General features: G+C 52.0%; 1 protein-coding gene across 1 annotated transcript; it reads left to right on the forward strand.

Moving 5' to 3' along the window:
- The first annotated feature begins 18435 nt into the window (after positions 1 to 18435).
- On the forward strand, positions 18436 to 56722 carry LOC137316179 (splicing factor U2AF 65 kDa subunit-like). The gene is given in 12 exon segments (XM_067980334.1): positions 18436 to 18831; positions 38186 to 38321; positions 40877 to 40980; positions 42290 to 42432; positions 43712 to 43780; positions 43782 to 43829; positions 44067 to 44081; positions 44083 to 44206; positions 50941 to 51020; positions 51443 to 51565; positions 52416 to 52502; positions 56414 to 56722. Coding segments are annotated over 12 exon segments (1287 nt in total). The 5' UTR covers positions 18436 to 18782.
- The last annotated feature ends 2091 nt before the right edge of the window (positions 56723 to 58813 follow it).

Below are 58813 nucleotides of genomic sequence, written 5' to 3' on the forward strand. Positions count from 1 at the left end.
TCTCCTCCTCCCTCTCTGTCTCTCTCCCTCCATCATCCGCTCACTCTCCCCCCTCCCTCCCTCCCTCTCCCCCTCCCTCATTCCCTCTCTCTCTCTCCTTCTCTCTCTCTCTCTCTCCCCCGTTCATGGGATGCGGGCGTCGCTGGTGAGGCCGGCATTTATTGCCCATCCCTAATTGCCCCTTGAGAAGGTGGTGGTGAGCCGCCTTCTTGAACCGCTGCAGTCCGTGTGGTGACGGTTCTCCCACAGTGCTGTTAGGAAGGGAGTTCCAGGATTTTGACCCAGCGACAATGAAGGAACGGCCGATATATTTCCAAGTCGGGATGGTGTGTGACTCGGAGGGGAACGTGCAGGTGGTGTTGCTCCCATGTGTCTGCTGCTCTTGTCCTTCTAGGTGGTAGAGGTCGCGGGTTTGGGAGGTGCTGTCGAAGAAGCCTTGCCGAGTTGCTGCAGTGCATCCTGTGGATGGTGCACACTGCAGCCACAGTGCGCCGGTGGTGAAGGGAGTGAATGTTTAGGGTGGTGGATGGGGTGCCAATCAAGCGGGCTGCTTTGTCCTGGATGGTGTCGAGCTTCTTGAGTGTTGTTGGAGCTGCACTCATCCAGGCAAGTGGAGAGTATTCCATCACACTCCTGACTTGTGCCTTGTAGATGGTGGAAAGGCTTTGGGGAGTCAGGAGGTGAGTCACTCGCCGCAGAATACCCAGCCTCTGACCTGCTCTTGTAGCCACAGTATTTATATGGCTGATCCAGTTAAGTTTCTGGTCAATGGTGACCCCCAGGATGTTGATGGTGGGGGATTCGGCGATGGTAATGCACTCTCTCTCTCTCCCTTCCCCACTACTGTCTCTCTGCCCCTCTCTCTCTCCCCCTCCTCTCTTTCTCTCTCTCTCTCTCTCTCCCTCTCCCCTTCTCTCTTTCTCTCTCTCTCTGTCTCTGTCTCTCCCCCCCCCGCTCTGTCTCTCCCCCCCCTCTCTCCGTCTCTCCCCATGTGACTCTCTCTCCCCTTCCCCCCTCTCTCCCTGTGACACTCTCTCTCACTCCCTCCCTCCCTTTTCTCGATGATTCTCTCTGTCTCCCTCTCTCTGCTTCTCTCTCTGTCTGTCTGCCTGTTTTCTGTCTTTCTCTGCCTCTCTCTCTCATCCTGTCTGTGTTTCTCTCTCTCTGCCTCTCTCTCTCTGTCTCTCTCCTTCAACCTGTCTCTCTGTCTGTTTCTCTCTGTCTCTCTCCCCCTCTCTCTGTGTGTGTCTCTCTCTCATCCTATCTCTGTCTGTTTCTCTCTCTCTGTCTCTCCTTCAACCTGTCTCTCTGTCTGTTTCTCTCTGTCTCTCACCCCCTCCCTCTGTCTCTCTCGCTCTCTCCTCTTTCTCTCTCTTTGGCTCTGTCTCTCTCTCTCTCTCATCCTGTCTCAGTCTGTCTCTCTCTCTTTCTCCCTCTCTGTGTCTCTGTCTCTCTCTGTGTCTGTTTCTCTCTGTCTCTCTCCCCCCTCCCTCTGTCTCTCTCGCTCTCTCCTCTTTCTCTCTCTTTGGCTCTGTCTCTCTCTCTCTCTCATCCTGTCTCAGTCTGTCTGTCTGTCTCTCTCTCTCTCTCTTTCTCCCTCTCTGTGTCTCTGTCTCTCTCTGTGTCTCTGTGTCTGTTTCTCTCTGACTCTCTCCCCCTCCCTCTGTCTCTCTCGCTCTCTCCTCTTTCTCTCTCTTTGGCTCTGTCTCTCTCTCTCTCTCTCTCATCCTGTCTCAGTCTGTCTCTCTCTCTCTCTTTCTCCCTCTCTGTGTCTCTGTCTCTCTCTGTGTCTCTCTGTCTGTTTCTCACTGACTCTCTTCCCCCTCCCTCTGCTCTCTCTCTCTCTCTTTGGCTCTGTCTCTCTCTCTCTCATCCTGTCTCTGTCTGTTTCTCTCTCTCAGTCTCTGCCTGTCTGTCTCTCTCTCCCTCTCATTTTGACGTACTTTCTGACATGAACAAGTTAATAGCATTTATTTAACACTTTAGACAAAAACCTCCTTAAATTTAGCGTTCGGTCTGTGTTCAAGTTCCAAAACCCACAAGCTGGTATACTGTGATATTCCAGGGGACATCATTTTGGATTTTTTCTCCTGGAAAGAATAAGTAGCAGATTGTTTGACCTTTCAATATAAACAAGAATTGCCAAAATTCTGGAATCAGCCCTGCCCTGAAGTGGACTTCTGCCTGATTCTGTCTCTCAAAAAACAGCTCCTCTCTCTTTAAAAGAAACAGGCTGAGTATTAACTGCACTCAAATAAAGTTTTTAGAAATTTGTCCTCAACTTCCCTTTACATAAGTCTGAAAAAAAAGCCAAGCAGATACCGTCAGAGGCTGGAGAGAAACTTTGAATCAGTTGGGCTGGCAAAATTCATCCAATGCAGTTACGAGGAGGTTTTTACACTCGATATATAATCCCATGGGTAAGTGGCCCTCGAGTCCCCTATGAACTGGAGCGCGCCTTAACCTAGCCGACAGCGGCAATTCCAGTTTACTGAGCACTTTCCGCCGAGAAAACAAAGTCCCGAGTCACCTCACGGACGTGTGAGCGCAAAAGGGCTCTGATTCAAAGGAGGAGAGGTCAGCAAGGATCAGCCAAATCCTTGGGCAAAGAGCTGAGTTACTTAAGGAGGGTCTTACAGGAGGAGGAGAGGAGGGGTGTAAGGAGGGACTTGTAGAGCACGGAGCATTTATACAGCGCCTTTAACGTAGAAAAATGTCCCAAAGCGCTTCACAGGAGCGATTATCAAACACAATCTGACCCCGAGACACATAAGGAGATATTAGGGACAGGTGACCAAAAGCTCGGTCAAAGAGGGAGGTTTTAAGGAGCGTCTTAAAGGAGGAGGGAGAGAGGGGGGAGAGGTTTAGGGAGGGAATTCCAGAGCTTAGGGCCCAGGCAGCTGAAGGCACGGCCGCCAATGGTGGAGCGATGGGAATCGGGGATACGCAAGAGGCCAGAATTGGAGGAGCGCAGAGATCTCGGAGGGTCGTGGGAGGTTACAGAGATAGGGAAAGGGGCGAGGGCCATGGAGGGATTTGAACAGGAGGATGAGAATTGTAGGGGCTGGAGGAGGTTACAGAGATAGGGAGGGGGGGGCGAGGGCCATGGAGGGATTTGAACAGGAGGATGAGAATTGTAGGGGCTGGAGGAGGTTACAGAGATAGGGAGGGGGGGCGAGGGCCATGGAGGGATTTGAAGAGGAGGATGAGAATTGTCGGGGCTGGAGGAGGTTACAGAGATAGGGAGGGGGGCGAGGGCCATGGAGGGATTTGAACAGGAGGATGAGAATTGTAGGGGCTGGAGGAGGTTACAGAGATAGGGAGGGGGGGCGAGGGCCATGGAGGGATTTGAACAGGAGGATGAGAATTGTAGGGGCTGGCGGAGGTTACAGAGACAGGGAGAGGGGCGAGGGCCATGGAGGGATTTGAACAGGAGGATGAGAATTGTAGGGGCTGGAGGAGGTGACAGAGATAGGGAGGGGGGCGAGGGTCATGGAGGGATTTGAACAGGAGGATGAGAATTGTCGGGGCTGGAGGAGGTTACAGAGATAGGGAGGGGGGGGCGAGGGCACTCCCTATCTCTGTAACCTCCTACGACCCTCCGAGATCTCTGCGCTCCTCCAATTCTGGCCTCTTGCGTATCCCCGATTCCCATCGCTCCACCATTGGCAGCCGTGCCTTCAGCTGCCTGGGCCCTAAGCTCTGGAATTCCCTCCCTAAACCTCTCCCCCCTCTCTCCCTCCTCCTTTAAGACGCTCCTTAAAACCTCCCTCTTTGACCGAGCTTTTGGTCACCTGTCCCTAATATCTCCTTTTGTGACTCGGGGTCAGATTGTGTTTGATAATCGCTCCTGGGAAGGGCCTTGGGGATATTTTACTACGTTAAAGGCCCTGTGTGAATGGTTGTTGTGGGACCGAGTCCCACATTCTCACCACTCTCTGGGTGAAGAAGTGCCTCCTGAATTCCCGACTGGATTTATTAGTGACTACCTTATATTTCTGGCCCTTAGTTTTGGTCTCCCCCAGTTGTTTGGGACCGTCAACTGCAAGGCAGGTTTGCAGGGATCACAGCCATGGTGTAAATCCATAACTAATGATCTCATTACATAACCCACGGTGGCCAGCACAATCAGTAACCATAGTATCATAGCAGGTACAGCACAGAAGGAGGCCATTCAGCCCATCGGGCCTGTGCCGGCTCTTCCAAAGAGCTATCCAATTAGTCCCACTCCCCCCCTCCTCTTTCCCCCACAGCCCCTGTGAATTTTTCCCCTTCGAGTATTTCTCCAATTCCCCTTTTGAAAGTTATTATTGAATCTGCTCCCTTTCAGGCCGTGAATTCCAGATCGTCACAACTCGCTGCGTTAAATAAATGTCTCATCCTCTCCCCCTCTGGCTCTTTCCCCGATCACCTTAAATCCGTGTCCGCTGGTCACCGACCCTCCTGCCACTGGAAACCTTATTTACTCTCTCAAAACCCCTTCCTGATTTTGAACCCCTCGATCAAATCTCCTCCTTAACCTTCTCTGCTCTGAGGGGAACGACCCCAGATTCTCCAGTCTCTCCGCATAACTGGGGTCCCTCATCCCCGGGACCATCCCTGGTAATGGCAAGAAACCGGAAAGTACTGCAGTACAAAGGGATCTGGGGGTCCTAGTGCAAGAAAATCAAAAAGTTAGTATGCAGGTGATCAAGAAGGCCAACAGAATGTTGGCTTTTATTGCTCGGGGGATAGAACATAAAAACAGGGAGGTATTGCTGCAGTTATATAAGGTATTGGTGAGACCGCACCTGGAATACTGCATACAGTTTTGGTCTCCATACTTAAGACACACTTGCTCTCGAGGCAGTACAAAGAAGGTTCACTCGGTTAATCCCGGGGATGAGGGGGCAGACATATGAGGAGAGGTTGAGTAGATTGGGACTCTACTCATTGGAGTTCAGAAGAATGAGAGGCGATCTTATTGAAACATACAAGATTGTGAAGGGTCTTGATCGGGTGGATGCGGTAAGGATGTTCCCAAGGATGGGTGAAACTGGAACTAGGGGGCATAATCTTAGAATAAGGGGCTGCTCTTTCAAAACTGAGATGAGGAGAAACTTCTTCACTCAGAGGGTGGTAGGTCTGTGGAATTTGCTGCCCCAGGAAGCTACATCATTAAATAAATTTAAAACAGAAATAGACAGTTTCCTGGAAGTAAAGGGAATTCGGGGTTACGGGGAGCGGGCAGGAAATTGGACATGAATTTAGATTTGAGGTTAGGACCAGATCAGCCATGATCTTATTGAATGGCGGAGCAGGCTCGAGGGGCCGATTGGCCTCCTCCTGCTCCTATTTCTTATGTTCTTATGTACTTCAGATAGTTAGTCAGATACTTGAGGTACCTGACAGACCCCATTGAGTGGAGATTTTGTCAGGGGTGCAATTTTGAAGGATCCTCAGTGTGTTTCTCGTGCTGTGGGGAAACACTCCCTGTCGGAGCAGACGGGTTTCAGCCAGCAGCCAGTGGGAGATGCAAAGGATTATTTGACAGGTTGGGGGGGGGGAAAAACCTCATTTATTGCAACAGGGACGCTCTGTCACTTCAGACAAAGTTTTGGATGCAACGCCTTTGTCTTTCCACTCAAACTTATTAATTCACACCCTGAACTCTGCTGCGCAAACACATTTACCTACTTTGCGGACCTCCCTCAAACTCACACCGTCAGGATTGAGGGGGGCCCGCCATGGCTGCGTTCATCACTTCATCCGAGGACGGGCAACCTCACCATCCTCGCCAGGCACGGCGTTCACCTCCGCCACGTGGAGCTCCACCACAGGCGCCCGCACAAAATAGTCGTGCAATTACACACACACACACCCACTGTAGGGTGACCCAATGGGTGGCACCAAGGGTGGGCGTTCATGGTGAACCTCATGAAAGGGACTTATTGCACAAGCCAGTCAAGAATGGCCAAGACGTGGCGGTAGTGGTGCCAATAATAATATTTAACGTGCCGTTAACAAGAATCAAATATAAATAAAAAACACGACAAACCCTCAAACCCCCTCGTCCATCCCCTTTGTGCTCACAAAACCTTCGCCTTACGAGTACTCCCACGTGGTGCCTCCCCCGTGGCTGCAGCGGAGGTAGTGCCAGGTTGGCTCTTGTTCATGCCCTGACCCATTAGATGCTTTGGGCCCACGCCCTCTGGGTTTCGGTGCCCGTGAGGGCCCCTCCAAAGACTGCTCCACCCGCACCTGTTCAGGGCCAGACTCGGCCACCTGGAGAGGGGGCAGCATCGCGGGTACTGGTTGAGAGGGGGGGCAACGGGTGAGATGTGGGAGCGCTTTGAGTGGCTTCCCCACTTCCATGTCCCCTTTCGCCATCATCCCTCTCCTGGGCCAGGCCCGCACCACTCCTGCCACCCTGCTGGACGACAGTTTGGAGGACATGTGTGAAGCCTTGTAAGGCCAGTGCTCGTGTATCTGCCCGCCTGTTTAAGGCGGCAGAAAGTTGCTCACCCCTGAGTTCGAAGGGCCGTTATCAGGGCCTCAGTGGACTCATTGGTGAGCCGTGCTTGAAGCTCGATGGAGGCTAGCCTTCCCTCCATCGCAGACATTCCCGCACTTACCCGCGACACTATCTCAGAGATTCCCTCACGTCCCTGTGACGGTATCTCAGAGATTCCCTCACGTCCCTGTGACAGTATCTCAGAGATTCCCTCACGTCCCTGTGACAGTATCTCAGAGATTCCCTCACGTCCCTGTGACACTATCTCAGAGATTCCCTCCTGTCCCTGTGACACTATCTCAGAGATTCCCTCACGTCCCTGTGACACTATCTCAGAGATTCCCTCACGTCCCTGTGACACTATCTCAGAGATTCCCTCACGTCCCTGTGACACTATCTCAGAGATTCCCTCACGTCCCTGTGACAGTATCTCAGAAATTCCCTCACGTCCCTGTGACACTATCTCAGAGATTCCCTCACGTCCCTGTGACAGTATCTCAGTGATTCCCTCACGTCCCTGTGACACTATCTCAGAGATTCCCTCACGTCCCTGTGACACTATCTCAGAGATTCCCTCAGGTCCCTGTGACACTATCTCAGAGATTCCCTCACGTCCCTGTGACACTATCTCAGAGATTCCCTCACGTCCCTGTGACACTATCTCAGAGATTCCCTCACGTCCCTGTGACACTATCTCAGAGATTCCCTCACGTCCCTGTGACACTATCTCAGAGATTCCCTCACGTCCCTGTGACACTATCTCAGAGATTCCCTCACGTCCCTGTGACGGTATCTCAGAGATTCCCTCACGTCCCTGTGACACTATCTCAGAGATTCCCCCACGTCCCTGTGACAGTATCTCAGAGATGCCCTCACGTCCCTGTGACACTATCTCAGAGATTCCCTCACGTCCCTGTGACACTATCTCAGAGATTCCCTCACGTCCCTGTGACACTATCTCAGAGATTCCCTCACGTCCCTGTGACAGTATCTCAGAGATTCCCTCACGTCCCTGTGACACTATCTCAGAGATTCCCTCACGTCCCTGTGACACTATCTCAGAGATTCCCTCCTGTCCCTGTGACACTATCTCGGAGATTCCCTCACGTCCCTGTGACACTATCTCAGAGATTCCCTCCTGTCCCTGTGACACTATCTCGGAGATTCCCTCACGTCCCTGTGACACTATCTCAGAGATTCTCTCACGTCCCTGTGACACTATCTCGGAGATTCCCTCACGTCCCTGTGACACTATCTCAGAGATTCCCTCACGTCCCTGTGACAGTATCTCGGAGATTCCCTCACGTCCCTGTGACAGTATCTCGGAGATTCCCTCACGTCCCTGTGACACTATCTCAGAGATTCCCTCACGTCCCTGTGACAGTATCTCAGAGATTCCCTCACGTCCCTGTGACACTATCTCAGAGATTCCCTCACGTCCCTGTGACACTATCTCAGAGATTCCCCCACGTCCCTGTGACACTATCTCAGAGATTCCCTCACGTCCCTGTGACACTATCTCAGAGATTCCCTCACGTCCCTGTGACAGTATCTCAGACATTCCCTCACGTCCCTGTGACAGTATCTCAGAGATTCCCTCACGTCCCTGTGACAGTATCTCAGAGATTCCCTCACGTCCCTGTGACACTATCTCAGAGATTCCCTCACGTCCCTGTGACACTATCTCAGAGATTCCCTCACGTCCCTGTGACAGTATCTCAGAGATTCCCTCACGTCCCTGTGACGGTATCTCAGAGATTCCCTCCTGTCCCTGTGACACTATCTCAGAGATTCCCTCACGTCCCTGTGACAGTATCTCAGAGATTCCCTCACGTCCCTGTGACACTATCTCAGAGATTCCCTCACGTCCCTGTGACAGTATCTCAGAGATTCCCTCACGTCCCTGTGACACTATCTCAGAGATACCCTCACATCCCTGTGACACTATCTCAGAGATTCCCTCACGTCTCTGTGACAGTATCTCAGAGATTCCCTCACGTCCCTGTGACACTATCTCAGAGATTCCCTCACGTCCCTGTGACACTATCTCACAGATTCCCTCACGTCCCTGTGACAGTATCTCAGAGATTCCCTCACGTCCCTGTGACAGTATCTCAGAGATTCCCTCCTGTCCCTGTGACACTATCTCAGAGATTCTCTCACGTCCCTGTGACAGTATCTCAGAGATTCCCTCACGTCCCTGTGACACTATCTCAGAGATTCCCTCACGTCCCTGTGACAGTATCTCAGAGATTCCCTCACGTCCCTGTGACAGTATCTCGGAGATTCCCTCACGTCCCTGTGACAGTATCTCAGAGATTCCCTCACGTCCCTGTGACAGTATCTCAGAGATTCCCTCACGTCCCTGTGACACTATCTCAGAGATTCCCTCACGTCCCTGTGACAGTATCTCAGAGATTCCCTCACGTCCCTGTGACAGTATCTCAGAGATTCCCTCATGTCCCTGTGACACTATCTCAGAGATTCCCTCCTGTCCCTGTGACAGTATCTCAGAGATTCCCTCCTGTCCCTGCGACAGTATCTCAGAGATTCCCTCACGTCCCTGTGACACTATCTCAGAGATTCCCTCACGTCCCTGTGACACTATCTCAGAGATTCCCTCACGTCCCTGTGACACTATCTCAGAGATTCCCTCACGTCCCTGTGACACTATCTCAGAGATTCCCTCACGTCCCTGTGACACTATCTCAGAGATTCCCTCACGTCCCTGTGACACTATCTCAGAGATTCCCTCACGTCCCTGTGACACTATCTCGGAGATTCCCTCACGTCCCTGTGACACTATCTCAGAGATTCCCTCACGTCCCTGTGACACTATCTCAGAGATTCCCTCACGTCCCTGTGACACTATCTCAGAGATTCCCTCACGTCCCTGTGACAGTATCTCAGAGATTCCCTCACGTCCCTGTGACACTATCTCAGAGATTCCCTCACGTCCCTGTGACAGTATCTCAGAGATTCCCTCACGTCCCTGTGACACTATCTCGGAGATTCCCTCACGTCCCTGTGACACTATCTCAGAGATTCCCTCACGTCCCTGTGGCACTATCTCAGAGATTCCCTCACGTCCCTGTGACACTATCTCAGAGATTCCCTCACGTCCCTGTGACACTATCTCAGAGATTCCCTCACGTCCCTGTGACACTATCTCAGAGATTCCCTCACGTCCCTGTGACAGTATCTCAGAGATTCCCTCACGTCCCTGTGACACTATCTCAGAGACTCCCTCACGTCCCTGTGACACTATCTCAGAGATTCCCTCACGTCCCTGTGACACTATCTCAGAGATTCCCTCCTGTCCCTGTGACACTATCTCAGAGATTCCCTCACGTCCCTGTGACACTATCTCAGAGATTCCCTCACGTCCCTGTGACAGTATCTCAGAGATTCCCACACGTCCCTGTGACACTATCTCAGAGATTCCCTCACGTCCCTGTGACACTATCTCAGAGATTCCCTCACGTCCCTGTGACAGTATCTCAGAGATTCCCTCACGTCCCTGTGACACTATCTCAGAGATTCCCTCACGTCCCTGTGACAGTATCTCGGAGATTCCCTCACGTCCCTGTGACAGTATCTCAGAGATTCCCTCACGTCCCTGTGACTCTATCTCAGAGATTCCCTCACGTCCCTGTGACACTATCTCCGAGATTCCCTCACGTCCCTGTGACACTATCTCAGAGATTCCCTCACGTCCCTGTGACAGTATCTCAGAGATTCCCTCACGTCCCTGTGACAGTATCTCAGAGATTCCCTCACATCCCTGTGACAGCATCTCAGAGATTCCCTCACGTCCCTGTGACACTATCTCAGAGATTCCCTCACGTCCCTGTGACACTATCTCAGAGATTCCCTCACGTCCCTGTGACACTATCTCAGAGATTCCCTCACATCCCTGTGACAGCATCTCAGAGATTCCCTCACGTCCCTGTGACACTATCTCAGAGATTCCCTCACGTCCCTGTGACACTATCTCAGAGATTCCCTCACGTCCCTGTGACACTATCTCAGAGATTCCCTCACGTCCCTGTGACAGTATCTCAGAGATTCCCTCACGTCCCTGTGACAGTATCTCGGAGATTCCCTCACGTCCCTGTGACACTATCTCAGAGATTCCCTCACGTCCCTGTGACAGTATCTCGGAGATTCCCTCACGTCCCTGTGACAGTATCTCGGAGATTCCCTCACGTCCCTGTGACAGTATCTCAGAGATTCCCTCACGTCCCTGTGACAGTATCTCAGAGATTCCCTCACGTCCCTGTGACACTATCTCAGAGATTCCCTCACGTCCCTGTGACAGTATCTCAGAGATTCCCTCACGTCCCTGTGACAGTATCTCAGAGATTCCCTCACGTCCCTGTGACAGTATCTCAGAGATTCCCTCACGTCCCTGTGACACTATCTCAGAAATTCTCTCACGTCCCTGTGACAGTATCTCAGAGATTCCCTCACGTCCCTGTGACACTATCTCAGAGATTCCCTCATGTCCCTGTGACACTATCTCAGAGATTCCCTCCTGTCCCTGCGACAGTATCTCAGAGATTCCCTCCTGTCCCTGCGACAGTATCTCAGAGATTCCCTCACGTCCCTGTGACACTATCTCAGAGATTCCCTCACGTCCCTGTGACACTATCTCAGAGATTCCCTCACGTCCCTGTGACACTATCTCAGAGATTCCCTCACGTCCCTGTGACACTATCTCAGAGATTCCCTCACGTCCCTGTGACACTATCTCAGAGATTCCCTCACGTCCCTGTGACACTATCTCAGAGATTCCCTCACGTCCCTGTGACACTATCTCGGAGATTCCCTCACGTCCCTGTGACACTATCTCAGAGATTCCCTCACGTCCCTGTGACACTATCTCAGAGATTCCCTCACGTCCCTGTGACACTATCTCAGAGATTCCCTCACGTCCCTGTGACAGTATCTCAGAGATTCCCTCACGTCCCTGTGACACTATCTCAGAGATTCCCTCACGTCCCTGTGACACTATCTCAGAGATTCCCTCACGTCCCTGTGACAGTATCTCAGAGATTCCCTCACGTCCCTGTGACACTATCTCAGAGATTCCCTCACGTCCCTGTGACAGTATCTCAGAGATTCCCTCCTGTCCCTGTGACACTATCTCAGAGATTCCCTCACGTCCCTGTGACAGTATCTCAGAGATTCCCTCACGTCCCTGTGACACTATCTCAGAGATTCCCTCACGTCCCTGTGACACTATCTCAGAGATTCCCTCACGTCCCTGTGACACTATCTCAGAGATTCCCTCACGTCCCTGTGACACTATCTCAGAGATTCCCTCCTGTATCTTTGCCACCATGCAGGAGTTGGACTCCTCCATCCTCTGCGCGATTGTGGAGAGTGCGCGTGGCACCTGCTCCAGCACCTCGCCAATGTGCTGCTGCCCCTCGATCATTCTCCTCCTAAAGGATGTCCCCCATTCAGCATCTGCGTCCAGCTGAGCAGACCCTGGAGAAGAGTGCTCCCACCAATGCGGACTCTCCACAGCTGCCCCTGCCAGCAGTGTCTGCTCGTGCTCCCATGTGTGTGGTGCCTCACCATCTGCGATCCCAACTAACTGAGGACGGGGACCCACCGAGGTGTGAGTATCTGCGCTGGTGGATGGCTCGCTCAGATGTGACGGTGCCCCCTCAGAGGCCGGCAGGTCCTCTGAGGAATCGCCCTCTGCCGTCACGGCGGTCGCTGAAGGCCCTGTAAGAGAACAGAAGGCAATATTAAGCATGATGACAGATGTTGAGGTGCTGAAGATGGCGAGGCATGTTCACATCATTTGCTATCGTGAGTGCTGGATGTTAAAGTTCCGTCACCAGCCGTTTGTCGGGTGGCAGTCTCGGCGTCCCCGACGGGCAGGCACTCGAGGGTGCGGCTCACTTCAAGAGCCTCCTGCTCCGCGTCCGTGAGGACGACCAGATATTGCGGACACCCCCTCCGGTCTTCGCCCTCTCCCGTGCATTCTGGGCTCTCTTCTCCTGTAAGGGGAGAAAGTAGAGAGGCGTGAGTGAGGGATGGTGACGTGGCCAACCGATGAATACATTGGTTTGAGTGAGGCTGACCGTGAAAGAGATGCATCAGAGGGTGAGTATGAGACAGAGCCATGACATTGTATGAGGATTGGGTTGAGTGGTAGTGGTGGGATGAGTACTGGGGAGGTGAGTAAGTGCAGGTAAGTTGAGGATGAGGTTTGAGTGGGTGTGAGGAGTGATGTGAGAGTGCTGGCAGAGCAGAAGGAGTTGTGGGGTGGGGGCGGTGATGTGGAAGACGGAGTGTTGGAGAATGAGAACGTGTGCTCACCTTGCCTGACCTGGTTAGGTCATTGAAGCGCTTCCTGCACTGGATCCATGTGCGGGAGACGTTGCCGCTGCCGCTGACCTCCTCCGCCACCTCGAGCCTGGCCTTCTCGATGGCAGAGGCAGGCCACTGGGTAGAAAATATCCCTCCCCCTCCTCCTCACCCCATCCAGTCGGACCTGGAGTGAGGCATCGGTAAATCTGGGAGCAGCCTTTCCCCTGGTCTGCTACATTGTGTAATTTTGGTTATTTGCTCCAGGAGCAGCATTGGCGGGCTGCCCCTTGAATTAGGGCTCCTCCAGATGACAGCCTGTGATGCGTGTGCGCAGTCCGCCCACTGCGCAGGTTGAAGACCCAATACTCCAGCCGAGGCCCGACCAGTGTTTTATAAAGGGGTTCAGTATAACTCCCTTGCTTTTTGTACTCGATGCCTCGATTAATAAAGCCCAGGGTCCCTTATGCCTTTTTAAACAACCTTCTCAACCTGTCCTGCCACCTTCGAAGATTTGTGTACAAACACCCCCAGGTCTCTCTGTTCCTGCACCCCCCTTTAAAATTGTCCCATTTAGTTTATATTGCCTCTCCTCATTCTTCCAACCAAAATGCGTCACTTCACACTTCTCTGTGTTAAATTCCATCTGCCATGTGTCCGCCCATTTCACCAGTCTGTCTCCGTCCTCCTGAAGTCTGTTACTATCCTCCTCGTTGTTTACTACAATCCCCGAGTTTCGTGTCGTCTACAAACTTTGAAATTACGCCCTCCATGCCCAAGTCCAGGTCATTAATGTGTATCAAAAAGAGCAGTGGTCTTAATACGGACCCCTGGGGAACACCACATTGAGAACACCAGCTCCCCAATGGTTCACACATGATAGTTATACAACAGGCAGTACACCCGAGTGATACACACCAGAAATCTCCCAGGTCTGATCACCCGTCTGCACTGCTGGCTCACCTCACCAGGGACTGAAAGCTGATAAATCCCCAGGACCTGATAATCTGCATCCCAGAGTACTAAAAGAGATAGCCCTGGAAATAGTGGATGCATTGGTGATCATCTTCCAAAATTCTATAGACTCTGGAACAGTTCCTGCAGATTGGAGGGTGGCAAATGTAACCCCACTATTTAAAAAAGGAGGGAGAGAAAAAACAGGGAATTACAGACCGGTTAGCCGAACATCAGTAGTGGGGAAAATGCTAGAGTCTATTATAAAAGATGTGATAACAGAACACTTAGAAAATATCAACGGGATTAGACAAAGTCAACATGGGTTTATGAAAGGGAAATCATGTTTGACAAACCTACTGAAGTTTTTTTGAGGATGTAACTAGTAGAATAGGTAAGGGAGAACCAGTGGATGTGGTGTACTTGGATTTTCAGAAGGCTTTTGATAAAGTCCCACATAAGAGGTTAGTGTGCAAAATTAAAGCACATGGGATTGGGGGTAATATACTGGCATGGATTGAGAATTGGTTAACAGACAGGAAACAGAGAGTAGGGATAAATGAGATTTCTTCAGGGTGGCAGGCAGAGTCTAGTGGGGTACCGCAGGGATCAGTGCTTGGGCCCCAGCTATTCACAATATATATCAATGGTTTGGGTGAGGGAACTAAATGTAATATTTCCAAGTTTGCAGACGACACAAAACTAGGTGGGATCGTGAGTTGTGAGGAGGATGCAAAGAGGCTCCAATGTGATTTGGACAAGTTGGGTGAGTGGGCAAGAACATGGCAGATGCAGTATAACGTGGATAAATGTGAGGTTATCCACTTCAGAAGGAAAAACAGAAAAGCAGAGTATTATTTAAACGGTGATGGATTGGGAAATGTTGATGTACAAAGAGACCTGGGTGTCCTTGTACACCAGTCACTGAAAGCGAGCATTCAGGTGCAGCAAGCAGTTAGGAAGGCAAATGGTATGTTGGCCTTCATTGCAAGAGGATTTGAGTACAGAAGCAGGGATGTCTTACTGCAGTTATACAGGGCCTTGGTGAGACCACATCTGGAGTATTGTGTGCAGATTTGGTCTCCTTATCTGAGGAAGGATATATTTGCCATAGAGGGAGTGCAGCGAAGATTCCTGGGATGGCAGGACTGTCATATGAGGAGAGATTGGGTCGACTCAGCCTGTATTCACTCGAGTTTAGAAGAATGAGAGGGGATCTCATTGAAACAGATAAAATTCTGACAGGGCTAGACAGACTAGATGCAGGGAGGATGGTTCCCCTGCCTGGGGAGTCCAGAACGAGGGGTCACAGTCTCAGGAGACGGGGGGAAGGACATTTAGGACTGAGATAAGGAGAAATGTCTTCACTCAGAGGGTGGTGAACCTGTGGAATTCTCTACCACAGAAGACAGTGGAGGCCAAGTCACTGAATATATTTAAGAAGGAGCCGAATAGATTTCTAGACACAAAAGGCATCAAGGGGTATGGGGAGAGAGCGGGAATATGGTACTGAGGTAGAGGATCAGCCATGATCATATTGAATGGGGGAGCAGGCTCAAAGGGCCGAATGGCCTACTCCTGTACCAATTTCTATGTTTCATGTGTTTTCTTTTAGCGATGTCAGATGAGGGATAAATGTTGGCCCCAGGACACCTGGGAGAACTCTCCACCTGCTCATCTTTGAAATAGTGGCCGTGGGATCTTTTACATCCACCCGAGAGGGGCAGACGGGGCCCTCGGTTTAACGTCTCATCCGAAAGACGGTACCTCCGACAGTGCAGCACTCCCTCAGTACTGGGACCGGGGAGTGTGGGCCTGGATTATGGGGCTCGAGTCCTAGAGTATATCCATCTACCTCCGACAGTGCAGCACTCCCTCAGTACTGGCACCGGGGAGTGTGGGCCTGGATTATGGGGCTCGAGTCCTAGAGTATATCCATCTACCTCCGACAGTGCAGCACTCCCTCAGTACTGGGACCGGGGAGTGTGGGCCTGGATTATGGGGCTCGAGTCCTAGAGTATATCCATCTCCCTCCGACAGTGCAGCACTCCCTCAGTACTGGCACCGGGGAGTGTGGGCCTGGATTATGGGGCTCGAGTCCTAGAGTATATCCATCTCCCTCCGACAGTGCAGCACTCCCTCAGTACTGGGACCGGGGAGTGTGGGCCTGGATTATGGGGCTCGAGTCCTAGAGTATATCCATCTCCCTCCGACAGTGCAGCACTCCCTCAGTACTGGGACCGGGGAGTGTGGGCCTGGATTATGGGGCTCGAGTCCTAGAGTATATCCATCTACCTCCGACAGTGCAGCACTCCCTCAGTACTGGCACCGGGGAGTGTGGGCCTGGATTATGGGGCTCGAGTCCTAGAGTATATCCATCTCCCTCCGACAGTGCGGCACTCCCTCAGTACTGGGACCGGGGAGTGTGGGCCTGGATTATGGGGCTCGAGTCCTAGAGTATATCCATCTCCCTCCGACAGTGCAGCACTCCCTCAGTACTGGCACCGGGGAGTGTGGGCCTGGATTATGGGGCTCGAGTCCTAGAGTATATCCATCTACCTCCGACAGTGCAGCACTCCCTCAGTCCAGGCACCTTATGTATAAATACACTTCAGATATATACTTATCCTGTTAATTCGACCACTGCAGGCTCTGGAGAAGATGCCCCATTATCCCCTGGGCACCACATTACACCCTTTTAAGTCTTCACCACTCGTCCCCCCCGAGTCAGAAACCCGCCCGGGCGGCTCCGGAGAGGGAGCAGGCGGCGTCTGCCGGACCGCTCGAGGTTTTCCGTGACCGGTGGGGCTGGAGGGCATCCTGGAGAAGAAGAATAAAATTATAACTTGAACTTGTCTTTGGTTTTTCTTTGGGGTTTTTTTTGCACATAAACACAACCCCAAACCCCAAGGGCGGGGGGGCCTCGAAACACACAAAAAAAATTAAAACATTTTTATAAAAGTAAAATAATTTTAAAAAGAGTAAAAAAATAAAAAAAATTTAAAGAGTGAAAAAATAAAAAAATTTAAAGAGTGAAAAAATAACAAAAATTTAAAGAGTGAAAAAATAACAAAAATTTAAAGAGTGAAAAAATAACAAAAATTTAAAGAGTGAAAAAATAACAAAAATTTAAAGAATGAAAAAATAAAAAAAATTTAAAGAATGAAAAAATAACAAAAATTTAAAGAATGAAAAAATAAAAAAACTTAAAGAGTGAAAAAATAAAAAAATTTAAAGAGTGAAAAAATAACAAAAATTTAAAGAGTGAAAAAATAACAAAAATTTAAAGAGTGAAAAAATAACAAAAATTTAAAGAGTGAAAAAATAAAAAAATTTAAAGAGTGAAAAAATAACAAAAATTTAAAGAGTGAAAAAATAAAAAAATTTAAAGAGTGAAAAAATAACAAAAATTTAAAGAGTGAAAAAATAACAAAAATTTAAAGAGTGAAAAAATAACAAAAATTTAAAGAATGAAAAAATAAAAAAATTTAAAGAGTGAAAAAATAAAAAAACTTAAAGAGTGAAAAAATAACAAAAATTTAAAGAATGAAAAAATAAAAAAACTTAAAGAGTGAAAAAATAACAAAAATTTAAAGAGTGAAAAAATAACAAAAATTTAAAGAGTGAAAAAATAACAAAAATTTAAAGTGAAAAAATAACAAAAATTTAAAGAGTGAAAAAAAAAATTTAAAGTGAAAAATAAAAAAAATTAAAGAGTAAAAAAGAGTAAAAAATAATAAAATTTAAAGAGTAAAAAATAATAAAATTTAAAGTGAAAAAATAACATTTAAAGAGTAAAAAAAAATTAAAAATTTAAAGAGTAAAAAATGAAACATTAGAGTAAAAAAATATTTTTTTTTTAATAAGAGAATAAAAAAAATGTAAAAAAATTTTTAAAAGGAAAAAACTTTAAATTTTAAAAATCCCGCCCGAACGCACCAATGGTTCAAATTCGGTCCCCAACAACCAAAATCAAAATGGCCGACTTGTCCGGACGAATCCTCCAGGCCTCCCACCCCCCCTCTCTCAGGTTGAACTGAGACCGTGTCCTCTCCTGTCTCCGCCCAGCGGCTCTTTGTTGTCTCTGCCCCCACCCCCCCCCCCCGCTTTTCTCGGAGGGGCCGCCGAGAGCGATTGGGGTCCGAGTGTGCGTGTGCGCGTGCGCCGAGTCACCCAGCCCCTCCCCCCGCCCTGGCGCTTGGGTTTTTGGGGAGATTTTCCCAACTGCGCGTGCGCGGCCATCCTGGTCCTCCAAGCTCACGCGCCTGGTCCTCCAAAGGCCTCCGCCTCGCGCGCGAACTCGAGTCCTCCCAGCCCTACCGCGCCTGCGCGCGAACTCGAGTCCTCCCAGTACCCCCCGCCCGCACCCGAGTCCTCCCAGCCCTACCGCGCCTGCGCGCGAACTCGAGTCCTCCCAGTACCCCCCGCACCCGAGTCCTCCCAGCCCTACCGCGCCTGCGCGCGAACTCGAGTCCTCCCAGTTCCCCCCCCCGCACCCGAGTCCTCCCAGCCCTACCGCGCCTGCGCGCGAACTCGAGTCCTCCCAGCCCGCACCCGAGTCCTCCCAGATCCTACCTCCGCGCCTGCGCACGGACTCCAGTCCTCCTCCCTCCCTCCCCCCCCCCCCCCCCCGCTTACCTCGGGGAGTTTGTGTTGTGTTGAAGTTGGCGCGCCGTCAGTACGCCTGCGCGATCTCTCGAGCACGCCGAGGAAGGAACCAGAAGGAGGAGGAGGAGGAGAAGAAGAAGAGAGAGGGAAGGAGAGAAAGAAAGAGAGAGAGATCGACCCGGGGGAGGAGAGGACAGATCCCTCCCACCCACCGAGAGAGAGAGAGAGAGAGGCCGAGTCCCCACCCAGACCCAGACCCAGAGACCGAGGCCTTCATTCAGCCTGAGGCAGGCCCGGGCCCGAAGGGGGGGGGCGAGGAGGCGGCGGCGGCGGCGGCGGCCGGGATTTTAGTAAAGGCCCGTTCCCCGGCGGCGGCGGCGGCGGTGGCGGGGGGTCCACGATGTCCGAGTTCGACGAGTTCGAGAAGCAGCTGCACGAAAACCGGCAGGGTGAGTGTGGTGGGGTGGGTGGGGGGCTTCCCGTGCCGGGGCGGCTTAAAAATCGAGCGCCGAGGCTTCGAGGCCTACTTCCTCCATCTCCCGCTCTCTCTCTGTCTCTCTGTCTCTTTCCCGCCCTCCCGACACCGAGAGAGAGGGAGATCACTCACTCCACCCCCCCCCCCCCCCCCGGCTCAAAAATCGAGGCCCCGGTTTCCTCTCGGGCCTTTGTCCCGCGCCACGCGGGGAGGAGGAGGGGCCCCGGGGGCCGGGTGGAGGGAGGGAGGGGAGGGGGCCGGTTTGTAGGGGAGTCAATCCCCCCCCCCCCACCCCCCGGTCCCTCGTCCACCATCTGGCAGCTCAAGGGGGACAAATGTTCTCCTGGCCCATTAAATATTGCAGCTCGTTTCAATACTGCAATCGGTTTAATACTTAGTTAGTTTAATACTTAAACTAGTTTAAGATTGCAACCAATTTAGTATTGGAACTACTTCCAATATTAAACTAGTTTAATATTAAACTAATTCTGATATTGGAACTACTTCCAATATTAAACTAATTCTGATATTGGAACTACTTCCAATATTAAACTAGTTTAATATTAAACTAATTCTAAACTAGTTTAATATTGGAACTAGTTTCAATACTGGAATCGGTTTAATACTTAGTTTAATACTTAAACTGGTTTAATATTGGAACTAGTTTCAATACTGGAATCGGTTTAATACTTAGTTTAATACTTAAACTGGTTTAATATTGGAACTAGTTTCAATACTGGAATCGGTTTAATACTTAGTTTAATACTTAAACTAGTTTAATATTGGAACTAGTTTCAATACTGCAATCGGTTTAATACTTAGTTTAATACTTAAACTAGTTTAATATTGGAACTAGTTTCAATACTGCAATCGGTTTAATACTTATACTGGAACTAGTTCTAATCTTAAAATAGTTCAATATTGGAAATACTTTAGCTAAAATAATTTTAATATTGTAATAATCCTAATGTTAAAATAGTTTAATACTGGAAATAGTTTCAATGCTACAATCGGTTTAATACTTAGAATTAGTTTAATGTTAAAATAATTCAAGTATTAAACCGATTGTAGTATTGGAACTATTTCCAACATTAAACTATTTTAATATTAAACTAATTCTAATATTGGAAATAGATCTAATGTTAAAATAGTTTAATACTGGAAATAGTTCCAATACTACAATCAGTTTTATACTTACAATTAGTTTAATAAAATAATTTAATACTGGAAATAGACCTAATGTTAAAATAGTTTAACACTGGAAATGGTTTAATGTTAACATAGTAAAGTTTAAATGATTTTAATAAAGTAGTTTAATACTGGAAATAGTTTAGTTAAAATAATTTTAATATTGGAACTAGTCCTAATGTTAAAATAGTTTAATATTGGAACAGGTCCTGATGTTAAAATAGTTTAATATTGGATCAGGTCCTGATGTTAAAATAGTTTAATATTGGAAATAGTTTCAATACTACAATCGGTTTTATACTTAGTATTAGTTTAATGTTAAAATAATTTAAGTATTAAACCGATTGTAGTATTGAAACTATTTCCAGTATTAAACTATTTTAATATTAAACTAATTCTAATTTTGGAAATAGATCTAATGTTTAAACCATTTCCAGTATTAAACTATTTTATGTTAAAATCACTGGAATAGTTCTGATGTTGAAATAGTTTAATACTGGAAATAGTTTGAATGTTAAAATAGTTTAATACTGGAAATGGTTTAATGTTAACATAGTAAAGTTTAAATGTTTTTAATGAAGTAATTTAATACTGGAAATAGTTTCATGTTGGAAATAGTTTAGTTAAAATTTTAATACTGAAGTTTAATGTAAATAGTTTAATTTTAAAATAGTTTCATGCAAGTGGTTTAATGTTAAAGTAGTGTAGTTAAAATAATTTTAATGCTGGAAATAGTTTAATCCTTCAATATTAATTTTTAATTAAGATTTAAAAAAAACCTTTATTTGCTCCACATCAATGCAACAGAAAATTCCACTTGTGCTGAGTTATCGGATTCAAATTTTATGATTGGCAAAGTCCAAAAAGATGTAATATTTGGAAAGCATTTTTTTGGGCGATATTTCTGACAATTACGGATCAGGAGACCCATTCAGCTCATCTACGATCCGCCCGGAAAGATGCCAGAGTCCCACCTATTGCGGCATCCGATTTGATTCTTAAACGATTCCACGGATTTTGCCTCCGCTATTATCAGGGGAGGTCCCTTCCAAAAAAGCTGATTGCGTTTTGTGCAGAGAACTGCCCGATAACAGCCATAAATTTGTAAAGTGTTCGTAGACCAAACAAACTGGTAAACTTTGCATTTGTATAACTTTTTCCCTCCCTCCCCCCCCCTTCAAATATCTCCCATTTGTCACCTCGAAGGATATTTTTTCCCTTAGGGGCCTTGTGTTTTCTTTTTAATAATTTGGTCGCCGAATTTGCTGGTCCACCTCTTCAAACAGACGTGTTGCTTTATCTTTTATCCCTGCCAAATGGCGGTTATAGCCTTGGAGGGTTCCCGTTGTGGCACCCATCACCGCTCAAACCCAGGGAGGATTCAGAAAGGGAAACTTGTATTTACAATAGCTCCTTTCTTGACCTGATGTGGAGATGCCGGTGATGGACTGGGGTTGACAATTGTAAACAATTTTACAACACCAAGTTATAGTCCAGCAATTTTATTTTAAATTCACAAGCTTTCGGAGGCTTCCTCCTTCCTCAGGTAAATGTTTCAGGAGCTCCTCGAAGCCTACGCATTTATACATATAGAACAATACATGGTGTTTACAGACTGCCCCTGCAACTGCCCGTTGCCAAGGCAATCACCGTGTTCAGACAGAGAGGTGTCACCTGCAGAACCCCCGAATACACATTCAACAAAAAAAACAAACAGGAAAAAAAACAGAGAGAGGCGGAAACGTCCTCAGCCAATGAGTTGCTATTTGAAGAGTAGTGCCTACCGTCTCCTGCGAAAGACGGCACCCCTGTCAGTGCAGCGCCTCCCCCGGTGCTGGCACTGGACTTCCAGCAGAGATAAGGTGCTCAGGTCTCGGAGCAGGGCTCGAACCCATAACCTTCTGTCTCGGACGACAGCGTCAAGCTGGCATTCGGATAGTGGGGGGGGGGGAAAACCCAACCAGGCACAGCATGCCCGTTACTTTTGATCCTCAATTCCCGTCCTTCCGGAAACACGTCTAATTGCTCCTTGCACCCATTGGTACTCTCTGCTTCAGTGGCCGCTCCCGGTAACTTAAATCTTCATTCTTCTGCCGTGCTCCGTTCTTGGCCTGTCGCTGGTACTTTGAACTCTTTGCAAAAGACTGCAGTAAAACCATTTGCCTGGCTCGGCTTTGTCACTTCCCTCTAGTAGTCTGAAAAAAAAACCGTAGCAAGGTCGTCCTTTTATCTCCTCTCCCAAACAGCACCGCGATTTAAAAAAAAAATTCCCCCTCAACCTTTCTCGAGTTAAAACCCTGATCCTAGCAATGATTTTCACGGAAAGAAAGACTTGCATTTCTATAACTCCTTTCGCGACCTCAGGACACCCCAAAAGCGCTTTATAGCCAATGGAGTACTTTTTGAAGTGTGTGGCCACTGTTTGTAATGTAGGGAAACACGGAAGCCAATTTGCGCACAGCAAGCTCCCACGGACAGCGTTGCGATAACGACCAGATCGTCTGTTTTTTTTAGTGATGTTGGTTGAGGGATAAGTATTGGCCCCAGGACACCGGGGAGAACTCCCCCCTGCTCTTCTTCCAATAGTGGCCGTGGGATCTTTTACGTCCCGCCCGAGAGGGGCAGACGGGGCCCTCGGTTTAACGTCTCATCCGAAAGACGGCACCTCCGACAGTGCAGCACTCCCTCGGTGCTACACTGGAGTCACTATGGTTTCTTAGTGCAGTGTGGATTTGGTAAGAGGGGCTGTTATTTTTTTTTTCCTCGTTTCCTGAGCAACAGTATCGGAAGTTGGTATGGCTGCCTCGCACAGCGCACAATGCCAGTTACTGAAGGAGTAACGGGCGGGTGTCCCTGAAAAGCACTAAAAGCTAGTGTGCAGGTACAAAAAGCAACCCTAAAGGTGAATGGAATATTGGCCTTCATGTCGAGGTGGCTGGGATACAAAGGGGAGGAAGTTATGCTTCAGTTGTGTGAAGCTCAGGTCAGACCCCATCTGGAGTTCAGTTCTGGTCTCCGCACCTCAGGAAGGATATATTGGCCTTGGAGGGGCTGCAGCGTAGATTCACCAGAATAATACCGGGGCTAGAAGGGTTAAGTTATGAGGACGGGTTGCACAGACTAGGCTTGTATTCACTTGAGTGTAGAAGATTGGGGGGGGTGATCTAATCGAGGGGTTTAAAAGATGGCGGGATTCAACAAAGTAGATACAGAGCTCGGAAAATAGGAACAGGAGTCGGCCATTCAGCCCCTCATGCCCTGCTCCGCCATTTGATAAAATCATGGCTGATCTGTGATCTAGCCCATATCCCTTAATACCTTTGGTTGTCAAAAAGCTATCTATCTCAGATTTAAATTTAGCAATTGAGCTAGCATCAATTGCCGTTTGCAGAAGAGAGTTCCAAACTTCTACCACCCTTTGTGTGTAGAAATGTTTTCTAATCTCGCTCCTGAAAGGTCTGGCTCTAATTTTTAGATGTGGAGATGCCGGTGATGGACTGGGGTTGACAATTGTAAACAATTTTACAACACCAAGTTATAGTCCAGCAATTTTATTTTAAATTCACAAGCTTTCGGAGACTTCCTCCTTCCTCAGGTAAATGTTTACCTGAGGAAGGAGGAAGTCTCCAAAAGCTTGTGAATTTAAAATAAAATTGCTGGACTAATTTTTAGACTGTGCCCCCTACTCCTAGAATCCCCAACCAGCGGAAATAGTTTCGCTCTATCCACCCTATCCGTTCCCCTGAATATCTTATAAACTTCGATCAGATCACCCCTTAACCTTCGAAACTCCAGAGAATACAACCCCAATTTGTGTAATCTCTCCTCGTAACTTAACCTTTGAAGTCCGGGTATCATTCCAGTAAACCTACGCTGCACTCCCTCCAAGGCCAGTATGTCCTTCCGAAGGTGCGCTTATTTAGATGCGATTTCCTCTGGTGGGGGATTCCGGGGGTGGGGGAGACACAATCTTAAAATTAGAGCTAGGCCATTCGGGAGTGAAATGAGGAAGCAATTTTCACCCAAAGGGGAATGGAAATCTCGAACTCTCGCTCCCAAAAGGCTGTGGATGCTGGGGGACAATTGGAGCTTTTCAAGACTGAGATTGATTGATTTTTGTTGGGTATGGGGATTAAGGGATATGGAGGAGAGACCGAACGGGATTGGGCTCTTTTCGCCACGTAAGAGAAGGTTGAGGGGTGACCTGATGGAGGTCTTTAAAATTATAAAGCAGTTCGACAGGGTCGAGGTAGAGATTTCTTCCATTTGTGTTGGGAATCCAAAACTAGAGGTCGTAAATATAAGAGAGTCACCAATAAATCCAATGGGGAATTCAGGAGAGACTTCTCCACCCAGAGAGTGGTGAGAATGTGGAACTCGCTCCCACAAGGAGTAGTTGAGGCGAATAGTGGGGATGGATTTAAGGGCAAGCTGGATAAACACATGAGGGAGAAAGGAATAGAAGGATAGGGGGATAGGGTGAGATGCAGTTGGGTGGGAAGAGGCTCGTGTGGAGCATAAACACCAGCTTGGGCCGAATGGCCTGATCTGTGCTGTAGACTCGATGTAAAACGTAATTCTGCTAACTTGTAGGATGAAACGTTGCCAGATTGTCTTAAAGCACCACCTGCACGTTCCTCTCCGAGTCACACACCATCCCGACTTGGAAATATATCGGCCGTTCCTTCATCGTCGCTGGGTCCAAAATCCTGGAACTCCCTTCCTAACAGCACTGTGGGAGAACCTTCACCACACGGACTGCAGCGGTTCAAGAAGGCGGCTCACCACCACCTTCTCGAGGGGCAATTAGGGATGGGCAATTAATGCCGGCCTCGCCAGCGACACCCATATCACACCTATGAATTTTTAAAAAACCCACGGCTGGTTCACTAATGTCCTTCAGGGAAGGGAAATCTCCCGTCCCCACCCAGTGGTTAACAGCCCACGAAATGACCCAGGGAGCCCCAATCACTCTGCAAGAGAGCCCAAACGCCACCATCTCGGGACGATGCTATAAATGCAACCTTCTGGTGCCACCCCCATTAATCCAGCATAGTCCCCGTTTGTATCTGCAGTAAGTTCCAGATTTGTCAGTTTTTCCTAAATGTTATCCCAGTGCTCTCCTGGCCGGCCTCCCTTCTTCCACCTTCGTAAACTTCAGCTCGTCCAAAACTCCTGCTGCCCCCCATATCCTAACTCACACCAAGTCCCGTTCACCCATCACCCCCTGTGCTCGCTGGACCGACACTGGTTCCCGGTCCAGGAACGCCTCGATTTTTAAAATTCTCATCCTCCTGTTCAAATCCCTCCATGTCCCTCGACCCCCCTCCCTATCTCTGTAACCTCCTCCAGCCCCTACAATTCTCATCCTCCTGTTCAAATCCCTCCATGGCCCTCGCCCCCCACTCCCTATCTCTGTAACCTCCTCCAGCCCCTACAATTCTCATCCTCCTGTTCAAATCCCTCCATGACCCTCGCCCCCCCTCCCTATCTCTGTAACCTCCGTCAGCACCTACAATTCTCATCCTCCTGTTCAAATCCCTCCATGGCCCTCGCCCCCCACTCCCTATCTCTGTAACCTCCTCCAGCCCCTACAATTCTCATCCTCCTGTTCAAATCCCTCCATGACCCTCGCCCCCCCTCCCTATCTCTGTAACCTCCGTCAGCACCTACAATTCTCATCCTCCTGTTCAAATCCGTCCATGGCCCTCGCCCCCCACTCCCTATCTCTGTAACCTCCTCCAGCCCCTACAATTCTCATCCTCCTGTTCAAATCCCTCCATGACCCTCGCCCCCCCCTCCCTATCTCTGTAACCTCCTACAATCCTCCGAGATCTCTGCGCTCCTCCAACTCTGGCCTCTTGTGCGTTCCCCACTCCCTTTGACCCACCATTGGCGGCCGTGCCGTCAGCTGCCTGGGTCCTATGCTTTGGAATTCCCTCCCTGCACCTCTCCGCCCCTCTCTCCTTAAAGCCTACTTCTTTGACCGAGCTTTTGGTCACCAGTCCTAATATCGCCGCCTTTGACCCGATGTCAATTTTTGACTAATTTATGCTAATTTTTGTAAAGTGCCTCCAAAAAAAATTTCAGGTAATTTTGAAAGAGAACACAATCAAACTTGCGTTTCTACAGCACCTTTCACGATCTCAGGACGTCCCAAAGCGCTTTACCGCCAATGAAGTACTTTTTGAAATGTAGGGGAACGCAGCAGCCAAGTCACGCACAGCAAGCTCCCACAAACAGCATTGAGGTAAATGACCAGATCATCTCTCTCGGTGATATTGGCTGAGGGATAAATCATCAAATCTTACAGCACAGAAGGAGGCCATCGTGCCTGTGCCAGCTCTCTGAAGGAGTTGTCCAATTCGTCCCACTGCCCTGCTCTTTTTTTCCCTTGTTGGGGAACGTTAACCAGGATAGCGGGAGATCTCCCTAGCTCTTCCAATATTACCACGGGATTTTTTTATATTCACCTAAGAGGCAGACGGAGCCTCGGTTTAACGTCTCATCCGAAAGACGGCACCTCCAACGGTGCAGCTCTCCCTCCCCATTGGCACCGGGAGTGTCGGCCTGGATTATAAAAGAAAGAACCTTCATTTACACACACCGCCTCTCTCGAACTCGAACACTGGCCGTGAAGTGCTTCACGGCCAGTGAAGCACTTTCGCAGTGTAGGCACTGTTGTAATGCGGGAAGTTATTTGCTCAAATCCCGGATGGGGGGGGGGGTTGAATCCGCGACCTTTTGACCCAGCGGAGAAACCACGGGGCGGGTGAGGCCGCAGCTTCATTTCAGCTGCTGGTCTTGATACAAAATTGGCTTGACGACAGAAGACAGAGGGTGGTTGTTTTTCAAACTGGAGGCCTGTGACCAGCGGTGTGCCTCAGGGATCGGTGCTGGGTCCGCTGTTATTTGTTATTTATATTAATGATTTGGAATGGAATTTAGGAGGCATGGTTGGTAAGTTTGCAGATGACACCAAGATTGGTGGCATTGTGGACAGTGAAGAAGGTTATCTAGGATTGCAACGGGATCTTGATAAATTGGGCCAGTGGGCCGATGAATGGCAGATGGAGTTTAATTTAGATAAATGTGAGGTGATGCATTTTGGTAGATCGAATCGGGCCAGGACCTACTCCGTTAATGGTAGGGCGTTGGGGAGAGTTATAGAACAAAGAGATCTTGGAGTACAGGTTCATAGCTCCTTGAAAGTGGAGTCACAGGTGGATAGGGTGGTGAAGAAGGCATTCAGCATGCTTGGTTTCATTGGTCAGAACATTGAATACAGGAGTTGGAATGTCTTGTTGAAGTTGTGCAAGACATTAGTAAGGCCACACTTGGAATACTGTGTACAGTTCTGGTCACCCTATTATAGAAAGGATATTATTAAACTAGAAAGAGTGCAGAAAAGATTTACTAGGATGCTACCGGGACTTGATAGTTTGACTTATAGGGAGAGGTTGGATAGACTGGGACTTTTTTCCCTGGAGAGTAGGAGGTTAAGGGGTGATCTTATAGAAGTCTATAAAATAATGAGGGGCATAGATAAGGTCGATAGTCAAAATCTTTTCCCAAAGGTAGGGGAGTCTATAACGAGGGGGCATAGATTTAAGGCGAGAGGGGAGAGATACAAACAGGTCCAGAGGGGCAATTTTTTCACTCAAAGGGTGGTGAGTGTCTGGAATGAGCTGCCTGAGGCAGTAGTAGAGGCGGGTACAATTTTGTCTTTTAAAAAGCATTTTCCACAGTTACATGGGTATAGAGGGATATGGGCCAAGTGCAGGCAATTGGGACTAGCTTAGTGGTATAAACTGGGCGACATGGACATGTTGGGCCGAAGGGCCTGTTTCCATGTTGTAAACTTCCATGATTCTATAAGTTATACCGCTGGCCGCTCCTTGCACTGCCCTCCGCGCCAGTGGGGCGCTCTGGGAGACCGCCCGCAAGAAAGTGGCCCCGAGCCTGGCCCCCTCCGCTGTTCCCTGCGATCGGTTTGTCGAACTCTCTGTCGTCCAGCGCCCAAAGCCACCTCCCGCAGATGTGAGGGAAGTGGGGCTAATTGGATAGCTCTCTCAAATAGCCGCCGCAGGCGCGAATGGCCGCCTCCTGTGCTGTGTGATTCAACAGTCTGAAGTCTTGTGTTCCCACAGTGAAGAACTTTGGGGGGAGTCCTGGGATCGTGAAAAGCACTGTATAAATGAAAGTCCTTTTATAATCCAGGCCGACACTCGCAATGTCGGACTGAGGGATCGTCGCTTAGCCTTCTCTGTTCAGCCAGAAGTGCCGAGTGGATAATCCATCTCAGCCTCCTCCCGATATCCCCACCATCACGGAAGCCAGTCTTCGGCCAATTCGATTCACTCCACGTGATATCAAGAAACGGCTGAGTGCACTGGATACAGCAAAGGCTATGGGCCCTGACAACATCCCAGCTGTAGTGCTGAAGACTTGTGCTCCAGAACTAGCTGCGCCTCGAGCCAAGCTGTTCCAGTACAGCTACAACAGTGGCATCCACCCGACAATGTGGAAAATTGCCCAGGTATGTCCTGTCCACAAAAAGCAGGACAAATCCAATCCGGCCAATTGCCGCCCCATCAGTCTACTCTCAATCATCAGCAAAGTGATGGAAGGTGTCGTCGACAGTGCTATCAAGCGGCACTTACTCACCAATAACCTGCTCACCGATGCTCAGTTTGGGTTCCGCCAGGACCACTCGGCTCCAGACCTCATTACAGCCTTGGTCCAAACATGGACAAAAGAGCTGAATTCCAGAGGTGAGGTGAGAGTGACTGCCCTTGACATCAAGGGAGCATTTGACCGAGTGTGGCACCAAGGAGCCCTAGTAAAATTGAAGTCAATGGGAATCAGGGGGAAAACTCTCCAGTGGCTGGAGTCACACCGAGCACAAAGGAAGATGGTAGTGGTTGTTGGAGGCCAATCATCTCAGCCCCAGGGCATTGCTGCAGGAGTTCCTCAGGGCAGTGTCCTAGGCCCAACCATCTTCAGCTGCTTCATCAATGACCTTCCCTCCAACATAAGGTCAGAAATGGGGATGTTCGCTGATGACTGCACAGTGTTCAGTTCCATTCGCAACCCCTCAGATAATGAAGCAGTCCGAGCCTGCATGCAGCAAGACCTGGACAACATCCAGGCTTGGGCTGATAAGTGGCAAGTAACATTCGTGCCAGATAAGTGCCAGGCAATGACCATCTCCAACAAGAGAGAGTCTAACCACCTCCCCTTGACATTCAACGGCATTACCATCGCCGAATCCCCCACCATCAACATCCTGGGGGTCACCATTGACCAGAAACTTAACTGGACCAGCCATATAAATACTGTGGCTACGAGAGCAGGTCAGAGGCTGGGTATTCTGCGGCGAGTGACTCACCTCCTGACTCCCCAAAGCCTTTCCACCATCTACAAGGCACAAGTCAGGAGTGTGATGGAATACTCTCCACTTGCCTGGATGAGTGCAGCTCCAACAACACTCAAGAAGCTCGACACCATCCAAGATAAAGCAGCCCGCTTGATTGGCACCCCATCCACCACCCTAAACATTCACTCCCTTCACCACCGGCGCACTGTGGCTGCAGTGTGTACCATCCACAGGATGCACTGCAGCAACTCGCCAAGGCTTCTTTGACAGCACCTCCCAAACCCGCGACCTCTACCACCTAGAAGGACAAGGGCAGCAGGTACATGGGGACAACACCACCTGCACGTTCCCCTCCAAGTCACACACCATCCCGACTTGGAAATATATCGCCGTTCCTTCATTGTCGCTGGGTCAAAATCCTGGAACTCCCTTCCTAACAGCACTGTGGGAGAACCTTCACCACACGGACTGCAGCGGTTCAAGAAGGCGGCTCACCACCACCTTCTCGAGGGCAATTAGGGATGGGCAATAAATGCCGGCCTTGCCAGCGACGCCCACATCCCGTGAACGAATAAAAAAAGAGAACAATCCCAGCTTCTCGCCACATAACTGAAGCCCCTCATCCCCGGTACTGTTCTGGCAAATCTGCTCTGCGCCCCCTCCAAGGCCTCGACATCCTCCCTAAAGTGCAGTGCCCAGAATTGGGACGCGCTGCACCAGCCGAGGCCTGACCAGTGATTTATTTGAAAGCCAATCCCACATTACCGTTCGGAGAAGATCAGGGAGTTCTCCTTATCTTCTACACACTGATAGGGCAGGCAGGGCACAATGGGCTTTTCCGGCAAAAACAATGTATCTGTGTTTCTATCTCAGGAAATTATGCTGCAAAGTTTCCAACCTGCCAGCTCTGGTATCTCTCGCTGCGATGAAGTGTTAACTTTTTATTTTAAAAAAAAAATACAGTCTTGGTCTTTTTAAAAATTCATTCTCGAGATGTGCGTGGCGATGGGCATTTATTGCCCTGAGAAGGTGGTGGGGGGGGCCTTCGAACTGATATAACTTGAGCGCCTTGCTAGGCCACCTCATAGGGCAGTTAAGAGTCGGCCACGGTGAAGTGGGGTCTGGAGTGAGGTACAGGCCCGGAGCGGGTCAGGGCGGCAGGTTTCCGTTCCCAGTTCTCATAAACTGCCGGGTTGGGATTTGTACTTGCGTTTGTCCAGGCCCCCCTCTCGATTACCAGTCCAGTAACATAACCGCTGCACTGCCGTGCCACTTAGTACGTCAGCTTGGCTCAGTTGGTGGCACCCTCCACCCACTCACTCACCCGCCCGCCCTCCCGGGTCGGAACGTTCTAGGCCGATGGCCGACGAGCAGGACCGGAGCTCCCAATCTCGGCCCGCGCCCCGCTGCAGTCCTGACGAAGAGCTGTGCTGTGTTGTTGGGGTGGGTGTTTAAAGATCACACGGACTTTTAGCGCTGTGTGTTGCCTGAACTCGGGAGTGTTAACGCTGTGCTGGCCGCTGTCTTCGGTCCCTCTCGCCGGGCACTGTCTGAGGCTGAACCGGACCGTCGGCAACCCTGGCGTCCTATTTGACCCTGAGGTGAGCAACCGACCACACGTCCGCTCCGTCACCGAGACCGCCTGCTTCCACCTCCGTAACGCCGCCCGTCTCCGCCCCCTGCCTCGGCTCATCTGCTGCTGAAACCCCTCATCCATGCCTTTGTTGCTCTCCTGACCGGCCTCCCATCTCCCAATCTCTGTAACCTCATCCAGCCCCGACAACCCTCCGCGATCGCTGCGCTCCTCCAACTCTGGCCTCTTGCGAATCCCCGATTTTCATCGCCACGCCATTGGCGGCCGTGCCTTCCGCTGCTTAGGCCCTGAGCTCTGAAATTCCCTCCCTAAACTTTTCTGCCTCTCTCTCCTTTGAGTCGCTCCTTAAAACCTACCTTTTCGATCTAGGTTTTGGTCACCTGGCCTAATATCTCATGTGGCTCGGTGTCAGATTTTGTTTGATTGCTCCTGTGAAGCGCCTTGGGACATTTTACTATGTTAAAGGCGCTGTATAAATGGGAGCAGTGTTTGATCGAGTCGACAAGCCTTCAGCAAACACAGCCTTAAAAATAAGCTGTGAAAACACTAGCTGATCTCCTGAGAAGTGGGTTTCGTGGTTGGGGGATAATTGGACCAGCACGCACGGGCGTGGTCAGCGGCCCCCGTTTGGAAACGTGCATTATGTTTTTATAATATTTAATTTCATATTTATAGTTAAGTGGCAAAAACGCAGGACAACGTGGGAGAGCAGGGGAGTCGAGTTGGTCGGAGCAAAAGGAGGTTCTCTGCAGGACAGGCCGAGCAGCTGAGAGATGCACACCAGGTGCTATGGTGCCACTGCTGGCAGTAGTGTGTAATTACAGCGTGACACGTTTACATAGGAAACTCCCATTCTGAATGTGGACATGCGAGTTTATAACCGGAAGGAGAAAAGTATGACACAAACATGAGGAGAAAGGTTTTGTAGACAGGAAGTGGGGTGGACTAAGATTTTTCATGTATAGATAGATGGAGCAAATATCAAAAACACCCAAGTTTTAAGAAACCGGGAAAGTCCTTTTTTGATGTATGTCTTCCCTCCGTTCCTTCTCTGTCTTCAGAAGCGCGCCTAATTGCCACTTGAATCTTTGAATCCACGACAACAGTGACGACACTTAAAAGTAGTCCCTTGTATGGCGGAGTGGGGCACTGTTAGGCATGATTAGGTGCTATATAAATGTACCTTCTCCATGAACCCCATTTATACAGTCTGCCTCAGTGGTGCCTGCACATTTCTGTTCCCCCTTTATAGAATCACAGAATCATACAGCATAGAAGGAGGCCATTCAGCCCATTGTACCTGTGCCAGCTCTGTGAAAGAGTGATCCAATTAATCTCTCTCCCCATAGTCCTGAAAATATCTCCACAAGTATTTATCCAATTGCCTTCTGAAAGTCACTGTTGAACCTGCTTGCACCACCCTTTCAGGCAGTGTATTCCAGATCATAACAACTCGCTGGTTTTATATATTAAAAAAATTCTCATCTCCCCCCCCTGGCTTTTTTGCCAATTCTATTAAATCTTTGTCCTCTGGATATCAACCCTCCTGCCAGTGGAAACAGTTTCTCCAGCAAAACCCTTTGTAATTTTGATTAAATCTCCCCTTAACCTTCTCTGCTCCAAGGAGGACAATCCCGGCTTCTCTCGTCTCTCCACGTAAATGAATTCCCTCATTCCTGGTACTATTCTAGTAAGTCTCCCCTCCACCCTCTCCAAGACCTTGACATCCCTTCTAAAGTGTGGTGCGCAGAACTGAACGCAATAGTCCAGCTGAGGCCTAACCAGTGATCTATAAAGGTTTAGGTGGAAAAAGTTCGACCCACGTTTGCTTCTTGCCCCGAATTCGTTTATTTTCAAGCTTCGTTTATCCCCTACTTCTTGAGGCCTTTGTCACACTGAGTCGTTGGCCAGGATCAACACCGACAGTGCACTCAGTGCAGTGCAATGCTGATTATAACTCGAGCCTCTCATCCTTGTTTCCAAATCCCTCCATGGCCCTCGCCCCCCTCCCTATCTCTGTAACCTCCTCCAGCCCCTACAATTCTCATCCTCCTGTTCAAATCCCTCCATGGCCCTCGCCCCCCTCTCTCCCTATCTCTGTAACCTCCTCCAGCCCCTACAATTCTCATCCTCCTGTTCAAATCCCTCCATGGCCCTCGCCCCCCCTCCCTATCTCTGTAACCTCCTCCAGCCCCTACAATTCTCATCCTCCTGTTCAAATCCCTCCATGGCCCTCGCCCCCCTCCCTATCTCTGTAACCTCCTCCAGCCCCGACAATTCTCATCCTCCTGTTCAAATCCCTCCATGGCCCTCGCCCCCCCCCTCCCTATCTCTGTAACCTCCTCCAGCCCCTACAATTCTCATCCTCCTGTTCAAATCCCTCCATGACCCTCGCTCCCCCCTCCCTATCTCTGTAACCTCCTCCAGCCCCCCTACAATTCTCATCCTCCTGTTCAAATCCCTCCATGGCCCTCGCCCCCCCTCCCTATCTCTGTAACCTCCTACAACCCTCCGAGATCTCTGCGCTCCTCCAATTCTGACCTCTTGCGCATCCCCGATTCCCATCGCTCCACCATTGGCGGCCGTGCCTTCAGCTGACTGGGCCCTATTTTGTTTGATGATCGCTCCTGCGAAACACCTTGGGGCGTTTTACTAATCGAAGGCGCTACATAAATGCAAGTTCCCCCCCCCCCAGCTTCTATGAATCCTGCTTCTTAATGTCTGTTACTGTGCTCTGTCCTCTCTCTATTCTATTTGGAGTAGAAATTTCCCCTCCTATTTTTAAGCGACTCAGTGGGTGCGTTTGTCAAAAATGTTGCTGTATTAAGTCTTCAAACACTCCATTTTAAAGAAAGCCTACAGAAGGATTTCTGACCCCCGTGCCCCCCCCGACCCATGGTACCAGTCCCTTCTTGGCAAGCCAGCCATTCGAACTTTCACAGTCTCGGGATGTCCCAAAGCGCTTCGCGGCCAATGGAGCCCTTTGTATTTCAAATAAGAAGGGTCGTCGCTGTCTGTAATGCGGCAGCCGAATTGCGCACAGCGAGATCCCACCAACAGCAATGCGATGAGGAGCAGGTCGTCTGTTTTCAGGCTCTCGGCTCCCGCAGGATCGTTCCCATCGGGAGAGCAATGTGGAGCAGGATTTCTCTTTTGTGTGAAGCCGGCCTGTTGCTATAGCGACGGGCTAAGCTTGGCTGCTTTTCCCATCTGCTTTGGTCGGTGTGGCTTTAAAGCTAGCCAGTCGTGTTAGCTCCGTGCGTTTCGTTCTCTGCGTTCCTCCACACCGGCTCACCTCGCTCGCCGTTTAAATTCTGCCCCGGTCGACGGGAGCAATATTTTCTGCACCCCCTCGTTTTTCAAGGGGGAAGTCTGTGGAACAGAGTGACGGGAGTGGGCCGTTAGGCCCCCTCGAGCCTGCTCCGCCAAGTCACAGTGTGTGTCGATCACCTAGTATTGTAGCACAGCAGGAGGCGCGCCAGGAGCCTGGTACCCATTAAGCAACCGTTTATGTGCTGGATTTTGCGTTTCAGATAACGAGGGGAGAGCCCGGCTGCACCCCCCCCTCCCCAACTTTCTGTCGAAGAGTCAGACAATCTTGCAGCCATTCGGCCCATCGTGTTTGTGCAATTAGTCCCCCTTTGCTCTTCACGCCCCCAACTCTGCAGTTTTCTCTCCTTCAAGTATTTATCCAATTCCCCCTATTTGAAAGTCACCGCTGAATCTGTTTCCCTTTCGGGCAGTGCGTTCCAGATCACCGCAACGCGCTGCATCAAAAGATTTCTCCTCAGCCTCTGTTTGCCGAATTCCCTTTTAATCTGTGGCACTGATGGTAGCTCAGAGGTTAAGGTACTGGATGTGCGCCCCAGAGGCCAGGCGTTGGGATCCCAGTGTGGCAAGTTATCAAGACCTACCATCCCGACCCGTGCTGGCCCCGACCTTGACCCTTGCCTGCCCTCCCGACCCGTGCTGGCCCCGACCTTGACCCTTGTCTGCCCTCCCGACCCGTGCTGGCCCCGACCTTGACCCTTGCCTGCCCTCCCGACCCGTGCTGGCCCCGACCTTGACCCTTGTCTGCCCTCCCGACCCGTGCTGGCCCCGACCCTTGCCTGCCCTCCCGACCCGTGCTGGCCCCGACCCTGACCCGTGCTGGCCCCGACCCTGACCCGTGCTGGCCCCGACCCTGACCCGTGCTGGCCCCGACCCTGACCCGTGCTGGCCCCGACCCTGACCCGTGCTGGCCCCGACCCTGACCCGTGCTGGCCCCGACCCTGACCCGTGCTGGCCCCGACCCTGACCCGTGCTGGCCCCGACCCTGACCCGTGCTGGCCCCGACCCTGACCCGTGCTGGCCCCGACCCTGACCCGTGCTGGCCCCGACCCTGACCCGTGCTGGCCCCGACCCTGACCCGTGCTGGCCCCGACCCTGACCCGTGCTGGCCCCGACCCTGACCCGTGCTGGCCCCGACCCTGACCCGTGCTGGCCCCGACCCTGACCCGTGCTGGCCCCGACCCTGACCCGTGCTGGCCCCGACCCTGACCCGTGCTGGCCCCGACCCTGACCCGTGCTGGCCCCGACCCTGACCCGTGCTGGCCCCGACCCTGACCCGTGCTGGCCCCGACCCTGACCCGTGCTGGCCCCGACCCTGACCCGTGCTGGCCCCGACCCTGACCCGTGCTGGCCCCGACCCTGACCCGTGCTGGCCCCGACCCTGACCCGTGCTGGCCCCGACCCTGACCCGTGCTGGCCCCGACCCTGACCCGTGCTGGCCCCGACCCTGACCCGTGCTGGCCCCGACCCTGACCCGTGCTGGCCCCGACCCTGACCCGTGCTGGCCCCGACCCTGACCCGTGCTGGCCCCGACCCTGACCCGTGCTGGCCCCGACCCTGACCCGTGCTGGCCCCGACCCTGACCCGTGCTGGCCCCGACCCTGACCCGTGCTGGCCCCGACCCTGACCCGTGCTGGCCCCGACCCTGACCCGTGCTGGCCCCGACCCTGACCCGTGCTGGCCCCGACCCTGACCCGTGCTGGCCCCGACCCTGACCCGTGCTGGCCCCGACCCTGACCCGTGCTGGCCCCGACCCTGACCCGTGCTGGCCCCGACCCTGACCCGTGCTGGCCCCGACCCTGACCCGTGCTGGCCCCGACCCTGACCCGTGCTGGCCCCGACCCTGACCCGTGCTGGCCCCGACCCTGACCCGTGTCTGCCCTCCCGACCCGTGCTGGCCCCGACCCTGACCCTTGTCTGCCCTCCCGACCCGTGCTGGCCCCGACCCTGACCCTTGTCTGCCCTCCCGACCCGTGCTGGCCCCGACCCTGACCCTTGTCTGCCATCCCGACCCGTGCTGGCCCGGACCCTGACCCTTGTCTGCCATCCCGACCCGTGCTGGCCCGGACCCTGACCCTTGTCTGCCATCCCGACCCGTGCTGGCCCCGACCCTGACCCTTGTCTGCCCTCCCGACCCGTGCTGGCCCGGACCCTGACCCTTGTCTGCCCTCCCGACCCGTGCTGGCCCGGACCCTGACCCTTGTCTGCCCTCCCGACCCGTGCTGGCCCGGACCCTGACCCTTGTCTCGTGATGGGCAAGTGGTTGCTGCCTTTATATAGAATTTACAGCACAGAAGTAGGCCATTCGGTCAAGCTTGTCCATGGTCCACACGAGGCTCCTCCCTCCCTACTCCATCTCATCCTATCACCATATCCTTCTATTCCTTTCTCCCTCATGTGTTTATCCAGCTTCCCCTTAAATCCATCCACACTATTCACCTCAACTACTCCTTGTGGGAGCGAGTTCCACATTCTCACCACTCTCTGGGGAAAGAAGCTTCTCCTGAATTCCCGATTGGATTTATTACTGACTATCTTATATTTATGGCCCCTGGTTCTGGTCTCCCCCACAAGGGGAAACATCTTCTCTACGTCTACCCTATCGAACCCTTTCATAATCTTAAAGACCTCGATCAGGTCACCCCTCAGTCTTCTCTTCTATAAAGAAAAGATCCCCAGTCTGTTCACATTCTTCTTGATAGTTGTACCCTCTCTGTTCTGTTAACGTCCTTGTAAATCTTCGCACCTTCTCCAGTGCCTCCCTATACTTTTTTTTAATATGGAGACCAGAACTGGGCACAGTGCTCCAAGTGTGGTCTAACCAAGGTATATGGAGACCAGAGCTGTACACAGTGCTCCGAGTGTGGTCTAATCAAGGTATATGGAGACCAGAACTGTGCACAGTGCTCCAAGTGTGGTCTAACCAAGGTATATGGAGACCAGAACTGTTCACAGTGCTCCCAGTGTGGTCTAACCAAGGTATATGGAGACCAGAACTGTGCACAGTGCTCCGAGTGTGGTCTAACCAAGGTATATGGAGACCAGAACTGTGCACAGCGCTCCAAGTGTGGTCTAACCAAGGTATATGGAGACCAGAACTGTGCACAGTGCTCCAAGTGTGGTCTAACCAAGGTATATGGAGACCAGAACTGTGCACAGTGCTCCCAGTGTGGTCTAACCAAGGTATATGGAGACCAGAACTGTGCACAGTGCTCCAAGTGTGGTCTAACCAAGGTATATGGAGACCGGAACTGTACACAGTGCTCCAAGTGTGGTCTAACCAAGGTATATGGGGATCAGAACTGTGCACAGTGCTCCCAGTGTGGCCTAACCAAGGTATATGGAGACCAGAACTGTGCACAGTGCTCCGAGTGTGGTCTAACCAAGGTATATGGAGACCAGAACTGTGCACAGTGCTCCAAGTGTGGTCTAACCAAGGTATATGGAGACCAGAACTGTGCACAGTGCTCCAAGTGTGGTCTAACCAAGGGATATGGAGACCAGAACCGTGCACAGTGCTCCAAGTGTGGTCTAACCAAGGTATATGGAGACCAGAACTGTGCACAGTGCTCCAAGTGTGGTCTAACCACCTCGAGACGGGGAGTGGGCTGTGCTGTCAAATCCAACAGGAAACCGGATAGATTACTGGTAGAGAAAGTAATTGCGGGTGGACGGGACCTGTCGGAATCACATTCCTACGTTACTGTCGATAGCTCGACCAGTTTGTGCGGGTCGGCCGGGATTCGCCCGTGCCGGAGTTGCTTTTTTTTTGCGGTCGACACCTTTTGACTTCCGCCTCGTCGGCCTTTTGCTCTCTTCTGTCCCCCTCCCATCCAGAACGCGACAAGGAAAACCGACACAAGAAGAAGAGTCGCAGCCGTTCCCGGAGCCGGGATCGCAAGAGGCGGAGTCGGAGCAGGGAACGACCAAACCGGGAACGGCGGAGTGCGTCCCGAGAACGCAGGCGCCGCAGGTAACTGGATTAACATCAGTGGAGATACAGTCAGTAACACAGGGCGCTGGGGGGAGAGGGGTTACTGAGTGACAGTGTGAGGGAAAGGGATTAACATCAGTGGAGATACAGTCAGTAACACAGGGCGCTGGGGGGAGAGGGGTTACTGAGGGACAGTGTGAGGGAGAGGGATTAACATCAGTGGAGATACAGTCAGTAACACAGGGCGCTGGGGGGAGAGGGGTTACTGAGGGACAGTGTGAGGGAGAGGGATTAACATCAGTGGAGATACAGTCAGTAACACAGGGCGCTGGGGGGAGAGGGGTTACTGAGAGACAGTGTGAGGGAGAGGGATTAACATCAGTGGAGATACAGTCAGCAACACAGGGCGCTGGGGGGAGAGGGGTTACTGAGTGACAGTGTGAGGGAAAGGGATTAACATCAGTGGAGATACAGTCAGTAACACAGGGCGCTGGGGGGAGAGGGGTTACTGAGGGACAGTGTGAGGGAGAGGGATTAACATCAGTCGAGATACAGTCAATAACACAGGGCGCTGGGGGAGAGGGGTTACTGAGAGACAGTGTGAGGGAGAGGGATTAACATCAGTGGAGATACAGTCAGTAACACGGTGCTGGGGGGAGAGGGGTTACTGAGTGACAGTGTGAGGGAGAGGGATTAACATCGGGAGAGATACAGTCAGTAACACGGTGCTGGGGGGAGAGGGGTTACTGAGTGACAGTGTGAGGGAGAGGGATTAACATCAGTGGAGATACAGTCAGCAACACAGGGCGCTGGGGGGAGAGGGGTTACTGAGAGACAGTGTGAGGGAGAGGGATTAACATCGGGAGAGATACAGTCAGTAACACAGGGTGCTGGGGGGAGAGGGGTTACTGAGAGACAGTGTAAGGGAGCTGGATTAACATCAGTGGAGACACAGTCAGTAACACAGGGCGCTGGGGGGAGAGGGGTTACTGAGTGACTGTGAGTGTGGTCCCCATCTATTCTTTTCCTCTCTCCTTTTGCTCACCCTCCCCTCCTCTTTCTCTTTCTCTCTCTCCCTCCTATTTCTCTCTCTCTCTCTCTCCCTCCTCTTTCTCTCTCTCCCTCCTCTTTCTCTCTCTCCCTCCTCTTTCTCTCTCTCCCTCCTCTTTCTCTCTCTCCCTCCTCTTTCTCTCTCTCCCTCCTCTTTCTCTCTCTCCCTCCTCTTTCTCTCTCTCCCTCCTCTTTCTCTCTCTCCCTCCTCTTTCTCTCTCTCCCTCCTCTTTCTCTCTCTCCCTCCTCTTTCTCTCTCTCCCTCCTCTTTCTCTCTCTCCCTCCTCTTTCTCTCTCTCCCTCCTCTTTCTCTCTCTCCCTCCTCTTTCTCTCTCTCCCTCCTCTTTCTCTCTCTCCCTCCTCTTTCTCTCTCTCCCTCCTCTTTCTCTCTCTCCCTCCTCTTTCTCTCTCTCCCTCCTCTTTCTCTCTCTCCCTCCTCTTTCTCTCTCTCCCTCCTCTTTCTCTCTCTCCCTCCTCTTTCTCTCTCTCCCTCCTCTTTCTCTCTCTCCCTCCTCTTTCTCTCTCTCCCTCCTCTTTCTCTCTCTCCTCCTCTTTCTCTCTCTCCCTCCTCTTTCTCTCTCTCCCTCCTCTTTCTCTCTCTCCCTCCTCTTTCTCTCTCTCCCTCCTCTTTCTCTCTCTCCCTCCTCTTTCTCTCTCTCCCTCCTCTTTCTCTCTCCCTCTCCTCTTTTTCTCTCTCTCCCTCTCCTCTTTTTCTCTCTCTCTCCCTCTCCTCTTTTTCTCTCTCTCTCCCTCTCCTCTTTTTCTCTCTCTCTCCCTCTCCTCTTTTTCTCTCTCTCCCCCTCTCCTCTTTTTCTCTCTCTCCCCCTCTCCTCTTTTTCTCTCTCTCCCCCTCTCCTCTTTTTCTCTCTCTCTCCCTCTCCTCTTTTTCTCTCTCTCTCCTCTTTTTCTCTCTCTCTCCTCTTTTTCTCTCTCTCTCTCTCTCTCTCTCCTCTTTTTCTCTCTCTCTCTCTCCTCTTTTTCTCTCTCTCTCTCTCTCTTTTTCTCTCTCTCTCTCTCTCTTTTTCTCTCTCTCTCTCTCTCTTTTTCTCTCTCTCTCTCTCTCTCTTTTTCTCTCTCTCTCTCTCTCTCTTTTTCTCTCTCTCTCTCTCTCCTCTTTTTCTCTCTCTCTCTCCTCTTTTTCTCTCTCTCTCTCCTCTTTTTCTCTCTCTCTCTCTCTCTCTCCTCTTTTTCTCTCTCTCTCTCTCTCTCTCCTCTTTTTCTCTCTCTCTCTCTCTCTCTCCTCTTTTTCTCTCTCTCTCTCTCTCTCTCCTCTTTTTCTCTCTCTCTCTCTCTCTCTCCTCTTTTTCTCTCTCTCTCTCCTTTCTTACCTCGTCCCTCCCCTCTTTCCCGGCCTGCCACCCTCCCCACCCCCTCTTTTCCGGCCTTCCCCCTCTCTCTCTCTGCCCCCACTCTTTCTCTCCCTCCCCCCTTCTCAGTGGGTAAGTGCCTGTAAACCGATGCTGGTGGGAGATAAACCAAGCCTAACGTCCTCCCTCACTCTCTTCCCCCTCCTCACCGCCCCCTCTCCCTCCTTCTCTCCTCAGCCGATCTCCTCGCCGGGTCCAGAAGAAGAAGCCCTACAAGTACTGGGATGTCCCACCACCGGGCTTCGAACACATCACGCCCATGCAGTACAAAGCAATGCAAGGTGAGCCGCATCGAGCCTCCTGCCTCGCCTGCCTGGCGCCTACTGTTTTATATTGACCCACCTCGAGCCTGTTACTATAGGAACAGGAGGAGGCCCGTTCAGCCCCCTCGAGCCTGTTACTATAGGAACAGGAGGAGGCCCATTCAGCCCCTCGAGCCTGTTACTATAGGAACAGGAGGAGGCCCGTTCAGCCCCTCGAGCCTGTTACTACAGGAACAGGAGGAGGCCCATTCAGCCCCTCGAGCCTGTTACTACAGGAACAGGAGGAGGCCCATTCAGCCCCTCGAGCCTGTTACTATAGAAACAGGAGGAGGCCCATTCAGCCCCTCTCGGAGCCTGTTACTATAGGAACAGGAGGAGGCCCATTCAGCCCCTCGAGCCTGTTACTATAGGAACAGGAGGAGGCCCATTCAGCCCTCGAGCCTGTTACTATAGGAACAGGAGGAGCCCCATTCAGCCCTCGAGCCTGTTACAGACGAAATCATGAAGGGTCCAGACAGAGGAGATAGAGAGAAACTGTTCCCATTGGCGGAAGGGTCAAGAACCAGAGGACACAGATTTAAGGTGATTGGCAAATGAACCAAAGGCGACATGAGGAAAAACTTTTTTACCCAGCGAGTGGTCGTGATCTGGAATGCACTGCCCGAGGGGGTGGTGGAGGCAGATTCAATCGTGGCCTTTCAAAGGGGAACTGGATAAGTACTTGAAAGGAAAAATTTGCAGGGCTACGGGGAAAGGGCGGGGGAGTGGGACTAGCTGGACTGCTCATGCGTTGAGCTGGCACGGACTCGATGGGTCGAATGGCCTCCTTCCATGCTGTAACCTTTCTATGGCCCTTGAGCCTCTTCCGCCATCCAATTAGATTGTGACCGATTTGTATCTTAACTCCATTTACCCGTCTTGGTTCCATAATCCCTCAAAACCCTTACCCAACAAAAAAAATCTTATCAATCACAGTTTTGAAATTTTCAATTGACCCCCCGCCTCGACGGCTTTTTGCGGGGAGAGAATTCCAGATTTCCATGACCCTTTGTGTGAAGAAATGCTTCCTGACGTCACCCTCCCCCCACCGAACGGCCTGGCTCTAATTTTCAGGTTACGCCCTCGTTGTTCTGGACCCTTCTTCCCCCTCATCACCTTCCGCTCCCCACGTGGAGAGCGATACGCACCGAGCCAAGCTGGCGCTCGGGGGCCGTTTAGCTTCTGAGCCTCTCCCATCTGACGCTCTTGAGGAGATTCCGCTCTCATTTCACGTTTCTAAACTTTTTATTGCTTCTCTGTCTCTCCTTCGGTTTTGCTTTTCATAAAGCGGCAGGTCAAATTCCAGCCACTGCACTGCTGCCCACAGTGACTCCTGACGGACTGTCAGTGACCCCAACCCAAGTTCCAGTGGTTGGAAGTCAGATGACCAGACAGGCGCGAAGACTCTACGTTGGAAATATTCCTTCGGTGTGACTGAGGTAATCTTCAAAAACAAAATTGGCGGATCGCATGTTCTTTGTCGGGACAGATATCTGGGAAAGGGAAGGCCTTTGGGTACCTGTTTACCACACATGAAACACTGGTTAGATAGAGTAAAGCTCCCTCTACACTGTCCCATCAAACACTCCCAGGGGCAGGTACAGGGTTAGATACAGAGTAAAGCTCCCTCTGCACTGTCCCATCAAACACTCCCAGGGCAGGTACAGGGTTAGATACAGAGTAAAGCTCCCTCTACACTGTCCCATCAAACACTCCCAGGGGCAGGTACAGGGTTAGGTACAGAGTAAAGCTCCCTCTACACTGTCCCATCAAACACTCCCAGGGCAGGTACAGGGTTAGATACAGAGTAAAGCTCCCCTCTACACTGTCCCATCAAACACTCCCAGGGGCAGGGTACAGGGTTAGATACAGAGTAAAGCTCCCTCTACACTGTCCCATCAAACACTCCCAGGGCAGGTACAGGGTTAGATACAGAGTAAAAGCTCCCTCTACACTGTCCCATCAAACACTCCCAGGGGCAGGTACAGGGTTAGATACAGAGTAAAGCTCCCTCTGCACTGTCCCATCAAACACTCCAGGGCAGGTACAGGGTTAGATACAGAGTAAAGCTCCCTCTACACTGTCCCATCAGACACTCCCAGGGCAGGTACAGGGTTAGATACAGAGTAAAGCTCCCTCTACACTGTCCCATCAGACACTCCCAGGGCAGGTACAGCAGGCAGATCTCTCTTGGCAGTGGACTTGTTCAATTTCTACGCCCGTTTCTCTGAACAAAACGAAGAGCTTTCTGCTGCTGGATTGAGAACGTCGGCAAACCGTTTCATTTAAAACCCTTGCAATCAGCGGAGAGAGGGGGCCCTTCGTCCCCTCTGCCTGGGGCTGGACTGAAGCCCAGGTCCGGAGGGGAAGAGGACAGCGTCTGACCCACTGCTCCCTCCTAGTTCCCCATCAGAGAGAGAGAGAGAGGAGCCCTTCGTTCCCCTCTGCCTGGGGCTGGATTGATTTGATTGCTGATTTTTCCCTTGTGGTTTGCCGACCTCCCCCCTGAGTTGAGTCGGGGGTGCAAATCTACTGAGGTTCACACTCTGATCTCTGTCCAGTCACCGTGTGCGTGCGTGTGTGTGCTTGCTTGCTTGCTGGCTGCAGAGTGTTGGGGAGGTGTGTATTTTTGAAAGGGCCGTCGCCTTCACCGTTTTAGCGCCCTTGAGCCGTGCGGTGACTAATCTCGTGTCTTGTCTGTCCCAACCAGGAGGCCATGGCGGATTTCTTCAATGCCCAGATGCGCCTGGCTGCCCTGTCCCAGGCGGCAGGAAACCCGGGTACTGGCCGTGCAGATCAACCAGGATAAGAACTTTGCTTTCCTCGAGGTAAGGGCGCTGGGACCGTCGTGTGGGCGGGCGTGGTTGTTAAGTGCGTGGCCTGAAAACCGGTGAGCTCGGGGATCATTGACCGGGACCTACCGCTCCTAGCCTGATTTATGGTTCTATTCCGAGAGCGCCCTGTCTCCTGACTCTTCCCCCCTGCGCTGTGACGCTCCGGTTCACTTTGACCGCTCTTTCTCCGGCTCTCTTCCCCTGCCTGACGCCTTTTCCGTTCTGCTTCAGTTCCGGTCGGTCGACCGAAACGACACAGGCAATGGCTTTCGACGGGATCATCTTCCAGGGGCAGTCGCTGAAGATTCGTCGCCCACACGACTACCAGCCGCTGCCGGGCATGTCCGAAAATCCCTCGGTATACGTGCCAGGTAACTGGGTACCGTCGCGGCCAGCTGGTGAATTGAACTTGAATTTCCGCTCAATATCGTCTCAGCTCCTTAAGTGTCAGCCATGGCTCAGTGGGTAGCATACTCTCTCTCCGCCCCCGCCCCCCCCGAGTCAGGAGGTCGTGGGCTCGAGCCCCCGCTCCACAGACTTGAGCCCCATAATCCAGGCCGGCACTCCCCGGTGCCAGTACTGAGGGAGTGCTGCACTGTCGGAGGTAGATGGATATACTCGAGGCCTTGAGCCCCATAATCCAGGTCCACACTCCCCGGTGCCAGTACTGAGGGAGTGCTGCACTGTCGGAGGTAGACGGATATACTCCAGGACTCGAGCCCCATAATCCAGGCCCACACTCCCCGGTGCCAGTACTGAGGGAGTGCTGCACTGTTGGAAGTGCCGTCTTTCGGATGAGGCATCCGTGCTCTCGGGTGGATGTAAAAGATCCCACGGCCACTATTTCAAAGAAGAGCAGGGGGGGTGTTCTCCCCGGTGTCCTGGGGCTAATATTTATCCTTCAACCAAGGAAAAAAAACATGATCTGGTCATTAAATCTGCTGTTTGCGGGATCTTGCTGTGCCCAAATTGGCTGCTGTGTTTCCCTACATTACAACAGTGACTGCACTTCAAAAAAAAAAGTGCTTCATTGGCTGTAAAGCACTTTGGGACATCCTGAAAGGCACTGCATAAATGTAATTTAGCAGGGGAATGGGCCTAACTGGCCAGCCCTTTCAAAGAGCCAGCACAGGCATGATGGGCTGAATGGGTTAGATGTTAAGATGTGACAGATGTTAAGATTTGACACCTTTTCAAGACAAATTCAGGAGGTGGGAAGTGTAAATGATGCTAATTTGAAAGGATTGCTGGTTAAACTTGTCTGTGTTGCACCTGTTGATTCTTTCGGTCTGTTTCTACTTCTCTCTGGTCCGCTCTGGCAAATGGTATAGAAAATAGGAGCAAGAGTAGGCCATTCGGCCCTTCGAGCCTGCTCCGCCATTCAAAATGATCATGGCTGATCGTCTGACTCAGTACCCTGTTCCCGCGCTCTCCCCATATCCCTTGATCCCTCGATCGTTAAGAAATATATCGATCTCCTTCTTGAATACATCTAATGACTTGGCCTCCACTGCCTTCTGTGGTAGAGAATTCCACAGGTTCACCACCCTCTGAGTGAAGAAATTTCTCCTCATCTCGGTTCTAAATGTCCTACCCCCCGTATCCTGAGACTGTGACCCCTGGTTCTGGACTCCCCAGCCATCGGGAACATCCTCCCTGCATCTAGTCTGTCTAGTCCTGTTAGAATTTTATGTTTCGATGAGATCACCTCCCATTCTTCTAAACTCCTGTGAATATAGGTCTAGTTGACCCAATCTCTCCTCATACGTCAGTCCTGCCATCCCAGGAATCAGTCTGGTAAATCTTTGTTGCACTCCCTCCATGGCAAGGACATCCTTCCTCAGATAAGGAGACCAAAACTGCACACAATACTCCAGATGTGGTCTCACCAAGGCCCTGTATTACTGCAGTAAGACATCCCTGCTCCTGTACTCAAATCCTCTTGCAATGAAGGCCAACATACCATTCGCCTTCCTAACTGCTTGCTGCACCTGCATGCTCTCTTTCAGTGACTGGTGTACAAGGACACCCAGGTCTCGTTGCACCTCCCCTTTTCCCATTCTATCACCATTCAGATAATCTGCCTTTCTGTTTTTACAACCAAAGTGGATAACCTCACATTTATCCACGTTATACTGCATCTGCCATGTTCTTGCCCACTCACCCAACTTGTCTAAATCACATTGGAGCCTCTTTGCATCCTCCTCACAGCTCACATTCCACCCCAGCTTTGTGAGGTCTGCAAACTTGGAAATGTTTCATTTAGTTCCCTCGTCCAAATCATTGATATATATTGTGAATAGCTGGGGCCCAAGCACTGATCCCTGCGGTACCCCACTAGACTCTGCCTGCCACCCGGAAAAAGACCCGTTTATTCCTACTCTCTGTTTCCCGTCTGTCAACCAATTCTTAATCCATGCCAGTATATTCCCCCCAATCCCATGTGCTTTAATTTTGCACACTAACCTCTTGTGTGTGGGACCTTATCAAAAGCCTTCTGAAAATCCAAGTACACCACATCCACTGGTTCTCCCCTATCTATTCTGCAAGTTACATCCTCAAAAAAACTTCAGTAGATTTGTTAAGCATGATTTCCCTTTCATAAACCTATGCTGACTTTGTCCAATCCCGTTAATGCCCTCCAAGTGTTCTGTTATCACATCTTTTATAATAGACTCTAGCATTTTCCCCACTACTGATGTTCGGCTAACTGGTCTGTAATTCCCTGTTTTTTCTCTCCCTCCTTTTTTAAATAGTGGGATTACATTTGCCATCCTCCAATCTGTAGGAACTGTTCCAGAATCTATAGAATTTTGGAAAATGATCGCCAATGCATCCACTATTTCCAGGGCCACTTCCTTTCGTACTCTGGGATGTAGATTATCAGGCCCTGGGGATTTGTCAGCCTTTAGCCCCATTAATTTCCCTAGCACTTTTTTTTACTAATACTGGTTTCCTTCAGTTCCTCCCTCTCACTAGACCCTTGGTTCCCTAACATTTCTGGCAGGTTATTTGTGTCCTCCTTTGTGAAGACAGAACCAAAGTATGTGTTTAATTATTCTGCCATTTCTTTGTTCCCCATTATAATTTCATCCATTTCTGACTGTAAGGGACCTACATTTGTCTTCACTAATCTTTTTCTCTTGACATATTTATAGAAGCTTTTACAGTCAGTTTTTATGTTCCCTGCTAGTTTACTCTCATACTCTATTTTTCCCCTCTTAATCAATCTCTTTGTCCTCCTTTGCTGAATTCTGAACTGCTCCCAATCCTCAGGCTTGCTGCTTTTTCTGGCAATTTTATATGTCTCCTCTTCGGATCGAATACTATCCCTAATTTCTTTTGTAAGCCACGGTTGAGCCACCTTTCCTGTTTTATTTTTGCACCAGACAGGAATGAATAAGTGTTGTAATTCCTGCACACGTTCTTTAAATATTAGCCATTGCCTATCCACCGTCATCCCTTTTAGTAAAGTTCCCCAATCTATCATAGCCAACTCGCACCTCGTACTTTCGTAATTTCCTTTATTTAGATTCAGGACCCTAGTTTCGGATTCAACTACTTCACTCTTAATGAGGAATTCGATCATGTTATGGTCGCTCTTCCCTAAGGGACCCCGCACAACAAGATTGTTAATTAATCCTTTCTCATTGCACAATACCCAGTCTAGGATCGCCTGTTCTCCAGTTGGTTCCTCAACGTATTGGTCCAGAAAACCATCACGTACACACTCCCGGAATTCCTCCCCCACAGTATTATTGCTAATTTGGTTTGACCAATCTATGTGTAGATTAAAGTCACCCATGATTATAGTCGTACCCTTCTTGCATGCGTCTCTAATTTCCTGCTTAATGCCCTCCCCTACATCTCCACTACTGTTTGGGAGCCTATAGACAACCCCCACCAACGTTCTCTGCCCCTTGGTGTTTCTTAGCTCCACCCATACAGATTCCACATCGTGATTTTCCGAGCCAATATCCTTCCTCACTATTGCATTGATTTCCTCCTTTACTAACAACGCTACCCCACCTCCTTTCCCTTTTTGCCTGTCCTTCCTAAATATTGAATACCCCCTGAATGTTCAGTTCCCATCCTTGGTCACCCTGCAGCCATGTCTCCGTAATCGCAACTATATCATGACCGTTAATATCTATCTGCATTGTTAATTCATCCACCTTATTGCGAATGCTCCCCGCATTAAGACACACTGCCTTTAGACTTGTCTTTTTAAGATTGCTAGCCATCTTAGTTTTATTTTGCACTATGGCCCTATTTGTTTTTCGCCCTTGTTTCCTCTGCCTTCCACTATTGCTTCTTCCCTTTCTGTCTTTTGTCTCTATCCTTGTTTTCCCCCTCCTCTGTCTCCCTGATCAGGTTCCCATCCCCCTGCCATTCTAGTTTAAACCTTCCCCAACAGCACGAGCAAACACCCCCCCGCGAGGACGTCGGTCCCGGTCCTGCTCGGGTGTAACCCGTCCCGCTTGTACAGGTCCCACCTTCCCCAGAACCGGTCCCAATGTCCCAGGAATCTAAATCCCTCCCTCCTACACCATCCCTGCAGCCACGCATTCATCCTGTCTATTCTCCTGTTCCTATACTCACTAGCACGTGGCACTGGTGGTAATCCTGAGATCACTACCTTTGAGGTCCTGCTTTTTAATTTATCTCCTAACTCCTTAAATTCACCTTGCAGGACCTCATCCCTTTTTTTTACCGATGTCGTTGGTACCGATATGGACCACGGCTACTGGCTGTTAACCCTCCCCCCTCCAGAATTCCCTGTAGCTGCTCCTTGACCCTAGCACCACGGAGGCAACATACCATCCTGGAGTCGCATTTGCGGCCGCAGAGACGCCTACCTGTTCCCCTTACAATTGAATCCCCTCTCTCCATCAGAGAAACCCTCATCCATGCCATTGTCACCTCTGGACTCAACTATTCCAATGCTCTCCAGGCTGGCCTCCCATCCTCCATTAACTTGAGCTCATCTAAAACTCAGCTGCCCGTATCCGAACTCGTACCCAAGTCCCATTCAACCATCACCCACTGTGCTCGCTGGACCGACATTGGCTCCCGGTCTGGGAATGCCTCGATTTTAAAATTCTCATCCTCCTGTTCAAATCCCTCCATGGCCCTCGCCCCTCCTCCCTATCTCTGTAACCTCCTCCAGCCCCTACAATTCTCATCCTCCTGTTCAAATCCCTCCATGACCCTCGCCCCCCTCCCTATCTCTGTAACCTCCTCCAGACCCGACAATTCTCATCCTCCTGTTCAAATCCCTCCATGGCCCTCGCCCCCCCTCTCTATCTCTGTAACCTCCTCCAGCCCCGACAATTCTCATCCTCCTGTTCAAATCCCTCCATGGCCCTCGCCCCCCTCCCTATCTCTGTAACCTCCTCCAGCCCCCCTACAATTCTCATCCTCCTGTTCAAATCCCTCCATGGCCCTCACCCCCCCCCTCCCTATCTCTGTAACCTCCTCCAGCCCCCCTACAATTCTCATCCTCCTGTTCAAATCCCTCCATGGCCCCTCGCCCCCCCTCTCTATCTCTGTAACCTCCTCCAGCCCCTACAATTCTCATCCTCCTGTTCAAATCCCTCCATGGCCCTCGCCCCCCTCCCTATCTCTGTAACCCCCTCCAGCCCCTACAATTCTCATCCTCCTGTTCAAATCCCTCCATGGCCCACACCCCCCTCCCTATCTCTGTAACCTCCTGCAGCCCCTACAATTCTCATCCTCCTGTTCAAATCCCTCCATGGCCCACACCCCCCTCCCTATCTCTGTAACCCCCTCCAGCCCCTACAATTCTCATCCTCCTGTTCAAATCCCTCCCTGGCCCTCGCCCCCCCTCTCTATCTCTGTAACCTCCTCCAACCCCTACAATTCTCATCCTCCTGTTCAAATCCCTCCATGGCCCTCGCCCCCCCTCCCTATCTCTGTAACCTCCTCCAGCCCCTACAATTCTCATCCTCCTGTTCAAATCCCTCCATGGCCCTCGCCCCCTCTCCCTATCTCTGTAACCTCCTCCAACCCCTACAATTCTCATCCTCCTGTTCAAATCCCTCCATGACCCTCGCCCCCCCTCCCTATCTCGGTAACCTCCTACGACCCTCCGAGATCTCTGCGCTCCTCCAATTCTGGCCTCTTGCGTATCCCCGATTCCCATCGCTCCACCATTGGCGGCCGTGCCTTCAGCTGCCTGGGCCCTGAGCTCTGGAATTCCCTCCCGAAACCTCTCCGCCCCCTTCTCCTCCTTTTTAAGACGCTCCTTAAAACCTACCTAGGACCAAGTGTCCTAATATCTCCTAAATAAACACAGGAGGGAGAAAGGAACAGAAAGATATGTTTTTGGCGTCAGATCAAGTAGGGAGGGAGGAGGCTCGTGTGGAGCATAATGGCCGACAGAGACCAGTTGGGCCGAATGGCCTGTTTCTGTGCTGTAGATTCTGTGTAATGCTGCTTGGGAATTGGTGGAACGAAGCTGGGTATCGTTCCTGTGGGGAGAATAATCCAGTCATGCGTGTTGGAATAAATTCAGCGATGTTAGAATCAATTTGTCTGCCACAGACGCATCGCACAAAGTGGGTCCCATATTTGTGGAAGATTTAACCTGTTGAAAGCTGCAGCTGTCCCTCCATTTTCAATTTGGTAACTTGAGAAACAGTTTGCTCTCGTTTGCGACGTTAAAGCGCGGGGGAGTTGGCGGTTTCTTTCCCCCCCCGCCCCGCCCCTCGCAAGGGTGCGATCTTCTCCTGACCTCGTGAGGTCTCCACCCAACCGCCTCCTCTTGAAGCCGGATAGCCCCGAGTTACTCGGTGCCTCCAACGCCGAGACTCGGTCTCGCGGCCCCCTCCCCCAGCTCTGACTCGCCAGTCGAGCCGCGGTTGCTTTAACGTACTGCGTTAAACCGAATTCGGAAATTCTCCCGGGATCCGAACCGATATTCTCTCGAGCGCTGGGCCGGTAACTGTCCCTGCCCGTCCGCGTCGCTGTGAATCAGTCGGACTCGTTGTCTATCGGCTGTCTGATGGGATCGGTGATGATGCAGATCTGATCTCTCCCTCTCTCTCTCTCTCTCTCTCTCTTTCTCTTTCTGTGTGTGCAGGCGTCGTCTCCACCGTTGTCCCGGACTCCCCCCACAAGCTGTTCATCGGGGGTTTGCCGAACTACCTTAACGACGATCAGGTAACCGGGGAAACGGCCTTCGCGGGAGGCCCGGGGGGGGGGGGGTGGGACTGGTTGTGGGGGGGGGGGGGGGGGGTTTAAGCCGTGAAGGACACGGTCGATATTCGGGAGATTTGCGCGTAAATCCACGTGAGGGATGGAAGGGAGGAGGATGGGGGGGGGGGTTGTGGGGACATTAGAGTCCCCCTTGGACTGTGGGTGACCACACGGCCCCCGTGTCGGCTGGGGTCACAGAGGCCGGAAAGGTCAGAGGTTTCCCCCCCCCCCCCCCCCACGGAGGGTCCGCGGGACCGCAGACGGCCGTCCCTGGTCTGGGTGAGAATTCCCCTGATCTCTCGCCCGCTTTGGTCTCTCGTACACCCCCCACCCCTCCGTCTTGACCTTTTTTGTTTCTCCCCCCCCCCCCCCCGCCCTGTTTGCAGGTTAAGGAGCTACTGACGTCCTTCGGTCCCCTGAAAGCCTTCAATCTCGTGAAAGACAGCGCCACCGGGCTCTCCAAGGGCTACGCTTTCTGCGAATACGTCGACATCAACGTCACCGATCAGGTAGGTGGAGAGGCGCTCGTGCTCTGGGTGGTCAGCCCGCTCCGAATTTTCGTCCCGCCCGCCCCCCTCCCCACCGCGGGGTCTGCTGGTTTGAAACGCAGGAAGCTCGCTCCGCACCAGCGTGGGTACGCTCGCGCAGCGATGCCTCCGGCTCCGTGCTGCCCGTTCTGGCCACCGGCGCGCGAGCGCCAGCACCCGAGGGAGCTGCCTTTCGGGTGAAACCCAGGCCCCCTCCGGCAAACGGAAAAGATCCCACGGCCACCAGGAGGAGGTGGGGTTGGGCGGGGGGGCGGAGTTTTCCCCCCGATGTCCCGGGACCGATTTTTTTTATCCCTCGACCCATGTCACTCTTTTTTTGTTTGTTGAAAGAACAGATGGTCTGGCCGTTATCAGGTTGCTGTTTGTGGGAGCTTGCTGCGAGCAAATTGGCTGCCACCTCTCCTCAACGTCACGACGGCAACTGCACTTCAGAAAAGCACTCAATCGGCTCAGAAGCGCTTGGAGATGTCCCAAGATCCCTCTCGTCAGGCGGCGGCCCACCCCCCCACCACCCCCCCCAAAAAAAAAACCCTGTGAAATCCGTCAATGAATTTTGTGGATTTTTTGCATTGGTTCGACGATCAATTTCTTCTCTCTCTTCTTCCCCCACCCCCTACCCCCCCCCTCATTGGTTTCACAGACCGCCGAACAAGCACAGCCACTGAGAAGCGCGCACCTGCCCACCCCCACCCCGCCTACCCCCTTCCCCCCACCACCCACCCCCCCCGCCGAACCGCTGCGCTAAACCGGCTGCGGCAACTAAGTCGTGTCCTCCTCTTTTTTCCCCCCCTCCCCCTTCTTTTCTTTGCAGGCCATCGCTGGACTGAACGGCATGCAGCTGGGAGACAAGAAGCTCATCGTCCAACGGGCAAGCGTGGGCGCGAAGAACGCCACCCCGGTAAGTCCGAGGGCGCTCTCGGCGTGCGGCGGGAAGGTGGTGAGGTAGTCCCGTTAACGGGCGGGGAGACGCCCTGAGCTGGGGCGGTAGCGAGGTCGGTTACAGACGGGGAGACTCCCTGAGCCGAGACGGTCGTGAGGTTGCCCCGTCACAGACGGGGAGACTCCCTGAGCTGGGACGGTAGCGAGGTCGGTTACAGACGGGGAGACTCCCTGAGCCGAGACGGTCGTGAGGTTGCCCCGTCACAGACGGGGAGACTCCCTGAGCTGGGACGGTAGCGAGGTCGGTTACAGACGGGGAGACTCCCTGAGCCGAGACGGTCGTGAGGTTGCCCCGTCGCAGACGGGGAGACTCCCTGAGCTGGGACGGTAGCGAGGTCGGTTACAGACGGGGAGACTCCCTGAGCCGAGACGGTCGTGAGGTTGCCCCGTCGCAGACGGGGAGACTCCCTGAGCTGGGACGGTAGCGAGGTCGGTTACAGACGGGGAGACTCCCTGAGCCGAGACGGTCGTGAGGTTGCCCCGTCACAGACGGGGGAGACTCCCTGAGCTGGGACGGTAGCGAGGTCGGTTACAGACGGGGAGACTCCCTGAGCCGGGGAGGTAGGTGCAGTCGTCTGGTTACAGACGGGCAGACTCCCTGAGCTGGGACGGTAGCGAGGTCGGTCACAGACGGGGAGACGCCCTGAGCCGGGGAGGTAGGTGCGGTCGTCTGGTTACAGATGGGGAGACGTCCTGAGCCGGGACGGTTGTAAAAAAAAAAAAATCATTCTGGGGATGTGGGAGACGCTGGCGAGGCCGGTATTTATCGCCCATCCCTTGCTGTGCACTGCAATCCCTGTGGTGAAGGTACTCCCGCAAAAGCTGAGCGGTCCCAGGATTTTTTGACCCAGTGGCAACGAAGGAACGGCCAATGCATGTCCGAATCAGGACGGTGTCCGAGAGAGATTCGGAGGGGAACGTGCAGGGGGTGGTGTTGTTCCCATGTGCCTGCTGCCCCTCGTCCTTCGAGGTGGTAGAGGTCGCGGGTTTGGGAGGTGCTGTCGAAGAAGCCTTGGCGAGTTCCTGCAGTGCGCCCTGTGGAGAGTGCGCCACGCTGCCACGGTGGTGGAGGGATTGGGCGTTTAAGGTGGAGGGAGGGCTGCCGATCGAGCGGACGAGCTTTGGCCTGGGTGGTGTCGAGCTTCTCGAGTGTTATAACTGCAACCCGCCCAGGCCAATGGAGAGTATCCGATCACACTCCTGACTTCTGACTTGGAGATGGCGAAGAGGCTTTCGGGAGTCGGGTGGTGGGTGAGTCACTCGCCGCAGAATAGCCAGCCTGAACGATTCCAGCAGCCACGGTATTTATTTGGCTGGTCCAGTTAAGTCTCTGGTCAACGGTGACCCCCAGGATGTTGATGGTGGGGGATTCGGCGATGGTAATGCCGTTGAATGTCAGGGGGAGGTGGTTAGACTCTCTCTTGGAGATGGTCATTGCTTGATTGGAGCCAGTGTGACTTGCCCCTGATCAGCGCATGGCTGGATATTGTCCAGGTCCGCAGGACTCAGTAGTAACACTGATCTTTTCTCTCCTTTCTCTCTCCCCCACCCTCCTCCTTTCTCTCTCTCTCCCCCACCCTCCTCCTTTCTCTCTCTCTCCCCCACCCTCCTCCTTTCTCTCTCCCCCACCCTCCTCCTTTCTCTCTCTCCCCCGCCCTCCTCCTTTCTCTCTCTCCCCCACCCTCCTCCTTTCTCTCTCTCTCCCCCACCCTCCTCCTTTCTCTCTCTCTCCCCCACCCTCCTCCTTTCTCTCTCTCTCCCCCACCCTCCTCCTTTCTCTCTCTCTCCCCCACCCTCCTCCTTTCTCTCTCTCTCCCCCACCCTCCTCCTTTCTCTCTCTCTCCCCCACCCTCCTCCTTTCTCTCTCTCCTCCCCCACCCTCCTCCTTTCTCTCTCTCCTCCCCCACCCTCCTCCTTTCTCTCTCTCCTCCCCCGCCCTCCTCCTTTCTCTCTCTCCTCCCCCGCCCTCCTCCTTTCTCTCTCTCCCCACCCTCCTCCTTTCTCTCTCCCCCGCCCTCCTCCTTTCTCTCTCCCCCGCCCTCCTCCTTTCTCTCTCCCCCGCCCTCCTCCTTTCTCTCTCCCCCGCCCTCCTCCTTTCTCTCTCCCCCGCCCTCCTCCTTTCTCTCTCCCCCGCCCTCCTCCTTTCTCTCTCCCCCGCCCTCCTCCTTTCTCTCTCCCCCGCCCTCCTCCTTTCTCTCTCCCCGCCCCTCCTCCTTTCTCTCTCCCCCGCCCTCCTCCTTTCTCTCTCCCCCGCCCTCCTCCTTTCTCTCTCCCCCGCCCTCCTCCTTTCTCTCTCTCCTCCCCCGCCCTCCTCCTTTCTCTCTCTCCTCCCCCACCCTCCTCCTTTCTCTCTCCCCCAGCCCTCCTCCTTTCTCTCTCCCCCGCCCTCCTCCTTTCTCTCTCTCCCCGCCCTCCTCCTTTCTCTCTCCCCCGCCCTCCTCCTTTCTCTCTCCCCCGCCCTCCTCCTTTCTCTCTCCCCCGCCCTCCTCCTTTCTCTCTCCCCCGCCCTCCTCCTTTCTCTCTCCCCCGCCCTCCTCCTTTCTCTCTCCCCCGCCCTCCTCCTTTCTCTCTCCCCCGCCCTCCTCCTTTCTCTCTCCCCCACCCTCCTCCTTTCTCTCTCTCTCCCCCACCCTCCTCCTTTCTCTCTCTCTCCCCCACCCTCCTCCTTTCTCTCTCTCTCCCCCCACCCTCCTCCTTTCTCTCTCTCTCCCCCCACCCTCCTCCTTTCTCTCTCTCTCCCCCACCCTCCTCCTTTCTCTCTCCTCTCCCCCACCCTCCTCCTTTCTCTCTCTCTCCCCCACCCTCCTCCTTTCTCTCTCTCTCCCCCACCCTCCTCCTTTCTCTCTCTCTCCCCCACCCTCCTCCTTTCTCTCTCTCTCCCCCACCCTCCTCCTTTCTCTCTCTCCCCCGCCCTCCTCCTTTCTCTCTCTCTCCCCCGCCCTCCTCCTTTCTCTCTCTCCTCCCCCGCCCTCCTCCTTTCTCTCTCTCCCCCGCCCTCCTCCTTTCTCTCTCTCTCCCCCACCCTCCTCCTTTCTCTCTCTCTCCCCCACCCTCCTCCTTTCTCTCTCTCTCCCCACCCTCCTCCTTTCTCTTTCTCTCCCCCACCCTCCTCCTTTCTCTCTCCCCCCGCCCTCCTCCTTTCTCTCTCCCCCGCCCTCCTCCTTTCTCTCTCTCCCCCCGCCCTCCTCCTTTCTCTCTCTCTCTCTCCCCCGCCCTCCTCCCTTTCTCTCTCTCTCTCCCCCCGCCCTCCTCCTTTCTCTCTCTCTCTCTCCCCCGCCCTCCTCCTTTCTCTCTCTCTCTCCCCCGCCCTCCTCCTTTCTCTCTCTCCTCCCCCGCCCTCCTCCTTTCTCTCTCTCCTCCCCCGCCCTCCTCCTTTCTCTCTCTCCTCCCCCGCCCTCCTCCTTTCTCTCTCTCCTCCCCGCCCTCCTCCTTTCTCTCTCTCCTCCCCGCCCTCCTCCTTTCTCTCTCTCCTCCCCCGCCCTCCTCCTTTCTCTCTCTCCTCCCCCGCCCCTCCTCCCTTTCTCTCTCTCCTCCCCCGCCCTCCTCCTTTCTCTCTCTCCTCCCCCGCCCTCCTCCTTTCTCTCTCTCCTCCCCCGCCCTCCTCCTTTCTCTCTCTCCTCCCCCGCCCTCCTCCTTTCTCTCTCTCCTCCCCCGCCCTCCTCCTTTCTCTCTCTCCTCCCCCGCCCTCCTCCTTTCTCTCTCTCCTCCCCCCGCCCTCCTCCTTTCTCTCTCTCCTCCCCCGCCCTCCTCCTTTCTCTCTCTCTCTCCTCTCTCTCTCTCTCTCCTCCCCCGCCCTCCTCCTCCTTTCTCTCTCTCTCTCTCTTCCCTCCCCCTTTCCCCCCACCCTCCTCCTCCTTTCACCCTCCCCAGAACACAATAAACCAGACACCGGTGACACTACAGGTACCGGGACTGGTGTCGACGCAGGTGCAGATGGCCGGCATGCCCACGGAGATCCTGTGCCTGATGAACATGATCACTCCAGACGAGCTGATCGACGACGAGGAGTACGAGGAGATTGTGGAGGACGTGCGCGAGGAATGCAGCAAGTACGGCATGGTGAAGTCCATCGAGATCCCGCGGCCCATCGACGGCCTGGAGGTGCCCGGCTGTGGGAAGGTGCGTCTCGCACACTTGCTCGCATCGCTCGCACACTTGCTCGCTCGCTCGCACACTTAGACGCTCGCTCGCACCGGTGGCCACCCAGCTCGCGCATCGGCAGCCGCCTTCAGCGTAAGCGAGAAACATCCCACCGCGCACGTTAAAAATTCCCGATTGGATTTATTACTGACTATCTTATATTTATGGCCCCGAGTTCTGGTCTCCCCCACAAGTGGAAACATCTTCTCTACGTCTACCCTATCGAACCCTTTCATAATCTTAAAGACCTCGATCAGGTCACAACTCAGTCTGCTCTTTTCGAGAGAAAAGAGCCCCATTCTGTTCAGCCTTTCCTGATAGGTCGAACCTCTCAGTTCTGGTATCATCCTTGTGAATCTTTTATGCACCTTCTCCAATGCCTCAATATACTTTTTATAATATGGAGACCAGAACTGTGCACAGTGCTCCAAGTGTAGTCTAACCAAGGTATATGGAGACCAGAACTGTGCCACAGTGCTCCAAGTGTGGTCTAACCAAGGTATATGGAGACCAGAACTGTGCACAGTGCTCCAAGTGTGGTCTAACCAAGGTATATGGAGACCAGAACTGTGCACAGTGCTCCAAGTGTGGTCTAACCATGGTATATGGAGACCAGAACTGTGCACAGTGCTCCGAGTGTGGTCTAACCAAGGTATATGGAGACCGGAACTGTGCACAGTGCTCCGAGTGTGGTCTAACCAAGGTATATGGAGACCAGAACTGTACACAGTGCTCCAAGTGTGGTCTAACCAAGGTATATGGAGACAGAACTGTGCACAGTGCTCGAGTGTGGTCTAACCAAGGTATATGGAGACCAGAACTGTGCACAGTGCTCCAAGTGTGGTCTAACCAAGGTATATGGAGACCAGAACTGTGCACAGTGCTCCAAGTGTGGTCTAACCAAGGTATATGGAGACCAGAACTGTGCACAGTGCTCCAAGTGTGGTCTAACCAAGGTATATGGAGACCAGAACTGTGCACAGTGCTCCAAGTGTGGTCTAACCAAGATTCCATTCAAGTTTAACATAACTTATTTGCTTTTCAATTCTATCCCTCTAAAATGAACCATAGTACTTTGTTTGAAATATAAGAAATAGGAGCAGGAGTCGGCCATTCAATCAGATCATGGCTGGTCTTCGACCTCAACTCACTTTCCCGCCCGATCCCCATATCCCTCGATTCCCCAGAGTCCAAAAATCCATCGATCTCAGCCTTGAATATCCTCAACGACTGAGCGTCCACAGCCCTCTGGGGTAGAGAATTCCAAAGATTCACAGCCCTCCGAGTGAAGAAATTCCTCCTCCTCTCAGTCTTGAATGTCCGACCCCTTATCCTGAGACTGTGCCCCCTAGTTCTAGACTCTCCAGCCAGGTGGAAACAGCCTCTCAGCATCTACCCTGTCAAGCCCCCTCAGAATCGTATATGTTTCAATGAGATCACCTCTCATTCTTCGAACTCCAGAGAGCCGAGGCCCATTCTACTCAATCTCTCCTCATAGGACAACCCTCCCGTCCAGGAATCGAGCTAGTTTTTTTTTTAATGGCCTTATTAGTGATTTGCGTATCCGTACCCCCCAGATCCCTCTGCTCCTGTACCCCATTTAGCCACTCAGTATGTGGCCCACCCCCGACCAAATCCACCACTTGATGCTTATCTATGTTGAAATTAATCTGCCAATTACACGGCCGTTCTGCAAGCTTATTAATGTCTTCCCGCATTTTGACGCAGTCCTCCTCGGTATTAACCCCCCCACCCCCCTCCCCCCCCCGGTTTGCTGCCGTCTGCAGATTTTGAAATTGGACTTCAGATTCCTGAGTCCCAATCGTCAGTGCAAATTGTGAACGGCACTGGTCCCCGTGGAGCACCACCTCCCTCCTTTTGCCAGTCTGAGCAGCTACGCCTATCCCCGGCTCCCCGCTTTCTGTTTTGCAGCCAGCTTGCTGTCCGTCCTGCGACCCGTCCCCGAGCTCCGCAATGCTCTGACCTGAGTCACGAGTCCACCTCATCAGGGTCCTTGTGAAAATCCAAATATGTGACATCTGCTCTCTCTGTGACTTTGTCACGTTAACCTCATCTCGCGGGCCCGAGAAGGTGGGAATGAGCCCGTCTGTGTTCAGATCTGGGCACCGA

The sequence above is a fragment of the Heptranchias perlo genome, unplaced genomic scaffold (genome assembly GCF_035084215.1).
Source record: "Heptranchias perlo isolate sHepPer1 unplaced genomic scaffold, sHepPer1.hap1 HAP1_SCAFFOLD_564, whole genome shotgun sequence".
Classification (NCBI taxonomy): domain Eukaryota; kingdom Metazoa; phylum Chordata; class Chondrichthyes; order Hexanchiformes; family Hexanchidae; genus Heptranchias; species Heptranchias perlo.